At 37.4% G+C, this 57,448-nt stretch overlaps 1 protein-coding gene across 3 annotated transcripts; it reads left to right on the forward strand.

Moving 5' to 3' along the window:
• Positions 1-5,270: 5,270 nt before the first annotated feature.
• HNRNPR (heterogeneous nuclear ribonucleoprotein R) lies at positions 5,271-37,426 on the forward strand. 3 transcript variants are annotated; one of them, XM_060622107.3, is made up of 11 exons: positions 5,271-5,407; positions 8,658-8,826; positions 11,101-11,219; positions 11,830-11,937; positions 15,378-15,491; positions 24,864-25,040; positions 26,703-26,838; positions 29,251-29,456; positions 33,277-33,426; positions 35,880-36,001; positions 36,138-37,426. In XM_060622107.3, exons 2-11 carry the CDS (start codon positions 8,670-8,672, stop codon positions 36,748-36,750), a joined length of 1,902 nt encoding a protein of 633 aa, XP_060478090.1. In that variant the 5' UTR covers positions 5,271-5,407; positions 8,658-8,669; the 3' UTR covers positions 36,751-37,426. The 3 variants fall into 3 exon arrangements, with proteins under 3 accessions (XP_060478090.1, XP_060478091.1, XP_060478092.1); XM_060622108.3 differs by having other exon boundaries at positions 8,661-8,826; XM_060622109.3 differs by lacking the exon at positions 8,658-8,826 and having other exon boundaries at positions 5,273-5,407.
• The last annotated feature ends 20,022 nt before the right edge of the window (positions 37,427-57,448 follow it).

Genomic DNA, 57,448 nt, shown 5'->3' on the forward strand with positions numbered 1-57,448 from the left:
AGAGAAAGCGAGGGGCAGAGAGAGACGGAGAGAGAGAATCCCAATCAGGCTCCATACTGGCAGAGGGGAGTCTGACATGGAGCTTGAAACCACCACAACCTGAGCCAATATCAAGAGTCAGAGGCTTAACTGAGACATGCAGGCACCCTGTGGGCCTTAGTTTTTTCATCGGCAAAAGGGAGTTGATACATTTTTGTACTTGCCTCACATACTTCAAGCATTAAATGAGCATTAAATGAGACAACGTGGTTATGTGCTTAACACATGTTAATAAGTATTATGAAATCCATATAGGTTTAGTCTTCCTGAGTCATTTTCTTTTCTAACAAACCCACCCAGAGAACTGTTGCTTCCCAATGTTGAGACCTTTTGAGGACACACGTTTGTTCTTAGATGCCGTCATTTCTCAGAACAAGCTCCAATTGCTTTGGGAAGCCAATTTGCAAACCATGTAAGGAAAATGTTGCCATTGTCCCATATCACAGTTTGCTTCGGACTCTGAATAGTCTCCTCTAGCTTATCAGATTGACAGTGATGATGTTTTGGCTGGTAAAAATAGGTACCCTCTACAAGCGAAGACTGTCAGTGCTGAGACTTTAACTGAAAAGTAGCTTGGTGAAGTAGCTTTAGACTCACACAGAGCTGGGCCTCACTGAGTTTCGGTGGTGTGGCTTTGCGCAAATGTTTTAACCTTTCTGAGACTTGTTTTCTCCATAAAATAGGAAAATACTACTCTTAAAGCTTTCATATAAGGAACATCAGTAGCCTGTGTGAACACCCAATACATAGCAGAAGCTTAACTTACAGTAGGAGTGATTATTGTTTAAAATGTCTTGCAGCTAAGGTGGAGATACGCTTTCCATTTTAAAGTGGCTTTGGGGCGCCTGGGTGGCGCAGTCGGTTAAGCGTCCGACTTCGGCCAGGTCACGATCTCACGGTCCGTGAGTTCGAGCCCCGCGTCGGGCTCTGGGCTGATGGCTCAGAGCCTGGAGCCTGTTTCCGATTCTGTGTCTCCCTCTCTCTGTCCCTCCCCCGTTCATGCTCTGTCTCTCTCTGTCCCAAAAAGTAAATAAACGTTGAAAAAAAAAAATTTAAAGTGGCTTTGACGGGGGTGGCTCAGTTGGTTAAGCGTCTGACTTCAGCTCAGGTCATGATCTCACAGTTTGTGGGTTCGAGCCCCGCATCGGGCTCTGTGCTGACAGCTTAGAGCCTGAGCCTGCTTCGGATTCCGTGTCTCTCTCTCTCTCTGTTCCTCCCCCACTCATGCTCTCTCTCTCTCTCCTTCAAAAATAAATAAAAACATTAATAAAGTGGCTTTGACGAATTTGAGAATTAGGAGAGAATTCAACAGGCCAGGGCAAGGATAATCTTCAAAAGAAGAAATATGCGACAGAAATGATAAAGGAGGCATACAAGAAGGTCTTGGGGTGAATTGACTACAAGCTGTTTTCAAGTCAGCCGCACTGCATATTATTTCTTAAAAGAAGCACAATCCTAGGAAGTATAAATGAAGAACAGCCTTCAGTTCTGGTCATCTTGATTGTAACAGTTTTGGAAAGCTCCTTAAAATAATTTAAAAGAAAAAAGAGAGAGAAAGTTTGATGAAGAAAATGAAGTTTGAGGTTTTCAGGTAATGTTGTGTAGAGGATTCCTGGCACCTAATGTTAGCAGGGATTGTTTGCTGATATCCTTTCCACAACAGGCTACACGTGGTATTGGTTTCCTATTTTTCCTCTCCTCTTTCTTACTTTCTATATTGTTTCTCTTCCCTTTCCCCTGCCTGTGCCTTTGAACTATGCCTGGGATAGCTCGTCCTTGTTAGTGGCAAGTGAAGGCACTTCGAAGAAGCTAGATTGATGTAATTGTGTTTGGAGTCTGAAGGATAAAAGGGAGAAGCATGATGATTGATCTAAGGTTCCGGTAAGAAGGGTTGATACATTAAAAAAAACATTTTTTAATGTTTATTTATTTTTGAGAGAGAGAGAGAGAGAGCGCGAGCAGGGGAGGGGCAGAGAGAGAGGGAGACCCAGAATCCGAAGCAGGTTCCAGGCTCTGAGCTGTCACAACACAGCCCCACGCGGGGCTCAAACCCACAAACCACGAGGTCATGACCTGAGCCAAAGTCGGACACTTAACTGACTGAGGCACCCAGGCACCCCAAGGAGGGTTGTTCATTTTATTTTTTTTTCAGTTTTTTTTTTTAACGCTTATTTATTTTTGAGACAGAGAGAGACAGAGCATGAACAGGGGAGGAGCAGAGAGAGAGGGAGACACAGAATCTGAAACAGGCTCCAGGCTCTGAGCTGTCGGCACAGAGCCTGTCGCGGGGCTCGAACTCACGGACCATGAGATCATGACCTGAGCCGAAGTCGGACACTTAACCAACTGAGCCACCCAGGCGCCCCGAGGGTTGTTCATTTTAAACATTCTCTGTTAACTTTAGTTTGTAAGCAGTAAAAGTCAAAGCTTCAATTTGAATATTCTGGTGCCCTGTAATTGTTTTGAGAAGCAAAAGCACGTTCGTTAACATATCAGCTCAGACCACACATCTGGTCTGTGACAGGTAAGGGTTGTAAAACAGCGTGGCTGCGCTGTTACCTAATCTCAAAAGATTAGGGATATAGCTGGTGTGCTCCTTAACAGCTCACTTTTATTATCTTTATTTATATATCTGGCCTGCTTTGTCAGCTTTGCCTGCTTTGTAAGCTCTTAGGGGACAGAGATTGTGTTTCATTCATTTTATATTCCCTACTTTTTTTTTTAATGTTTATTTATTTCTGAGAGGGAGAGAGTGCAAGCAGGGGAGGGAGGGACAGAGAGAGGGAGACACAGAATCCGAAGCAGGCTCCAGGCTCTGAGATGTCAGCACACAGCCCAAGTCGGACACTTAACCGACTTAAGAGAAGGGAAAAAACTTAAAGAGAAGGGAAAAAGAGGGGTGCCTGGGTGGCTCAGTCGGTTAAGTGTCCGACTTCGGCTCAGGTCATGATCTCATGGTTTGTGAGTTCGAGTCCTGTGTCGGGCTCTGTACTGACAGCTCAGAGCCTGGAATGAGCTTCAGATTCTGTGTCTCCTACTCTCTCTGTCCTTCCCCCACTCACACTCTGTCTCTGTCTCAAAAATAAATAAACATTAAAAAAAGAAGAAAAAAAGAAATACTTTAAAAAAGTTAAAAAATAAGGGGTGTGTGGGTGGCTCAGTGGTTGGACATCCAACTTCGGCTCAGGTCACGATCTCACAGTTAGTGAGTTTGAGCCCTGCGTCGGGCTCTGTGCTGACAGTTCAGAGCCTGGAGCTCCCTCTCTCTCTCTGCCCCGCCCCCCCCCCCCGGCTCGTGCTCTCTCTCGCTTTCTCAAAAATAAACATTAAAAAATACATAAAAAGTTAAAAAATTTCAGTATTTGATCTACTGCAAGATCTTGATATTTCATGTTAGTAAAGACTACTGTATCACAAGTTTGTTCTTAAAATATATTAATGTAATTGTGTTTCAATATGAAGTTTCTTTTGTAATGCTATGTATTTTATTTTTAAATCTAGAAGAGATCCATAGTTCTTATTGGACTGTCAAAGGACACTAAAAAGGTTAAGAACCCTTGAGCTAGAAAGAGGTTAATAAAGTTTAAACTTTGAGGTCCCTCACTTTTACCATGCCCTTCCAAGATTGTGTTTTTCAATTTTTTTTTTTTATCATTTTATGTTACTTCTCACAAAGATCCCAGCATTTGTGTAAGTTTCACTAATCCAAAACTTGGATCCACTGAGACATTTAGCTTGGTACTGGGCATAGGTTTTTATTTTTCAATTTTAAAGTTTATTTATTTAGAGAGAAAGAGAGAGAGAGAGAAGGTGAGCACAGGAGGGGCAGAGAGAGAATCCCAAGCAGGCTCCAACTGTCTGCTCCAGAGATGGAGGCCTGACTGGAACTAACGAAGGGTGAGATCACGACCTGAGGCGCAATCAAGAGTCAGACACTTAGGGGCGCCTGGGTAGCTCAGTCCTTAAGGGTCTGACTTCCGCTCAGGTCATGATCTCACATTTGGTGAGTTGGAGCCCCACACGGGGCTCTTTGCTGACAGAACAGAGCCTGCAGCCTGCTTCTGATTCTGTTGTCTCCAGATCTCTCTCCCCCTCCCCGCTCCCCAGTAAATAAATAAATAAACCTTTAAAGAGACGCTTAGATCACCCAGGAGCCCCCACACAATAGGATTTTAATAATTAATTTGGGGCTGGTCGGTTCTGAGAAACTTAATTGATCCTCTAGTGTATCTGGAAATCCTGCAGACCACTGCTTGACCTTCTCCAGTCCCTAAGAGGAGTAGGGTATTGGATGTTGGGATAGGGAAGAGCTGGGAAGGTTGTGGGAGGAGACAGGCTTTGGGCTAAGGCGAGGATAGGGAACAAACCGGTAAGGGCGCAGGGTGAGAAATAGGCTTACGAATAACAGGAATTTGCTTCCTTTGGGACTTAGCTCTTCCCCCCGCCCCGCACAGCTCTTTTGGCTTCACGCATGCGTATGTCTGCCTTACTACTTCATAAAAAATGAGCTTCAAACCCTGTGGGAAAAAAGGTCCCCGTTCCAGCACGTGTGAGTTGACACTGCTCTTGGGTCATGCCAACTTTGGCGATTTCCCTCACATTCTGAGCTGACCCAATGACGTGTGGAAGGGAGCCGGGGGGCAGTTTTCCGATCCGAGGGGATGATTTTCTACGTGAAACCCTACAGCCAGACGGCCGGCCAAATCATTCTTAAACCGCGTTCCAACCAGCGCCCAAAAGATGACCCAGAGGGAGGCCCGACCGCGTGGCGGTGGGCGTGTCTGGGGCGAACGCCGGCGGCGCGAGAGGGATTAGGGACGCCTCGGCGCGGGCGAAGGGACGGGAGGGTCGCGGCGGAGCGAGGCCCGCGGGGACAGCAGGGGGCGGGGTTCCGGAGGCGGCCACGCGGCCTGAGGCCTAGCTTTTCGGTCTCGCCCCGGCGGCGGACGAGGAGGGAAGAACCCCGGCTTCTCAGGGCCTGGTGCCCCGCAGCCTCGCCTCTACCCGGGGCTTCACCACAGACCCCTTTGTGTTCCTGCCCCCGCCCCGGAGGCGCCCCAGCCGGCGGCGCTGACTTCGCTCATTGGCTCAGCCGATGGCTTCATCGATTGGCTCCCTTGTCCCCCTGCGTGAGCCGCTGCTTCTCGCTGCTATTGGGCGCCTGGGCTGCCTTTCAGGCCGCCGCGCGAAATGATTGCCCGGCCACTCGGAGTCCCTGGAAGCAGTTCCGGGAAACCCCGCGTGCTGCCGGGATCGCGTCTCTGTCCATGAGGGGGGGAGGGGGTGGCGCGCGCGCCATTTCTAGTCGTTTTCAAAGCGCCTCGCGCTGATTCTCACGGGCCCGGCCGGCGGCCCCAGCTCTGCCCTGGTGAGTCTCGCGCCGGCCCGTGGGGGGAGGGGCCGGGAGCCCCGATCCGACCCGACGGGGCCCATCCCGGGCTCGGCGCCTCGGCCCCAGTTTCGTTTTCGCACCGAGGCCCCGGGGTGGGGGTGGGGATGGGCTGGGGGCGGCTGCGGCTTCGGCCTCGTCCGGCCGCGCCGCGGAGGGCCTAGCCCCGCCGAGGCGCCTCCTCGCCCTTGCGCATCCTCCCCCCGCCCCTCCAACCCTCGGCCCGCGGTCCGCGCCGCCGGGTGCTCTCCGCGCGGCCTGCTGGGGACGGCCGTGTTTTTCCCGCCTCCGCCGGCCGCTCCACGCGGCCGGCCGGGCGGCCTAAGGGCGCCCGCGGCCCCTTCGTCTCCCCCCCCCCCCCCCCCAACTCCGGAGCCGCTTCGCTCTCGTCTCGGCCGGCCTAGCCGCGAGTGGGATGTTGGGATGTGTTACTGATCGGGACGGGCCTGAGGGGGTGGGGTGGGCAGGGGGCGGGATGCAAACCCGGGGTTACCTGAGCCGGGAGAAAACTTTTGTGCGAGCTGGAGCCCAGGGGCCGATCCGTGTAGGAAGCCTTCCTCCCCTCCCCCACGCTGCATGCTGCGAGCCGAGATTTGAAGGAAAAAATGACTACTAGAGGCCACGAAACTTAGGCTTCGAGCGGCGTCTGAGAGGCACGATTCTGAGACTGTCACAGGCGCACCAAATTGGAAGGGCGATTCTTTTTCTTAGGCGGCAGTAACCGTGTTGCCACAAGATGAAACTTAAAGCCAAGGGGTTCTTGAAAGGTTCGGTCCTTTCACACTGACCTCTTTGAGATTTTTGCTGTCCCTCAAGAGGCTGAATTTATGTCTCGTGAGTCAGTCGTAGGATAAGGGCTTGACACTCCTAGCCCGTGAGATAACCGTTAGTTTTCATTTCTTTGGTCCTTTTAAAGCCCGTCTCTTAATACGAAGAATTTGCGCAGAGATGTTCAGAAAAAGTCAGGGAGGGGCTAGTGCTGACTTCCCAAATCTCCCAGCAGCCCTTTAAAATCTTATTTAAATGTTTCCTTTTTGCAAAAATGCTTATCAAATGACTCTAGTCACAGTACATTTGCTGCATCCAGAAATATGGTTTGGCTGTGTGGCATTGTGTTGAATTGACACAAGAGTTTTAAACGATCTCCTATGACATAAAAGACTTTTTTTTTTTTTTTTAAATGAGCACATTGTATTTGGCTTGAGAGAGGTTTTTTTCCTTGGTCCGAAAGGTTTTATTTTCTGGAATCTAATTATTTTACTTTTTTTGTCGTTAAAGTTTACAAACTTTTTGAAAATTCCAACCAATTTCAGAATCAACTTGTAGGAGAGCCTTTGCAATGAAATGATGGTCATAAATGTTTCTATCTTGTGCTTAATGACACAACTTGTCTTTTTGCTTTACACATGCTTAAAAAAAATACCACCTCACCAGATGTTCGTTGAACTTTCCTGTTAAAAATTTGCTTCTTTTCTGTGGCTGATAGAATTCCCAGGTGCGATACTGTAAGGGTCTTGTGATACTGAGAACTTTTGAGTTCTGATGATCTTAATGGTTGTATTTGGGGGTGGGGGAACGTGGGCAAACAGAACTATATGTTCACAGATTTTGGACTTTAGAGTGCATCTTTATAGAAATAGGTTGTATTAATCAGTAAACGTATTCATCTTACACTGTAAGTAGTTTCTTGATCAAAAGCGTGCCAGTTTTGAATGTTTTCGTTTTTGCCAATTCATCAGAATTTGAGGCTTGCCTTGAGAAACATTTCTCCACCCAGAGTTTTAACCAGAGTCTGCGTCTGTATAGACATTAGTGGGCTATCAAGTCTTAACGTTTGTAATCACAAGGAGTCATATTTATCTTATTTTCCAAATAACCCTTTCTGCATTTTCCTCTCTTCCTGTTCTCTATTACCTCCTTCCCCTTGGTCTTCCTCCCTTTTTCATTAATGTCAACTAAATATCTGTGGACTTGGAGATGAAAAGAAGTTGTTGTAGGTCAGAAAACTGCACCTGCTGCATTTGCACAGTGGTTGATAAGCAATTTGGAAGTGTGGTTATCGCGGGTTTTAGTGCTTTTTAGGAAGCTTGTATTTTCTTTCTAGCTAACTAGGGTACCTTGAGGTTCATCAAGAAAAGTAGGCTTCTTCTTGAGATCCACCTTCATGTCCTTTATTTCAGTATTTGTTGCAATGTCTTTATTCTGCTGCTTATCATCTTCATCACATTCACTAGAGACCAGTGCACTTTAATTCCCTGTCTTTTAGAGGCAGTATAGAGACTGGCCTTATATGGTTTTATTATCTAATTTCTCTCTTCAGGGAGTTGGTCCATTTCAGCATTACATACAGGTTGAACATACAAAAAAATAATTTGGGTAGGTTAATCTGGGACATCTGACCTAAGTTTACCCTAATTTAGGTAATGTTTGTTGAAACTATTTGGAAGAAGTTAGCTGTCCATTCTTCAATATGTTTTTGGAGCTTTATTTTACTGATACGAAAAATTCGATACGTACTCATGATTTTTTTTTTTTTTTTTTTAAAGAAGCAACCTCAATTATAGCTCGTGTTTTATTTTATGTGGACTTAACACAATCGTTTAGCTTTTAAACTTGGTCATTTTTTCTTTTAAATCTGTGAATGGGAAAACAGCAAATTAATTTTAGAACAAAAATTAATGTCAAGTTGTGTTGTTTCTTTTTTAAGTGAGGCGGAGAAAACCCAAACCACCAGCATGTTGAACTAGAGACAGCAGAGCATTTATTTCACACCTATCCTAGATTTGAAGCAGAACTAGGATAATTTGAAAGTCCCTAAACTTTGATTAAGTGGTCTGTGGGTGTTCATTGTTTCTAAATCAAACTTTTAAAACTGTATAAGAATTGAGAGCTGATGGGCTTTTTAGGATTTTGTGATTTGTTGATATGCTTGTGAGGACACAACAGCTGCTTTTGTTAATCAGCAATTCTGCCTTTAGTAAATTCAAGCCTTTTTTTAACCTGGTGTACATGAAGTTCCTTAAACATCTGATGCTTCCATGTACATTTTTTATGGTTTTACAGGATTATTATTGCAAATTTAGGTCAGATACATCACAAAAGGCATATAATATTATTTTGATAGAGTTTATTAGCAGCATGTATACAAATTAGTTTAGATAAATCATGCATTGTCCTACAAACTAGTTATTTCTGGCTTAATGTAATATAGCTCCTGAATTTTTTCCAGCAGCATAATAAAATGGCTAATCAGGTGAATGGTAATGCGGTACAGTTAAAAGAAGAGGAAGAACCAATGGATACTTCCAGTGTAACTCACACAGAACACTACAAGACACTGATAGAGGCAGGCCTCCCACAGAAGGTGGCAGAAAGACTTGATGAAATATTTCAGACAGGTATAATATGCATTTCTTGTTTCTGACTGGTTATGAAAGTGAGGGCAAACCACTTTGAATTTTATAGATTTTTTTTTTAAGGTTAAATAATACTTATTGTTTCTGATCTATGTAGAGCTGAATGTTTGTTACTTTCCCTTCATTGAGGGCATATTGGGTTTGACTTTGATATTCTTATTTCATTATTTTGAAGCCTTCTTAGTGTTGAATATGCAGTCTTAGTTGTTTCAGAACGGTACATCAATTTGTCTTAGATTTACCACCAATTAAAATGTATGTTTCAGCATACCAAATTTTACATTTTCTTAATCTAAATCAGTCATCATTTTGCTTTTACTTTTCTACTTTTAGCTTCTTAAAGTGATTGTTAAATCAGCTTAGGTCTGATTAGGTGGCATAATAAGAGGACTGGTGAGACTGTATTGTCTGAAACGATAATAAATGTCAGACTTCTTGAGAGTTTGTGGCCTGTCTAAGTTTCTAATAGACAAAAATCCACATCTCTCAGTAATTTGGAAGTGTTTGGTTTGTAACAGCTGCTTTTAAAAAAAATCTAGAAGTCCCATGGATAAGTGCTTAAGCAAATATGAATATCTTAATATGGTTGGTTGTAAGTGGTTTGAAGTTTTAAAGAGGGAGAGAAATATTTACCCTTAGGGAGTGTTGTTCATAAATAAATGTGTCCTCCCCCTTTGGGGCCATAGATGGAAACTTTCTTCCTCTGTGTTTGTGTGCCTATTCCAGATTTGGGAGAGAGAATTGAATTGTCTGACAAATGTGTCTTAAGTACTCTAGTAACAAATATCTGTTTTTTTGTCCTTAAAAAAAATTTTTTTTTTTTTCAAATCTGAGAAGCTTAGGATAATTTTAGACGTTAAAATGACTTTCTAAAAATGACTCCTGGGTGATGGTTCCATTTGAAAATCAGTCCTCAGGAACTTGCTGTGACATTCTGCCATAGAGAATTGGCAGTGATTTGCTCAGAGATGCTCTCTTGTAGAGTGTTTGTTATTGATAAGAGGCTGATGGTTTGGGTGTAGGGTTGGATTGACAGAATGGATTGATGGGTGTCCTGAGTTGTGGCTTTGGGTGGTGGTATGGAATATGGAAGTAAGGAAACTCTCAATTATTTAGGCATGCTCATCTTGAGCTTTTAAAACAAATCTTGGCAACATTTTCTTAAAGTAACTTTACAAATGGCATTACATTTATTTAAAATATATTTATTGTATGGAATAACGTTCTTTTTGGCTTTATCAAAATGGAGTCACTTTTGATGTTAGTTCATATGGACTCGGGTTTTAATCTGCCAAATATTTCCATTTTACATTGGATCAATTCTGAAATATATTCTTACATAGAGAGAAACACAACACAAACTTAACAGACTCAAGAAACTATATTATAAATTGAGTAGTTGTTCTGTGTGCAGTTAATATATGTATACATTGCAGTGCCAATATATTTTCTGTATAGTTTACTTGTAAGTCCACAGTAAAGTCCTTAATGCCATTTGAAAAAAAATAGTCATTATTGACAGTGTTGTGAATGCCACAGCATCTTTTAAACCTCAGCTTGACACACATCAAAAGAACAAAAGATTGCCTTAAATGACTTTCAGAATTGATTAATCAAGCTGCACTTGCATTTGTAGAAGAGTTTAAAATTATGCCTTTCCACATTCTGATTGCAGCAAAGTGGATGCTCAGATAAACAAATCAATTTCATTTTCTCTTTGGTGCTAAGGAGGAAAAGCCTTTGATACCTTTTGGAGAGTGGAAAGAATTATTTAATAAAAATGGTTTCTTTTTTTTTTTTTCTCCCACCTCTTGTGTGGTTAGCAACGACTACAGCAGTCCATATAATTTGAAGGTTGATCCTTGGGGAATACAGTGTATGCTTACTACTCTAACATAAATCAGAGTTTGTTATATTAGTGCTTAATCTGTAGTACAGTGTGTGCATCAGATTTAACTTCCAAACCTTAAACTTTTTGGGGAGTGGGAAACGGGGTTAGGATTTTTGTGGGGTTTTTGTGGGATGTGGGGATTGAAATTTATAAGTTGTTGACATTTTATCTCTTATTTTCATATTTGTACTCTTGACCTTTCTGTGTATATAGTATTTGTATAGCTGCCTATTTGCATATTCAGTGAAAATGCAGTTGGTTAGTAATAGTGTCGAATATAACAATTCTTGATTAAACATTGATAGCACAGTTTAGATTATCCCTTTTGTTGCAGTAACATTACCCTTTTTCAATTTAATTTTTAGGATTGGTAGCTTATGTCGATCTTGATGAAAGAGCAATTGATGCTCTCAGGGAATTTAATGAAGAAGGAGCTTTGTCTGTACTACAACAGTTCAAGGAAAGTGACTTATCACATGTTCAGGTAAGGCCATTGCTAGACATGCCTTTGAACAACTCATGATCTGAAATTACTTTACCATTACTTTTTTTCCTGAGAGAGTTGGTATTTTTTTGTTTGTGACTACCTCCGCTTCTTTTTAAAAAATTAGTCCAAAGAAAAGAAAAACCTGCTTATGGCAAAGAGTTTTCAGAAACAAAAGTGTAAAGTAAAAGTCTCGCCCCGCTTTGCAGTAAGTTACTTTAAAAACAGGGTTTGCTCATTGTTATTAGTAGGTTTTTACATGTTTAGATTCCTGCAATCTTAAAACATTTTGGGGTTCTCTGATTCTGTTTTATTATCTTGGAGGGAAATAATGTAGATAAGAATAGTTTTGGAATGTCTGGCAAAGATAATCCAGACGCACTTGAATATGAACAAAATAGAAGACGGTTTTGCCAGTGTGGAAGGTAAGCTCTTACCCTCTGCTCCAGTCTCCAGTACCTAGTAGCCTCTCAGCAGATATTTGTTGGGTGAATTAATGAGTAAATATTTTGTTAAAATTCTTGTCTTTTGAAATTGTAATTTAATTATGTATTTGACCTTTCGACAATTCCTGGTGGTTCTTTTTCATTGAATTACTTGCCTGTTCTAGAACAAAAGTGCATTTTTATGTGGAGTTATGAAGACCTACAGGCAAAGGGAGAAGCAGGGGAGCAAGGTGCAAGAGTCCACAAAGGGACCTGATGAAGCAAAGATCAAGGTAAAACTTGACTTGGGTAGTCGTGGTGATACTAAGTTTAATGAGGAGATTGAATGTTTTTTTCATGTTTTCTAGGAAGTTTTTACAGTTCCACTTTGTTTGTTTGTTTGTTTGTTTTTAAACTAGTGTTTTAGAAATGAGATAATCTAAGGAAAATTAAGAAGCATTTCAGGGGCAAACATTCAATTGTATGTTTGGTGAAAAGCCCTAATTCAAACTCTTGCCTCATTACTTGTTCTTCTGGCTGTGCATGGTACATGTTTATTGATGCTTCTGATAATAGCTTTTTAGATTGATTCAGTCATGTCTCTTGGTTTGGTTTCTTTCTAAGCACTTTGTTTCTCTTTATCTACTTCAGTGTCCTTGTTTGTACACTGGGAAGAGTGATAATACCCATCTCATAGAGTTGTGAGGATTAAAGGAATTAAGATATGTCACGTGCTTGGAATAATGCCTGGAATGTAGCAAGAACTGTGTAACTAGCACCCATTACTGTTACTTTCCTTGAGATAAACTTCCCTGAAAGGTGAATATAGGGCTTTTGGTGAAAGACCAGTGAACCTAATTCCTTTGTTAAATGGATGTTGATGTTTTATTGCCACAGAGATAGACTTTTCAAGTTGAAATAGTTACTTTATTTAATGAAGCTGTTTGTGCAGTCTTATGTTTTAGACAGGAAATAGAACTTGTGGCTTCTATCATGGAACTGGTTTACATAAACCTCCTTTTGTACCTTTTACCCCCTCATCTATAAAATGGCATAACCCATTCTTATTTTTTTTTTTTTAAGTATGAGAGAGAGAGTGGGAGCAGGGGTGGGGCAGAGAGAGAGAGGGAGAGAGAGAATCCCAAACAGGTTCCATGCTCTTAGCGCAGAGCCCAGTGCAGGGCTCAGACTCTTGAACAGTGAGACCCTGACCTGAGCCAAAATCAAGAGTTGGATGTTCAACCCACTGAGCTACCCAAGCACCCCTGTATTTTTAAAATGAACATGTGAGGGGCATCTGGGTGGCTCCTGAGATCAAGCCCTGCATCGGGCTCTGTGCTGACAGCACGGAGCCTTCTTGGGATTCTCTGTCTCCCTCTCTCTCTGCCCCTCCCCTGCTCTCTCCCTCAAAATAAATAAGTACACTTAAAAAATAAATACATGAGGGGCGCCTGGGTGGCTCGGTCGGTTAAGCGTCCGACTTCGGCTCAGGTCATGATCTCACGGTCCGTGAGTTCGAGCCCCGCGTCTGGCTCTGTGCTGACAGCTCAGAGCCCGGAGCCTGTTTCAGATTCTGTGTCTCCCTCTCTCTCTGCCCCTCCCCTGTTCATGCTCTGTCTCTCGCTGTCTCAAAAATACATAAACGTTAAAAACATTTAAAAAATAAAAATAAAAAAAAAATAAATAAATACATAAAAAGCCCATCTGACATAATAGTTATTTTTAAGGAAAACTTACTAGCGTGTATTGAATAGGCCTATGTTATTTCCCTCAGGCTGGGTATTTGCTCTTGGTAAGGTATGTATTATACATGTGATATGTGCATATGACATATTAGACAAGTAATGTGTAAGTATGTAATATATGTAGTGTGTTTTTATTGTGTATCAACATTTATTTCTGTGCTTCAAGGTAGAGCAGCTCTTTTTGAGTCAAAGGTAGAAGAATAGAGAGCTTGAGAGCTTGAGATAACTCTGGAATCCCAGAGTTCCTCCAAAGATATTTTTGAAAACCACTAAACCTGATGATGTCTAAAATCTCTTGTTGCTTTGACATTGTGTATAGATCTTCCTCAACTTAGGATGGAGTTACACTTAGGTAAACCCATCTTAAGTTGATAAAAATATCCTAAGTTGAAAATTCACCTGATGACACTTAACCTGGCAAACATTGTAGCTTAGCCTGCCTTTTTTTTTTTTTTTTTTTTTTTTTGTAAGAGAGAGAGAGAGAGAGAGCGAGCAAGCACCTATGTATATGTGTGCAAGCTGGGGAGGGGCAGAGGGAGAGGAGAGAGAATCTCAAGCAGACTCTACACCCAGTGGGAGCCTGTTCTCAGGACCTCACAACTGATATTAGGACCTTACTACTGTGAGAGCATGACCTGAGCCAGAATCAAGAGTTGGACACTTAACTGATGAGCCACTGAGGCACCCCTAGCCTAGCCTACCTTAAATGTGTTTAGAACACTTAACATTAGCCTAGTTGGGTAAAAACATCTTATAATGAAATGTTAGATATCTCACGTAATTTATATAGAGTTCTGTACTGACAGTGAAAAACTGTGGTCGGTATGGGTACAGAATGGTTGTGAGTGTATTGGTTACTTACCCTTGTGATCGCATGGCTGACAGGGAGCTGAGCCTCCCTGCCACAGCCCAGCATCACGAGAATATCCTACTGGATATTGAAAAGATAAAAAATAAAATATGAAGTGTGGTTTCTACTGAATGCATATTACTTTCACACCATCCTGAAGCCAAAACTTGTAAGTCAGATCACCGCAAATCAGGGACCATCTCATTTTTAAGACATGAAGTGTAAAATTCTCCCCTTTTTAGGTACATTGCATTTCCTTTTTTTCCATTTTTTTCTGTTTTTTTAGGCCTCTCCTATAAATATAAACCCTTACTTTCTTTTCTGTATTCCTTCAATACCTAATATAATGTTGTGGAAAAAGTTGGTAATCAGGAAGCATAAAGTTGCTTGTTTTTTGTTTGTTTGCTTTTTGTTTCTGAACCTGAGTATACTCATTTGGTAATTGCCACATATTTTGAATCCGTGCTATATGAGAAATGGTCTGGTTTTTATAGAGCTTATGATATAGCAGAAGTAAAGACAAAAGGATTAAACAAAACAAAGGTTAACTTACCTGACTATAATAGAAAGTCAGAGTAGGAAGATGTGAGAAATAGCAAATGAAGAAAGCTGCATGAAGGAGGTAGGACTTCTGATTTATTTTTTATTTTTTTGTAATTCATTTGTTCTTGAAAGAGAGCGTGATTGGGGGAGGGACAGAGGGAGAGAGAGCGAGAATTCCAAGCAGGCTCCTAACTGTCAGCACAGAGTCTGAGGGGCTCAAACCCACGAACCATGAACCACGAGACCATGACCTGAACTGAAATCAAGAGTTGGATGCTTAACCGACTGAGCCACCCAGACACCCTGGGACTTCTGATTTTTTAAGAGTAGAGAACATTTTATTTGAATTGAATCACAGGTGGATATATGGTATATAAAGGGAACAAGTTAAGGAAAGCTTTCATTGGAGTAGAGGAGAATGCAAATGAGGAATGCTGCAGTAGGTGTATGTAGATAGCCGGGGGTTAGCTTCTGTCACATTTTTAATAATCCTTACCCCGTCTTTCTGTTCTCGTGCGTAACAAAAATGTGTTCTGTGCTTAGAGATTTCGTTTGCCTACAATTCAAGTATAAACAGATGTATAATTGTCTTTAGGCGTTGCTTGAGAGGACTGGCTATACTCTGGATGTAACCACAGGACAGAGGAAGTATGGTGGTCCTCCGCCAGACAGTGTGTACTCGGGTGTGCAACCGGGAATTGGAACAGAAGTGAGTATTCTTCAGCTGTTTGCCGAAATCTTTCCAGTTTGTAAATTATTCTGTTCTATAATGGGGAAGAATACTGGATTCTTTTCAAAGTGTAGTTATAATTATTCGTTTTGGATATCCATCTGTATTTTACTGTCCTCCTAAGCAAGGAGAATCACGTGACTAGTAGATGCCCAAACACTTCGTAAAGGAATGTAGAGTTCTTAGAACTAGTTTCTAAAACCGTGCAGCCAACAACACACTGTTTTAGTTGCTTGGGTTGAGGTTATTAAGGACAAAGAATTGCTTTGTTCTGTTTTTGTTTCATGTCAGTAATTTTGAACAGTGCTTGTCCTCCCTTCTTGACCCACCCTCCTCACATAAAGGGTACTCAATATTTCCTGAGAGATTTATTGATGGGAGTGGGTTACACAAGGGAAGGATGTAGAATCAGATAAAGGTAGAGCACATTGGTTTGTCCTTGAGCAAAGAAGCAATCCTTCCTCCCGTATGAGCCTTTGTAAAGGTTTCTTCATACACCTTTATGTTAGTTAGCCAGTTCTAATCCTTTAAATGGTAAAAACTGTATGCCAAAGTGTAAGTTTACAGCAGGGCCTTTTCTGATTTGGTGTCTTTCAGGTAACCACGAGCAAAGATAATTATTTCTAATTTGTGAATAAAGATATCGCCAATTAACATAACCTTTTAGATTTATATCAGAAGTAATTCCAGTATATTCTCTGTGTAGAGGATAGAGTTTACATTCATTGGTCTTCGTTCCCTGAACTTCTTTCAAACATAATTACAACTAGTATTCTATTTCTTACTATTTAGCAATATTAAAAGGGACTCCAAGCATTTAAACATTTTTTTTTAAGATTTTTTTTTTTATTTTTAAGCGATCTCCATACTAACGTGGAGCTCAAACTCACAACCCAAGATCAGTTGCACACCCAGGCAGTTGCCCCAACCCATTCTTCATTTTTAACGTCCTGCTTAGATTTTGAACCCTTTCAAATCTACGTTTATATTCTGTTTACTTTTAAACAGTAGGTAGTTTGGCCTTCTTACTTGAACGACTTCATAATGTACTTTTTTCTGATGGTTTTACCATTAAGTTTTGTTTTCTTACCTTAGACCGTCATAAAATAAATAAAAAATGGGGGGAAAAAAGTAAAAAATGGAATTGCTCATTTGCCTCTTCCTTATTTTGAGGCAGCCTAAAACACCTCCAAGAGGGGAATACAGTCTAAAAAAGTTATCTATAGTGTATCATCCAGCAAGTGATGTCCTTGTTGATATTTACCAGTTACTACATTTATTTTAGTCTTATTTCTTTAGTTATAAAATCCTTAGGAATAAAAATTAAGACTGTATAATATTGTTACTGTATATTACGTTGTTATTGTATATTATATATTATCATACGTTAGAAAATACAATTTTAAAACTATGTTTTTATAGTTGGTCTATTTTATAATTATAAAAATGAACTTTTTTAGCCCATTGGATTGGTTTTATTAACGAGCTCATTAATAGAGACTTGTTGTATCTTTGTTTTATATAGATAAGAAAGGAGTTTGTTAGTACTCTTAAGATTTCGCTGAAAGCATTTGAACCATTTAATAGGATAAGCTATTTTGAGTATCCAGTTAGAAACAAAGTTGGTATCTTAATTGTAAACTATGTATGTTCTCTTATATTGCATTGTCTCTGAAAAAGATGCATTTTCCTATATATTGGGTATCCTTGCATACAGCAAATACTGCTACAGTGAAATCCCTGAATGAGCGTAAGCCACTGCTGTCAAGCAGTTTGTTACCACAGAATCTTAGTGTAAAGGTTTGGATTCTTCCTATAAAGTTAAATGAGATTTGGTCTATACTTGTTGAAAATTAAAGTTTTTTAAAAATCAGAAAAATAAGAGGTTTTTTAATATATTGGGTTGCTAATTTAATAAATTGGTTTTAGTTGGTGTCATTTTGATGCTGTGAAGTTTAAGTTTTTGTTTCTTTTTATATTTCACTACAGTTATTAAGAATTTTTAGCTCTTGATTGAGAAAGTTGAAATTAGGGTCAGTGCCTGAGACTGACAGAAGTAAAATTTAGTTGTGAGAAGACGAAGGGTTCATCTTTGGGTAAAACATACTATAAATTAATCCTATAAGTGAGCACCCATTTGCAGACGTTGTTCTTAGACATTGCCCTGAGATGCGAAATGTACAAGAGAGATAGGTATTAATTTTGAAGAGTATTTTTTAGTGTGTCTTGGCCCTCAGATCAGGTCTGGTTCTAGTACCTGTGCCTCTTCAGCTGGCATTGTACAGCTATTTTGGGAAGGAACGTCTGTTTTTATTTGTTTACGTTATAATAAGCACTTACGTGTTTAAAGAGCAGAGCACTGATGTTTTGTAGAGGAATTTAAGGGAAATGGTAGATTGAGATTTAATTCTTTGGTTGATTAATGGAAGTGTGAGAAAACCAGTATATTTATTTAACAGAGATGTAAAAGTATATGATTTAGTGGTACCTAAATTGAATTGTGTATAAGGAAGAGCTGCTGTGTTTGCAAAATAGCAAATAAGAGCTGGATGATGGACGAACTCCGTAGACACTCAAAAGACGATGTTGTGCTGCCTGTTACCTCTATTGCTTCCAGAGCCTCAGAGGGCTTTCTCTGTTACTATTGAAATATTTGATGGATAGATAGTAGACAGCCAAAACTTTTTTCAAGCCTTGATGCTTAGTGAGTAAAGAAAGGACTGTTGTTACGGTGTTCATTAGATGCTGTTGGTTCTGATGGGGGTGGGGGGTGGGGAGGATTACCTGCACATGTCTGAGTGCTAACTCCAAACGGTTCATGTGGAGCCAGAGTGGCACAGGGACCAACAAGTTAATATAAGGAAAGCATTTCTATTTCATTTTAGTTAATTAAAAATTGAGCTTAGAAACTTTTAAAGGAATTATGCTTAATTAGTTCTTGAATACTATTTATTTTTTGCCTTTTTAAGTTAATGTCCTAAAGTTAAACTGATCTTGAAGTGAAGCCATCTCCTTTTTCTTAGTAAACCAGTATTGTTATTATTATTTTTTTTAACGTTTTATTTATTTTTGAGAGAGAGAGAGACAGCACAAGAGGGAGGGGCAGAGAGAGAGGGAGACACAGAATCCGAAGCAGGCTCCAGCGTCTGAGCTGTCAGCACAGAGTCCGACGCGGGGCTTGAACTCACAAGCAGTGAGATCATGACCTGAGCCTAAGTCGGACGCTCAACTGACTCTGAACCACCCAGGAGCCCCTGTTTTACTATTATTTTTTTAGTGTTTAATTTTGAGAGAGAGAGAGAGAGAGAGGCACAGAGTGTGAGCCAGGGAGGGGCAGAGAGAGAGCGAGACACAGAATCCAGAGCAGGCTCCAGGCTCTGAGCTGTCAGCACAGAGCTCAACACTGGGCTGGAACCCACGAACCGTGAGATTGTGACCTGAACCAAAGTCCAATGCTTAACCGACGGAGTCACCCAGGTCCCCCAGTAAACCAGTATTGTTAGCCTGTTTCTTCCACGGACCCCAGTGATTATAATACTGGGGACTTTGTTGACCATGGATTTGCTGATTTTTTTTTTTTTTTCCAGAATATTTTTTTTCTAATCTTATTTTTTTTATTTAGCTTTATTTTTTATTTTTAAAAATTTACATCCAAATTAGTATATAGTGAAGCAATGATTTCAGTAGATTCCTTAATACCCCGTACCCATTTAGCCCACCCCCCCCCCACAACCCCTCCAGCAACCCTCAGTTTGTCCTCCATATTTATGAGTCTCTCTTGTTTTGTTTTTATATTATTATGAAATAATATTATATTATTTATATATATTATAAATATATAATATTTATTTATTATATGTTTTTATATTATTTTTGTTTTTATATTATTTTTGTTTTTATATTATTTTTGTTTCCCTTCCCTTATGTTCATCTGTTTTGTCTCTTAAAGTCCTCATATGAGTGAAGTCATATGATTTTTGTCTTTCTCTGACTAATGCTGATGTTTCTTTTAAAGTAAAACAGTATTCTTAAAAAAATCTGTAAGTTAGACTTCTAACATTCAAATGATATTTTAAAGTACAAGGAACTTGTCTTGTGAATCCTTTCTGTAGAGTGATTAATCAATCATTAAGTTACTTTTTCTGAAAATACAGGTTTTTCACTTTAGGTTTGCTTGATAAGGTAAATTTTCTGGTTCTAAAAATATAAGCACAAATGTGATAGAAGTAGTATAATAATCTGACACCTAGCTTCCTCACTTAGCTGTGTGTCAAAGGTTTTTTCATATTGCCACTTCTCTGCTCTTTCTTTGCTTTATTATATATTTGTAATGGGTATGGAAGAAATAGGGGTGGTGAAAAATGCAATTATGAAGCACCACTGCATTATGTTAATAGAAGCAATATGAAACAGAATTTGCTTTCAAGAACAGTTTTTAAATATTCAAATACAAGTAACCTCAGATATAAAAACACTTTGTCCGGGTTGGGCCAGAGAGCTTAGCCACACCAAAAAATACACTTCAAAATGAATACCAGTTATCCTTGTTTATTTTTTGTCTTAATGAATGCTCGTTTATAGGATTGATAATATAGGGTGGTATAGCTGAGGCTAGTGAGAAGTGGTTAGATTCTATCAGGATTTATTGATGAGTTGGATATGGGGATATGGGAGAAGGGAGCCAAGGAAGACTTCAAAGCTTATGACCTGAGCAGCTAGAAGGATGGAGTTGCCATTTATTGAAGAATGCTGTACAGAAGGACATTTTGGCAAGATTGAAAGATTGCAGTTCAGTTCTGGACATGTTAAGAGTTAGATGTCTCTTAGACCTCCAAATGGAGCTGTTGAGTGAGCAGTTGCTTATATAATCCTGGAGTTGAGGGGAGAGTTTTGGCTGGAGATTATAAATGGTGGGAGGCATAGGCATCCAGATGGTATTTAAAAACCAGAGTTTGGATGTGGTCACCAAGGAAGTGTGTGCAGCTAAAATAAAGGTCTGAGATCTGATCCCCACAGCCCTCTACGTTTAGAGGTTCGGGAGATGAGAAGGAACTAACTAGCAAGGGAACTGAGCAGAAAGAGAAAAACCTGGGGTGTGGTATCCTAGAAGTCAAGTGAAGAGAGTTTTCACAAAAGGAAGCTTGGTCAATGATAACAAACTTTCCAAGTAAGACAAGGACTGTGAATTGCCATTTGATTGTGGCAACGTGGATGTCATTAGTGACTTTGGCAGTGGTGGTAAAAGCTGGGTTTGGAGAAGATTCAAGAGAGTGGGAGGTGAGGGATTTGAAAATAGCAAGATTGGTATAGCTCTTTTGAGCACTTCTGCTATAAAGGGTAGCAGAGGAATGGGGCAATAACTGGAAGGTGTGTCATAGTCAAGATATATTTTTGTTTTCATTTAAACTTTAAGTGAGAAATTATGATCACTTGTGTGCTGATGAGAATGGTCTATATATAAAGGAGAAAATTGATGATCAGATTGTTGCTGGACCAAGTGTCCTTGAGTAGAAGAGAAGGAATGGGAGCTAGTGCATAAGCTAACAGCATGAGGTAGATTTTCATTTGTACATTCGTCAAAGGTGAGCAGCTGTTAATGTTTCAGGCACTGTGATCCGTACTGGGAATAAAATGAGAACAAGATGTGGGCTCTCTGCTCACATGGAAATTGAACCCTCTTGATGGTGTTATTCCCAGATAGGGTATTGCAACTCACTGATTAAGAAACTTACTCAAAAGTAACTAAAATGTAGATTTGAATCCAACATAACTTAAAAGTCAGCTATTTCTCACATTCTCCCTGCCTTCACAGCTGTCAACGTATTAGTCCGTACCACCATCATCCCTTGTCTGGATTGTCTTGTGAACCTGACTGGTCAGCCTGTTTCTCCATACAGTCCATTTTCTACCTAGCTGACAGCCCTTTAGAACATGTGATACCTACTCACTGCCCAGAACCCCCTGATATCTTCCCAACCCATTTGGAATAAAATGCAAACTCCTAACATGGTTTAACTTAATCTGGCCCCTGTTCTGTCTTTCCCAACAGGTTTCTATTCCATCACTGTCCTGTATCTGTTTTTCAGATACGTCTAGTGTATTCCCATCTTTTTGCAGTTCCTTTACGTTGGAATGCTCTTTCCTCAGATTTTTCCTTAATTTTCTACCTTAAGTCTCAGTTCAAATTTACTTCTTCAAGGAAGCCTTCCTAATTAAAATATAGCCTCTTCCTCATCATTTATTCCCTTTCCTTGCTTTTTCTTAGCCTTTAACACCTCTTGAAATCATATTGTTTATTTAACTTTTTTCTCTATCAGTAGTATTTAAGTCTCATGTTTGTTTAGACCTTGTTTGTGGTATTCACTGTATCTGTAGAACTTAGAAAAACAAACATGGCACATGAATTGAAGGTATATACAATTCCATGTCTCATGAAAAGTTTGGACAAGTTCTATGAGTTGGGAGGAATCCAGTTATCTATATAGGCTAGGTATTATTTATTGGAACAACTTTAAGCTGATACTTAAAAGATTAATTGGATATGGATAGGGATGGGAGGGATTCAAAATATCTGAGATTTTTTTTTACATAGGTATTATTTCTTTAGTCATCTCATGGGTGGAGGGAGCAGCAGAACTTACGTTGTCCTAAGAGAAATGGGGAAAATTAAAGGAACTAGTTGGCAAGTGTGGGTTTTACTTATTTTGTTTTTTGGAAGGAAGAAACATTTGTTACAAATCTATTATATCTACCATATAATACTTAGGAAATACAATTAAAGAAAAAGAATAAAATTAGAACAGTTTTTTCATGCACTGATAAACCACTATTAGTACTATTCTGATACATAGTCATATTTATGTCTGCATCTGTATTCAGAAAACAAAAATTTGGGGCACGTGAGTGGCTCAGTCGGTTAAGCGTTTGACTTCGGCTCAGGTCATGATTTCGTGGTTCATGGGTTCGAGCTCCGCGTCGGGCTCTGTGCTGACAACTCAGAGCCTGAAGCCTGCTTCGGATTCTCTCCCCCACTCGTGCTTTGTCTGTCTGTCTCTCTCTCAAAAATAAATAAGCATTAAAAAAAACCTAAAAACACAAAATTGGCATTGCTAGACTTATTGGTGATTTGAGGTAAAATCAGGACAACCAAGAGGAAATGCTTCGTAGGCAGTTGGAAGTATAAAATTAGGTCTTGGGATGTAAATCTGGGAGATGATATAGTAGACCTGGGGAATGGATATGATCTTTAAAAGTGAAGAAAATACAGGGAAGATGAGATAGAGCCATAACTTTGGGAAACATGCAGATTACTACTAGGTGGCCAGAAGAATCACCATGGAAAGGATAGAGAAATAATTAAAGGTGAGAAGACCAGGCTAGTGGAGGATCCTGAAAATTTAAGGGAAGAGAATTTTTAGGAGGCAGCATCACTAATGTTAATGCTTATTGCGAAGGCAAGGAGGATGAGACTGCGGAAGCAAAGTATCCATTAGTGACATTTGGGCATACAGCTTAGCATTAGAGGAAGAAGCCAGTGCTAGTTAAAGAGAGAGCATAGATGGCAAGGGCTTTTCAGAGTGAGTTTTCGTTAGAAACATGGTTCTATAGGGATATCGCATAGATGATGCCTTAGGTGTCTAGTTATTCTCTGTAGCTGCACAGCATTAAGGATATAGTAGATGTGATGTGTTCAAAGCATTTGAAAGTGAAAGGTAAATGGGTAAAGCTTTCTTGTTTGTATATTGCTTTGTTATGGGAAATTTGGCACGTTTGAAGACAAGAACCAGTGGGTAGGAAAGGATGTACTGAGCAAAATAGGAGAGTCGAAGAAATAAAGTTTGCGGTTATTTCCAGAAGAAGGTGGGGAGAAGAAATGGGCTTAGTTATTAGGGGTAAGGAGTTAACCTTGGAAAGGAAGTAAATCTCTTTCTCTGAGGTATAAAGAAGTAAAAATAGTTACTGAGAAAGTTTTTAAGGCTGAGAGGAGAGAATATAAGGACACCGGTGACTTTCCCACACAATCTCCTTGGAATGACTTAGTGAACGAGGATTGGAGACTTCACTGAGACAGAAGGACTGAATAGCTGTTATGTGAGAATTATACTAGGAATTCAAAAGAAGACCTCAAGTTTTGCCAGACAGCAGTGAAGGTAAATTTGATTATTTTGAAAAGGGTTGTCTTAGAACAACTGTTACATTAACACCAGAAACTTAATATCTAGTAATAATTTGGCCATCTTTTGGATTGCTGTTTAACTAATCAGGTCATTTTTCATAGTATGAAAAGATGAAGATGTGTTTCACTAGAAAATTCATCTCTAACACAAACATTTACTCTTTAAGACTGTGTGTGGATTGCAAATGTTTTCATGTGAAAGATTGTCTTCGATGTTGCCGACATGGTGGAAACTTGAAAATTGTGATCTGATATTAAATACTGAGAAGGCTTTTGATTGTTTAATTCTAATTTATGTTATAATTTAATCCTTATTACATAATTTTAGTTAAGGTAGAGCACCAAATCCTCAAATGATGAATTTTTTTCACACCTTAAAATGAAATACTCTGACAGAGAAAGGGATACATTGAAGCTCTGGAGGGTTTTGTTTGTTTGTTTTAATTTAACATCCAAGTTAGTTAGCATATAGTTCAACAATGATTTCAGGAGTAGATTCCTTCAGCCCCTTACCCGTTTTGCCCCTCCCCCCTCCCACAACCCCTCCAGCAGCGCTCTGTTTGTTCTCTATATTTGAGAGTCTCTTATGTTTTGTCCCCCCTCCGTTTGGATATTATTTTTGCTTCCCTTCCCTTATGTTCATCTGTTTTGTGTCTTAAATTCCTCATACGAGTGAAGTCATATGATACTTGTCTTTCTCTGACTAATTTCGCTTAACATGATACCCTCTAGTTCCATCCAGAAGCTCTGGAGTTTTAAGTGGTAAAGATACTAGAGTTGAGAAAGCTTGAGGAAGAGCACTTCAGTCTTTATTCAATTCATGTTTTTATAAAAATGCAGAAATATTTCCCAAAGATACATACATGCCCTTTGTTACTTTTGTGAGAAAAGGAAAAACTATAAAAATTAAAAATTTAGAGTTGTTTGTACGAATTTTGCACACTCTTTATTAATTAGCTTCCGTTTTTCCCTATAGAATATTGTTCTCTGTTAATGACCCTAAGGTAATCATAATAAATAAACATTAAGGTTAACCCCCAAAGATTCAAATTGTACTTACTCCTCCTTAACCATCTTTGTGCCCCTAGCCCCTTAGAAAAAGGGCAGTTAGGCTTTATGGCTCTAAAATCAAATGTTTACATTGGGATTGTAATACAGAGATTTTTTTTTTTCAGGTCTTTGTAGGTAAAATACCAAGAGATTTATATGAGGATGAGTTGGTACCCCTTTTCGAAAAGGCTGGTCCCATTTGGGATCTACGTCTTATGATGGATCCACTGTCTGGTCAGAACAGAGGGTATGCATTTATCACCTTCTGTGGAAAGGAAGCTGCACAGGAAGCTGTTAAACTGGTATGTGATAAAGAAATACACACTGTGTAGCAAGTCATTATTTGAGAGAGTTACCTCAATTAAAAATGTTTGCAGTTAACATTATTTTCTTCAGCTTTTGCTTTGAGTGGTTATATATTGATTAAATTGGTACGTGATCTTGGCTCTGTATTTTCTGATTATAAAAGTAAAAAAGAATGAACATACCCAAGAAATAATGTGTTAGAGAAAGTCTCTCCTAATTCCTAGAAGTTATTTATTAGATTGGCTAGTAACTAAACTTTCATTTGAATATGCATTTGGCTTCTGCAGTTCCCTTTTGATTTTAGGCAGAAAGGATGTCAGTCATTACTATGAAACTTTAGGATAAGATTCTCAAAAGGGTAATGAAGGCCGGGATGGATTCTGCAGAGCGTAACTGAGTAACAGCGACTTTTAGGACATAATTCAGGAAATGATTGAGACTCTTTTATTTTTGTCACCACCTAATCATACAATTTATTTTCTAAGTATATGCCTATTCTTCTATATTTTGTTTTCAGGCCCTTCAGCCTTCTCTGTCTTTAATCTTTCTCTTTTTTTTTTTTTTTTTTTTTTTTTTACTATTTTATAGCTAATCTTCTATAATCTAGTAATTTCCTTTTTGCAGGGCCTTTAACCCTTTGTACTTAGTAGTACAATAGTATGACTACTACTAGGAGGAGTAGGAGTAACAGAGTTCTGCAAATGAGGTTTATCTTCACTCCTGTATTGGTACAACCATCTCAGTTACTTAAAATAACAGTGTCATTGTTTTTGCCTACTCTTTCCAGACATCTAAAAGCCTCACTTTGTCTAGTTCCAGTCCTTCTAGAATGGGTACCTCTTCCACCAGGGCTTTTGGTTTCATTAATCACTTCTAAATTACTTCCACTTCTAGCTTGACCCAGATTTTAGTTTTTATTAGGGACTTTTCCTTCTGACTTACTATTGAAAGTTTTCAAAGCTTTATTTCCACATTTTTGGTAATGTATGGATGATTTTATTTTTTAATCACGTATCTTTTAGTAAGGTAATGGGTAAGTAATGTTAAAACCTAAGAAGCTAAAGTTTACCAAGGAAACTATCACCATAGTGATTCAAATAAAACTGTTTTTATTTCCTATTATTTCATGTAATTTTGAAGGTATTTTGAAGGTGTTTGATATGCTGTTTAAAACTTTTCATGTATACATTTAGAATTCTGTGTTTTGTGTAGAATGTGAAATTCTTCTAAATTTCTTTTGTATTAATTATACATAGTTGTTACTCTTTTCGTATTGTTATTTTGCCTTTGGCTTATCTGTATCTAATTTTATCTCCAAGGACCCTGAATGATCAGTCTTGGGTATTTTTTCTGAAGTTCTCTGGACAATTTTTCAGATAGATCACATTGAAATATTAAATAAGATACTTTAAAAAATAAAGTGAAATAACTGAGTCATTTTTATCCAGAGGAGCAGTGAAAGTTAACAAAACCAAACTAAGATGAGAGACCATAACAAGTTCTAAAATACACATTTATATAATGGTAAGCATGAGGGAACTCGGTGAGTTCATGAAGCAGGAAGTGTTTGACCTTAAATTGTTGAATTTTTTAGATTGAGATCAGTCGTCCTGAGTTTGGGATGGTTGTGGGGTATCTGGTTCTCTTCTTCCTTGCAGTGTGACAGCTATGAAATTCGCCCTGGTAAACACCTTGGAGTGTGCATTTCTGTGGCAAACAACAGGCTTTTTGTTGGATCAATTCCGAAGAATAAGACTAAGGAAAACATTCTGGAAGAATTCAGTAAAGTCACAGGTAAAACAAAAATGTATTTAGTAGAAGTTAGTTTTGGGACGTCTGTGGTACTATTTATAAGTACAAAAAAAAAAAGGTGTATATTAATCTAAAAATTCAAACAAATCTTCAATGTTTAAGTTGCCTCCTTTCTACTTTGCAGTGGTTTGGACTAAGTGTGTTCCCTCTCATCCTTAATTTCTTGGAATGACCCCTTCACTTCTGTGCCTTAGCTTTTGCCATAGTCTTGCCCTGAAGGCTTCCCAACATTAAGTGTGCTTCAGGGCCAAGAGGGTGAGAGTTCTTATCCTTCCTGTTGCCTTGTCTAAATCAGATTTTGGAAAATTTCTGATTCTAAATCCATGGAATTGAGATGTTTGTTGAACATCACAGGTCTATATACATTTATAACTGAAACAAAATTTAACAAAACTGTTAATTTCACTTTTTATGCATGATTTAGCATGGTATTTCCTGTTCCTTTTTTTTTTTTTTAATGTGGGTAGGAATATACTGTTGCTGGCTATGGTTTAAAAAAACATTGATTTAGACCATTACTTCCCCTCATAAAAACCATGTTTTTGTCTTCCAGATATATTATCCTTTCTCCTTCCTTGATGCTGTCATCTGTTGCTCTTCTGGTTTCAGTCTTTCATTAATTGGAGATTGCTCTGGCTCGTAGTGTTTCTCTTCTGCCCTAAATTGACTTATTTGTAGTACCTTTAACATGTATATCGACGAACTGTCCAATCCTCTAGCCTCCTAGTTTAATGACCACCTCATCCCCAGTTCTTTACCTCAGCAACCCCACATCCAGATCACATTCTGGATCTTGCCACCAGAAATTCTCCCCACTCCAAAATCTTGATTCCTAGCATTCCGCTTTGTAACCACTGCCACCGCCTGTCACAGTTGTGTTGGTTACGTACCCCTTATGGTGCAGTTCTTTGACTTCATCACTTTGTTAGTTTTCTGGCTTCTTACCCATTTAGTCATTCCTTCAGCAAGTGTTGATATCTAGTGCCTGTTAAGTGGTGGCATTGTGCTATTTGCTGGGATACAGTGGTGAATAAGATGTATTATCTGCCCTTGTAGAGTTTATATTCTGGGAAAGGAGATAAGACAAAAAAATTAAAGAAATATTTATACATTGGGGTAAGCAGTAAGCACTGAGAAGAGGGAGATGATACTTAGCTAGAGAATAGCTACTATCCTTGCTTTGATGGTTATGGAAGGCTTTTCTGGTAAGATGACATTTCAACCAAGACCCAACAAATGAGGAGGATGTAGCATTCGAAGAGCAAAGGGATGTGCGTTCCAAGAGAGCAACACATACCACAGCTCCAAGGCAAGAGAGAAGTTGGTGTATTAAAGTAACTGAGAGAAGGCCAGTGTTCTTCAAATTACTGTAGAATTAAGGGTAGAATTATATGAGATGCCACAGGGGGCTTTTGTGGACCATGTAAGGAGTTTAGATTTTTTGTGTAATGAGAAGGTATTTGGAGGTCTCAAGCAGGGAGTAATGTCTGTTTCATGCTTATAGAATATTATCGCTGCTGCCATATGGATAATGGTTTAGAGGGGCTTAGGAGGAGAAGCTAATTAATTAGTTGAGGCTGTCATGGTAGTTAAGATAGAAGATTGGACTAGGATAATAGCCATGAAGGTGAAAAGAGGTAGATGGGCTCAGAATTGGGTAGGGGAGTACAGGAGGTAAAGGAAGAAATCAAGAATGAGTCCTCAATTTCCGTCTTGAGAACCAGGAGGTGGGACTGTTTGTTAGATAGAGAAGTAGAGAAGACAGATTTAGGGAGCGGTGACTGCGGTTTTGGACATGTTAAATTCGAAATGTCTTTAAGTCTGGGCTAGAACCAAAACCTAAGCATTCTTAAGGATGTAGATAGCTTTTAAAAGTACAAAGTAGCCGATACTACCTAGAAAGAACATATGTGGAAAGATGAGAACACAAGACAGTAATATTTAGCAGTCATTTTCATTCTTGGCAAAAACCTTAATTTTTAAGTTAGATCCAAGGATGATTTTTGGTAATGAGTATTTGTTGAATGTAAGTTCTCTTGGGTTAATGTTAATAATTTGGGTTTTAAGTTCCTTGGTAGTGTTTTCATAAATTACAAGGTCATGTTATATCAAACACTCTAAAACACTATAGAATGTTATACGTCAGCATATAGTGGTTGGACCTGTTGTTTATGGCTGTACCCTCAGGACCCTGAAAAATTAAAAGGGAACATAAAATACTGTGTCAAAACCCATATCTAACAATGCTGATTTAATTGTCTACTAGTTAATTAGGGAACCCTTTTGAGGCTTCTTCGATATTTTTTGCTCTTCGGCAAATGGATTTAGGTCTGCCTAATCGCTAGATGTGTGGTGGATGCTTTTGGCTTATATATCTGGCTGTTGGTTTAACAGAGGGTTTGGTGGACGTTATTCTCTATCATCAACCCGATGACAAAAAGAAGAATCGGGGGTTCTGCTTCCTTGAATATGAGGATCACAAGTCAGCAGCACAAGCCAGACGCCGGCTGATGAGTGGAAAAGTAAAAGTATGGGGAAATGTAGTTACAGTTGAATGGGCTGACCCTGTGGAAGAACCAGATCCAGAAGTCATGGCTAAGGTAAATGCAGTTGCTTGGGATGGGGGTGAGATTATCATTTAAATTTTGTACTTAGAATAAAGCTCAATTTTGAAACGTTTTATGATAAATACAGATTGTAGCTCTTGATCTTAATTATTTAGGCAAGGACCTGCTTTAATACCAAACTTAACATCCTGTCTTGGTATCCAGAAGTTTCTTTTAATCCTCCCTTTTCCCAGAGATTAAATGTGCAAAGGAACTGAAATGAAATCCCTTTAAGTATTTTCATACACGCTGAGAATTTGTTTAGTGCTAGGCGCCAGGAGGGATACAGAGGTTTATAAAAGACCAGGACTTGTTGAATAAAGTAATGTTTTGGAGATTATGAATTGTAATCTTCATTGACCATACTATGACTTTTTTCATCTAATGGTCAAGCTCCCTTAGAGTATTGTCTCCATGAAGAAAGACAAAGGGTTATCATGTTTGCTGTTACGTGATAGTGGCAAAATATGCACGGCAAGTCCTGTGGCAGGCCCTTGCTTTCCTCCTGAATCTTATACTTGCGTTGCTGCGATCTTTGCCTGGTAAATAATGGTGCCATGAGATCTGATGGTTAGGCTTTCATTTGGGTGACTCCAGGGATTGAAGGGACACATCAGAGTGGCATCTCTGCTGGTTCTAGTGAGTTTTTGTGTATTTTGGTGTGTCTCTTCCCTTCTTGGTAATAAGGCAGCAACTCTTTGATGGCCAGAAATTAGTGGTTGAATTCTTTTAGACTAAGAAGTCTTTCTTTAAAGGTTTTTTTTTTTTCCAGGTTCTGAGCAAGTAGTCTTCACTCTAACTAGTTTGAAGGAGAGCCAGCCCCAGTTTTTACTAGTATGATCAAGTTTTTGTAGGCACAGACCTCTTGGGATTAAGAGAAGATCCATTGAAAATGAATCAGAGGCTTTCAGATGTGCTGCTCAGTATCTTTTTCTCATTTCTTGAACAGATTTGTGTTAAGGAAGGGACTGGGAATTTAAATAGCTCTGATTTTTTATTTTTATTTTTTACTAACATTTTAATTCCGTTTGTTTATTCTAATGCAATTTGACTTTGGGCAAGCTACTGAACTTGGATGTTCTCTGTTTTATTGGAATTGGATAAGTCTCTTAAGAACCCTTACAACTTTGACTGCCTTGTAGAAACAGTACAGTTTGTATTACCTTTTCTATAAAAACGTGTTTAAAATAGCATGTGTCATGTGTAATATATCTACACATTATAAGAGGTAAATAAAATTCCCAGAGAATGTAAGTGTAGCTGGTAATTTGCTCATCAACGCTTTTCACATACCTCTTGTAACCTTTCAGATTGAAATTCATCCTAAACTTTTTTCTGTAGGGTTAGAAAACGTCAACATTTTATGCGAGGAACTATTCTTCCGAGGTCATAAACAAGTTTCAGAAAGAAAGGGAGGCCTCAATAAACTTGAATAATACTTATTGAATAAATTTGATCGGATAATATTGATTTCTTTATTGTTTTCTAAATTCCACCAGGGGGGTCCTACCCTAAAGAGTAAAAGCTTCTGGTATTACTTCACTCTATCAGTGTTGTAATTCATTGGAAGATATTTTGTCAACTTGGGTCAGTTTTATAATAAATCAAAACCTAAGTGCCTAAATGTATTTTTCTTAAAGGGACTTTGTTCCTTTGGAACGTTTTAAACAAAGTTTCAACAAATAATTTTTATATAGTCTGTTGTGGTTTCATCTCCAAAAAGAATAAAAGATCTGTGTTGAATTTTTTTTAGAAAAGTAAACCAACGGAGGCCTGCATAACATAGAGATTGACCTCTGTGACAACACTGCAAAAATAAAGGGGGGGTGGAGGTGAAAGTGGACGATGTTAGGTTTTTTCACCTTGAATTAATACCTTTCCTCAGATAATTTTTATTCATATAGCCCTTTATCTAAGGTAACAACTTATTCAGTGAGTGTGTTAATTTTTTTCTTTGAATAGGTAATACAGTTCCTTAGTTCAAAAATCAAAATTATGAAGAAAGGTATAGTCGAAGAAGTCCCACTTCTACTTAATCCCGTCTATCATATTCCCTGTCCCTGATACACACCCAGTTTTAGTAGTCTCTGGTTTATTTTTTTAGAGGTTCTTTCCTGACTTTACGTGATGGTTACAGGTAACCTACTATATTCACTGATCTATATTTGCTTTATTCACTATCCTATTAGCTCTAAGGAAGTGTACCATTATTATGCATACCACTAAAAAGTTATTAAATGTTACCAATTTATGACATAGTGCTTGCGTGTCACATCGACTATAAGTTGGATACCTATTTCGGAGCTGTAAAAAAGGGAAAAAATGTCTTGCCAAAAGTGTGTCCTGTTAGTCTCTTCATATCCACTCTTAGAACTCTTCCTCATTTTTTATGGCTACATAATAGTTCCATTCTGTGGATTATACTGTGCTGTGTTCAACTAACTAGACATTGGGTTGTTTCTAATGTTTTATTATTACAATGCTGTAATGAATGAGCTTGTATCTTGTTAGTTGATACAAGTTCAGATATGTCTGTAGAATAGATTCTCAGAGATAAAATTGTGGGCCAAAGAGTAAATGCATCTGTAATTATTAAGATACTGCTATATTCCCCTGGTACTGTTTTACTCACGCACCAGCAAAATACAAGAGGCCCATTTTCCTCATCGTTGTTAAAATAGCGTATGATCTTATTTTGGATTTTGCCAGTCTGGTAAATGATAGATCTCAAAACCATTGTGATTGCTTCTCTTCCTATGCATGGGTTTAAGTTTTTAATATGTTGAGGGCCATTTGTGTTTCTTTATATGAACCATGTATTTGTGAATTTTGCATATCTTTTTGTTTCCATTGAGCTTTTTTTTTTTCCTTTTCCTGGAGCTCTGATACTAAAAAAGAAAGATGAACTCTAATATAAGTCATTTGTCTTTTGGCTCCACTTCTGGTATTTTTGCCATATGAAAGTCACTTATTTCTAGTAGTTGAATTTTATCACTCCTTTATATAATAGATTTTCAATCACAGAGCCTTCCTTAGAGCAATGTTTACATAAAGGAATTACCCTTATTTTCTTCTAATATTTTTCAGTCTCTCCCCATCCCCATCCCTGTCCACCCCTTTGGAAGTTTTTGATCTATTTGGGGTTTATCCTGGTATATATAGTGTGAGGTATAAATCCAACTTTTTTTTGTTAAGTTTTTATTTTTAAGTAACTTTACACCCAGCATGTGGCGTGAACTTACAATCCTGAGATCAGCAGTTGCATGTTCCACTGAGCCAGTCAGGCGCCCCCCCCCCCCCCCGCCCCAATTTTTATTTTTACCCAGATGAACACTACACTGTTCCAGTGATTTAAGAGTTATAATTTGTTATATGTGGTAGGGCTAGTCTCTAAATTTTGTTCTTTTGTTCTTTTTTTTTTCCCCCTATTTCTTGTTTATTTTTTCATATGAACTTTGGAATCTGCTCACTCAGTTCTAGGGGGGAAAGCCCCAAAACATACTGTTTTAGAGGGTGTTGAGGGACGATGTTAAATTTTTGAATCAACCTAGTAATTATGTGTTGGTTCCTTGAGGGTTCTGTTCACAGTGTTAGGGATTTTAATGGCAGGGCAAGAGAAGGACCCAATAATCTATATAAATTGGTAACTGACAATAATTTTCTTGGTAGTTTTCATACTTTCTGTGATGTACTTTTAATATTTAATGTTTTTGAAAAGGCAAGGTTGCCATGAGGATAGGAAGAAATACTTTTAGTGTAAGACTTCAGCTAAAATTAAGTAGCCAGTGCCAATTTTGTGTATTTGTTGTATTAGGTGAAAGTTTTATTTGTGAGAAACTTGGCTACTACAGTGACAGAAGAAATATTGGAAAAGTCATTTTCTGAATTTGGAAAACTCGAAAGAGTGAAGAAGTTGAAAGATTATGCATTTGTTCATTTTGAAGACAGAGGAGCAGCTGTTAAGGTAGACATTTTGAAATTTTGCATCTTGATATTCGAATTTTGTTGTTGAAACTTGCTAAGCCCATAAAATGACTTTAAAAACTGAAATAAAATTGGTTTTCAGCTTTTGCCGAGCTCTGGAACTATCTTTTAATTATCTGAAGTGGTAATAGTTTAACAGGTAAGACTTCATATTTCAAAGCCTGATTATTACTAACTGGGCTTGTGATTTCAGGCAAGTAGTTTTAATCTCTGTATTGTTTTTGTAAACCTAGGGTTTGATAGCGTGATGCCTTGGAAATATTACAAGGTGTATTAATTAGCTGTTGTAAATGGTAAAACAGGTAATGAATGTACTATAACTACTCTGGATTTATGAAGGAACCTGAGCCTTGTACATGACTTCACACACAGTACAGCATATTTAATTCAGCAGATGTGTTCTGAGAGAATGGTTAGTTCCTTTTTTTTTTTTTCCTTAATGTTTGTTTATTTTGAGAGAAAGAGACAGATTATAAGTGGGGGAGGAACAGAGAGAGAGACCCAGAATCCAAAGCAGGCTCCAGGCTCTAAGCTGTCAGCACAGAGCCCAGCACAGGGCTGGAATTCACAAACTGTGAGATCATCACCTGAGCTGAAGTCAGACGCTTAACTGACTGAACCACCCAGGCACCCCTTTAGTCTTGCCTTTCTTCAGTCATTTTAGAGTTCTAATAGTATTAACTGCTTTTGCTGGTTTCAGTAGTTGTTAGAGATATTTCTTGCATGTAATAGTTGATTTGATGATAGTAATGAAAATGGTGAAAAAAGTAGTTTCGTGTGGTGGCTATGACATCAAAGCTGAATACCCTGCTGTTTTTCTCTCCTAATGGATCAGTATCATTTTTAATGTGTAAAATTTCTAGTTTCTTGTTCCTCTTGCCTTTCCTAGTGGGGGAAAGAAGACAAAACACTAAAAAAGCTTTTTATGTATTTGGGGAAATACGTTCAAAATCCTCAGTGACTCATTCAGGCTTAGTTCTTTTCCTACATGTTCTGTTGGTGGAGTGGTGCCACCTCTAATTTGAGCAGTTTTTGTTTCCTGCCTAGGGTGTACTGCTTTAAAGTGTGCCTTATAGAATCTTTGACTCGTTAGAATTTATTAGTTTGCTGCTTTTTTTTTTATGTTTGTTTATTTTTGAGAGAGATCACGTGAACAGAGGAGGGGCAGAGAGAGGAGGGACAGAGGATCTGAAGCTGGTTCTGTGCTGACAGCAGAGAGACCGGTGCAGGGCTTGAACTCACAAATCGTGAGGTTGTGACCTGACCCGAGGTTGGATGCTCAACCAACTGAGCCACCCAGGCGCCCCTGTTGGTTTGCTTTTTGATGGAAACTAATTAATGAGATAGCACTGCTTATCAAATTCACAGTTTAGTACAGAATCTAATGCTTGGTTTCTGAAATTGCCAAAGTTATGAAACACGGATAACTGATAAATTTATACCTTCTAAACACTCATTTTCATTCAGTCCTTATTAAATAAATAGTTGTCTCTAATTAAAAATAATCATAAAAATTGATTGGGTGGTTTGCCACATTACAAAATTTATCAGCATCTGGAAGGCTTTTGTAGACTTGACTTAGTTGCTTTAGGTGAAGGAGCCAAAAGCTAATGTAAAGGGGAGAATTAGCTTGTAGAGGAGGACTGATTTAGTCTTTGTTCAGATACTTTTTATCACTGAATGCTCCTTATAGATAGAGCATTTTATTCTGTTCATCCAGAGAAGAAAAGGTTGTGTAAGAAAACAGAAAAGCTGTGGTGAGGAGGTGATACCTCGTTACTGAGTTACTTGAACTTTGATGTATGGCAGAGGCTGTTAGGTGGAACAGCGTAGGTAAAGGACAGAGCATAGAATACTTATGGTTACTGCTTCCCAGGTGAGTACTTGAGTATTCATTAGTCCACGCCTGTTCTGGCCTCTGTGCTCTTAACTGTTCAGGGGAAGTATGTTTTAGGTGAAGTGTTGTGGGGGAAACCTAGGCAATTTTTGGTCAGTATCTTGTTCCGTTTAATTGACAACCGCATTCAGTAACGTCATTTGTCTTTAATATCTTTAAGATTTTTATGGAAGAGTAGTTTCAGATTTACATGTTGAATGCCATGTTTTTTATTTAAAAATTTGAATCCTGAAAAGTTTGTGTTAATACTGGTGCTTTTCCCAGATGTGGATTTGCTTCTTTGGTATGGCTCAACTTGGAGGGGTTAGTTATTTAGAATTAAGGAGCAGTGATAGGCAGCCCTCGAAGCCCCTTTACCTTTTTAAATATAATAGTAATAGTAACCGACTGAGCCACCCACATTCTTTTGCCAGTTAAGATAGTTGTGAAATAAATTGCTTATTAATTATATTAAGTGGCACAGACATGTTTTTGTAATTATGTTTTAAAGTACTAGTTTACTTGCAACATAAACTTATTTTTGTAATTTTGTATAGGCCATGGATGAAATGAATGGCAAAGAAATAGAAGGGGAAGAAATTGAAATAGTCTTAGCCAAGCCACCAGACAAGAAAAGGAAAGAGCGCCAAGCTGCTAGACAGGCTTCCAGAAGCACTGCGTGAGTCTACATTTTAATAAATACATCTCTGAACAAGGAATAACTTGGTAATAGAGATCAAGTTAGTAAAAAATTTAGGATTGGTCTTGATGTAAGCTGATTTGTTTTTTCTTTTCTCCCTTCCTTCCATTGCTAGGTATGAAGATTATTACTATCACCCTCCTCCTCGTATGCCACCTCCAATTAGAGGTCGGGGTCGTGGTGGGGGGAGAGGTGGATATGGCTACCCTCCAGATTACTATGGCTATGAAGATTACTATGATGATTACTATGGTTATGATTATCACGACTATCGTGGAGGCTATGAAGATCCCTACTACGGCTATGATGATGGCTATGCAGTAAGAGGAAGAGGAGGAGGAAGGGGAGGGCGAGGTGCTCCGCCACCACCAAGGGGGCGGGGAGCACCACCTCCAAGAGGTAGAGCTGGCTATTCACAGAGGGGGGCACCTTTGGGACCACCAAGAGGCTCTAGGGGTGGCAGAGGGGGTCCTGCACAACAGCAGAGAGGCCGTGGTTCCCGTGGATCTCGGGGCAATCGTGGGGGCAATGTAGGAGGCAAGAGAAAGGCAGACGGGTACAACCAACCTGATTCCAAGCGCCGTCAGACCAACAACCAACAGAACTGGGGTTCCCAACCCATCGCTCAGCAGCCGCTTCAACAAGGTGGTGACTATTCTGGTAACTATGGTTACAATAATGACAACCAGGAATTTTATCAGGATACTTATGGGCAACAGTGGAAATAGACAAGTGAGGGCTTGAAAATGATATTGGCAAGATCCGATTGGCTCTAGATCTACATTCTTCAAAAAAAAAAAATTGGCTTAACTGTTTCATCTTTAAGTAGCAGTTTGCTGCCATTTGTATTGGGCTGAAGAAATCACTATTGTATATATACTCAAGTCTTTTTATTTTTTTCCTCTTTTCATAAATGCTCTTGGACATTATTGGGCTTGCAGAGTTCCCTTATTCTGGGGGTTACAATGCTTTTATCGTTTCAGGCTTCATTTTAGTTTCAAAAACAAGCTGAGCACACTGTTAAATCATGATTTTGCAGAACCTTTGGTTTTGAACAGTTTCATTTTTTTTTGGATTTGGGATAGATTACATAGGAGTATGGAGTATGCTGTAAATAAAAATACAAGCTAGTGCTTTGTCTTAGTAGTTTTAAGAAATTAAAGCAAACAAATTTAAGTTTTCTTGTATTGAAAATAACCTATGATTGTATGTTTTGCATTCCTAGAAGTAGGTTAACTGTGTTTTTAAATTGTTATAACTTCACACCTTTTTGAAATCTGCCCTACAAAATTTGTTTGGCTTAAACGTCAAAGCCGTGACAATTTGTTCTTTGATGTGATTGTATTTCCAATTTCTTGTTCATGTAAGATTTCAATAAAACTAAAAAATCTATTCAAAACATTACCTATTTCAAATTCAATTGTGTCCTAAAACATTATTTTATTCGTAATCCTTGCGAGGAATATTGTTTTCAAATTATAACTGCCTATGTGAGTGATCAAATTCATGCAAAATTTCTTGTCTATTCCAATATGTACCGTGGCTATCAGACTGAGAATTAGTCTAAATTCTAGTATTTATTCCAAATAGCACTTTATTGGTTGGTGTTCTCTCATAGTCTCTTCTAATTTTGAAATTTTATCCTTTATTTTTATAAAAACAGGTTCAAAGGCTTTTGAACATTCTTGCAGGCATTGGATAATTTGCGTTAAATAAAAATGGGGCTGGGGAAGCAGACTGCAATTTATTTTGACCCACATTCTTTCTATAAAGGATAATTTGTTGCCTGAAGAACTTACTTGCTGGATAAGTGAATGTATAACAGGAAAAAATGTTAGTACTGTGGCGTCAATTGCACTGCGGACTAAACATCAATTTTAGCGTACGTGATTGTGACTATCACTTCAGTTACTGGTTTAGGAATATAATTTCCAATTGTAAATTTGCTTTGAGAAGCACTCATGCCTTTTAAGAGAGGCTTAAAAATACCCACTTCTGACTTTCTGTTAATACCTCTTACTTTTATTTTATTTTTTTTACTACCCTACTGGCTAAAGTTTTTATTGGCCGAGTTATAACACCTATTTCCCTGTTTCCTTTAGAAATTCTGAATTATTGCAATGGCAGTTTTACTTGAGAATAAGAGGAACAAAAGAATCCCACCTTGACAGTGCAGAAAAGTCTGGATCACTTTCAAATTACCATAAAATTTTCCCTTATGTTTTATTCTTAGGTGGGTCTAAAATGTCGTTAAATTATAAAAATAAGCCATTAGGGAATAATTAATTAAAATGGACACACCTTTATTATGTGTTTTGTTCCTGTTTGGTGTCTTTTATGACAGCAGTAGTAAATTTCAAAATCATAAGCCACTTAATATGAATGTGCTTAGATCATATTTTGGGTTTCATGGCTTCTCTTTTGACTTCAAATAAGAGAATACTTACTGATGAAAGTCTATGTCTCATTTCTCTTTAAAAGTACACATTATATAATTCAGTAAGTTAATAGGCCTTAATAATATTCCTTTTGTTTTCGGAAACTCATAAAGGAATTATATAGTCTGTTATATTTTCAAATTAACATGGGTATCTGTTTGGTAAAGCTTAGATCTAGGTGTTTTTCTTATGCCCATGTATGCAAGTAAAGACACCAAATATTCTTTAAATGCTGCTTTTAAACTTTGAAAATACAATGTGTAGTTGTAACAATAAGCCTAAATTAGACTTAAATATAATTCTGAATTTTCTTGGAAAGAAGAAAGCATTTACAAGTAAAACTTGAATTGTTTGTATTTTTTAAAAATTTGATGTTACCAGCTACAAAGTCACTATGAAGAAAATTAGGAATGGGAAAAACAGTGATTCTGAAACAGATTAATTTATTTTGCTTCCCCTACCCATCCTAAAATATAAACCCTAGCAAAAACATAAGACTAAATAAAATTTGGGTCCCATGTCAAAATCCTTTCCTTTAATTGCAAATAATATTTTACTCTCATCTATTAAAATATGCCTGAGTTGTCCCTCTAATATTGCTTTATAGGGTTTTTGTAGCTATTTTATTCAATAGAAAAACACAACTTTTTGAGCATTAAATCTCATTTTAGAGCTTTTTCCCTTGTTGATGTCTTGTAAACTATTGCTGTAGCAGCATTCAGAGAAAATAGATTAAGAGCTTAACTTTTCACAGAAATAAATCTAACCATCTAATCTATAAACCTCAAATACGTCCATTGAGGAGGTCTTTGTTTTAGATTTTCATTAGGTGTTTTATTTTAATGAATTTTTTTGATGAGTTCTGGGAAATTTCATTTCCTGCTCTTGTGCCATCTTTTTTGTTCCCCAACCTAATTCATTTGCTTTTACTTATGAGCCTGCTGCAGTAATGTGTGTTGGGAAATCTATTTATTTCATATTGAGGCCAACCTCTTCATAGGTACCCTCCTGAGACTGACATAAATATACCCCTTCCCCATAATGGAATGCTAATTTTTATTTGATCACTCATTTATAGCAGTTGCTTAAATGTATGTATTTATATGATGGTGTTTTAATTTTTTAAAAGCAAAAAAGTTCTAATAAGTTGCCAGATTTCTAATAAATCCAAGTTTATTTGATCAATTGATATGGAAATTGAGTTACTATGGTTCTGTAGTTTTTTAAGCGAAAGTTCAGCATAATTGTTTTTCAGTTTTCTTAGTTACTGGGGTTATTCTGCATAAGAAAGCCCAATGCTTTCTGCTAGTAGACAATTTTTCTCTCATTTGACTTTGAAATCTGACTTAGGAGGTGAACCCTCTTTTTAAAAAGAACAGCATGCATCAAAATAAATTCTGTTTTAAATTCCAAAAGAGAAGAGACCTAAAATTCCATTCCTAGCATAAAGCCACATAATATTCTTGAAACTCATTACATCATTTGCCTCCTGCCCATTTGGATAATCATACCTATGTTTTATTAATTGTGTATTATTTGTAAAAACCAAAACCCTTCCAGTAAATACTTGCTATAAGGCTATTATTTGTCAATTATAAAGACTTTTACATATGGTAAAATTTGCAGTTTTGATTTTCCAAAGAGGATTTTGTTACATTGAGCTATCCAGTATTCTTAAAGAAAACCAACTGAAGTATGTGGAAGAAATTTTAATGTTAGTTTTGTCCCTTACCGTGTGGCATTTCTTAAGTGAGCAGCTAAGAAAAAGCCTTATAGAAAGAGTGCACTGGATTTATAAGTGTGTTTATGTTTCTCTAAGAATGGGAGCTTCTGTTAACTTAGTTCTGAGTAAGCCTGGGGATTGGGTGACTGACTAGAGAATTCAGAATGACAAATCCACTAACCAAGCATGTTTACTTTTGCACTAGAAGTTTGTGATTAGTTTTGATTTTTGAAATGCAAACACCAAGCCTTAAAAGTACTGCATATTTAATGTATTAGTCAGTAATTAATATTTATATTTAATTTGAAGTGTAGTTACTGTTAATCTTTCTAGAATAGTTTTTTTTTCTTTTTAAATGTATATACATACGTATTTTTTATTTAGAGGTTACCAGAAGCTCTGGGTTTTTTGTTTTGTTTTTGTTTTTTAACCATTTTCAGATGTTATCCAGAAATCTGCAAGTGTACTTTTCCTGTTTTAACTCCTTCCTTTTATCACCTGACTATCAGGGAAGCGAGGTTGAGGCTGCCCTGACCTGACATGTCATGATGTCGACTTGCTAGGTGGGGTTCGCTGGGGACGATAACCAGTGGAATTGTTGGTAAGAAATTTTTTTTTCCTATTTTTTTTTTTATCAGTAGTGGGGCATTAAGTGTGGGAGGATGCCCATATTTTATAAGTGGGCATTTATGTTGGCCTTGTAGACAAATAAGACATAATATTAAATAATTTTGTTCTTAATAGGAACATATAATAAGTACTTCATACTTTGTATTGTCAAATTATAGTTTAGCAGGAAAGGCCTGCAAGTATGAAGTAATGAAATACTCAGGGTATATTTTAAGTGATCGAAATAGACACCTTACAAGATAGACTCTAAAGTCTCTTAGACAATAAATTTGCTTTTATTTTACTGTGATTTCAATCCCTCTAATATCTTTATTATGTTTGCATTCTTATTGGGTAACTTAACACATAGTTCATCTTAAGAGATGTTTATTGCACGCCAATTTTAGTAAAAGTAGGAAGGTGTTGATAGAATGGAGGGTTTAATAAGCATTAGGAGAAATTATTTTTAAATCTTCCAGAAAATTTTAACATTGTAAAATGAAACTTAAAAGTTCTAGCAGTTTCATAAACGGCAGAGGGCTTGTTTTAAAGATACATTTGATATAATGACTGTGGGTCAAGAGGAAATTACATAGCTAAAATACTAGGACCTTGAACAGAGTGAAACCACAGATCTGTCAACAACTGTGTTTTGTCTGAAACCCAGGACAGCTGCTGGGACTAGTAGACACTGGTAGAATTTAGGAGTCAGTTTTTAGATGATTACTTAAGATTAAAATCTCTCATAATGGAGGATTCCATGATAGTAAAGTATAAATTAAGGGAATTACCTTTAATAACTAAGCATTTCTGATCATAATCCATAAAAAATAATTGTAATATGTCTGATTAAAAGTAATTATTCATGCCTGAAGAACCTCCCTGATATTCTTATGCCTTCTTTCTCAGTTGAGTGTATCAGTCTAGGAGGAATCTCTTAGATGTATGTTAAACGTTCTAGTGTCCTGAAATCTTGTCTGTAAGCTTGCTGTAGATTACCTGTAAATCGCTACAATGAAATTGTACTTTAAAAATTGCAGTAATTGCATTATTTTGTTGAGGTACTTGTTTCTCTTTTGACATATTATATGTGTGTATCAGTGATAGAAAAGATAGAGATTGCACTAATAATGGTGCTCTTTGGAAAACTTGTTATAGTAAGTAGTAGGAACACTCAAGTAATTCTGAGGGGTTCATCTAAGTTAAGGAAAACGCAGTACAAACTCTAGTTAGCTTTTATATACTAACAATAAAACACATTTCGTGGGGTCAGAAAAGTAGGTATTACGGGGGAAGACTTAAATTCCTCAAATATAAACAAGGGCTTTCATTTTATGTAGTAACTTTGTTAGGATCCTGTGAACATTACTTTTCTTGATTTCTCATCTATGATGGTTGGACAAAAGGGACTTTTCTAGCTTGTTCAGTAACATAGGTAGAATTGTACTTTAATGAATCCAATTAAGATGTTTAGTACTCTGTTATAAGGCTATTTATATAATTGAGCTGAAAGCTCCTGCAGACGTTACATTGCTATATGCACACAGTAATATGAGAATATCAAAATAGGACCATTTGCAAGACCACTTAATCAGTTTAATAAAAATCGTGCTTTTGGTACAGTGTTCAGGTACCATAACTGTATTGGAATATTTGTACAATGTTAAATATTCTTAATAAAATCTAACATGTTCAAAATGTTGTGTTGGTGATTTTGGGTGGGGCGTGCTGATTTCAATTGTGGAAAACAGATTCAGTATTTCTATAATTGAGACTTTTGTGGTCAAATGGAGTTCCTGTCTTCAGATTCAGTGCTAGATATTGGGCACCTTTTGAAGGAAGGTAGTGAAGGAGTGGGAAGAAGTAAAAATAAAAGGGCCGAAATTGAGGGGGTTATTAAAGTGTCAGGAAGTAGCTTTACTGGGGGGGTTAGACCTGGGTCTACAGGTGTAAGATGGGAATGTTGGCTTTGGCATAACAGGCTGCCACTAACTTTTTCTGATACAATTATGGCATTTGGAAATGATACCAGAAAACATACAGAGGTGGACAAAAGTAAACACTTACGCAGTGTTTTCAGTAGGCATTTTATTCCCCTGGTGTTCTTGACCCCTTGACATAACATGTCAGCAGGTGAAGAAGTGGTGAGGGAATATTTCAGGAAGGCTGTGTTGGAGGGTTTAGATGCATCATTGGGAAATGTCTCCAATATACAAGAAGTACCATATCAAGAGCTAATTCTTAAACTTTACGAGGATTTCTGTTTTAATACTGATCCCATTCTGTTGAGGAGAGCCCTAATACAGTACTTATTCTCATGAGTTCTTTCTACCAAAAGAGGTAGAAATTTTGCAACTCAGATGGAAATTTACTTGAAATAATGTGCTCATTTTTCTGCAGATACGTACCAGTAACAGCAAAAAAAGATCTAGGAGGAAAGTGATAGAGACCTAATGATCTATAAACAAATTGAGTGAGAAACCCTTCACAGGGAGTATTCTGCCTTGTTTCTTTGAAATGAAGACTGTTAAATAAATGTGAGCTAATAGAGGGGGAAAAAAAGTGATTGCCCTCTTGTTTTAATATAAGAAGAGTAGACAAAATACTTCCTCTAGGTCAGTATTTTCCAGAAAGATTTTATTGTTTCATTGTTTTTGTTTTCCTTTTGTCCAAAATCAACAGATCATTCACTGAGACAGGAAAGAATGTTCTAACAGAAAAAAATATTTAAACTTGGGCCGCTTTGAATGTTGACAGAGTTGGGGTTAGGATCGGCAGCTTACTGATTTATGGTGTGTTTTTTTCCAAAAATAAGAGACCTTGCTTTTGACAATGGATTTAGGCTTAGGCTCTTGGTATCTTTTGGCTCTACCTAAAGCCCTGAATTTATTTAGTTTATGTTTTAGAAATAATTAGATTTTATTAGATATATTCAGTGGAGTGTATTATATTCACGTAGGGGACTATTTTCTGCCTATAGCTATGAAAAACACATTTCTATTGACTTACACTTGAAATTTGTGACTGAACTCACAATCATGTATAGGCATTTCCTCAAAAACTAAGAAGCAAAAGTAGTGTTTTATTCAACTATTTACCTAAAATTCCCAAAGGGTGATTTTTAGGTCCGCCTAGCCATTTATTAGGAGGGCAGGAGCTTAAAATTAGTTACAAAATCGTACAGCTCAAGTCATGCCTTTAAAATAACAGGTTTGATCACTTTAAAATTATTTTCTACAAGGATAAAGGTGAGGACCTGTATTGTCAAGGATAGTGACATTGGGGCGAGGGGGGGGCGGCGGGAAGGAGTTCAGCTTCAATTTTCAGTAAAAGGGAACATATTTCCTTAAATATGAAAATACTGCATTATCAAAGATTTCATATACTGTATCAAGCACTGTTGAATAGAATTTGGAGACAAAAACATGCCTATACTTTCAATACTTGAGTCAGGAATCCTTTAAATCTGCACGTATCAGTTGTCTGGGTTTGTATGTAAGTAGATCAAACAGCAGTGAATATTGTTTAAAAAGCCATTACTGTTTTTGTCAGCTAAATGGTTATTTTGAAATATTTGTGTTTTATATTGATCGAAATATTATCAAAAATTGTTTTTGTTAAGCCTATTGATTATAAAGGGCTTTATATATTTTGCTGAATTGGTGTGGTCAGAGCAACTTGGGTATATTTCTGGCAAGTTATGATATAACTAAATATTTTTGGTTAGATGTTTAACCAAACATGTTTAACATTGGCTGGTCATATTGAAACTTTCCATGCTTCCTGTTAAGCAGAACCTTACCAGGTTAATCATATTTAAGTATAACCTACATAGAGTTGGTGTGGAAAAATCTGATCTGTCTAAATACAACCAACAATTGATATTTTTATTAAAACTTCTTTTAAAGTAATGAGTATGTTAGTTGTAACATCGTTTCTATTTAACTTTTCAAAATATGAAAAAAGATAAATGAGATCATTTGTTGCATTTGTCAAAATAATATTGAAAAAGCTTGTGATTATTTTAATTTTCAAGTTAAAAACTGTTTAGGTCCCAATTCCTCATTCAACAGTATTTCTCAAACTTCAGTGTGAGTGGAAATCCCTGGGGATTTTTTTTTTTTTTTAAATACATATCATAATTCAATGGATTTGCAACGGGGTAGGAATTTGCATTTCTAACATGCTTCTAGGTGATGCCAGTGTCCCTGACTACACTTTGAGTAATAGATTATCTCACACCCCTCTGGGGATTCAGAGTAGACCTTAGTAGAAAAGATACCAGCAATAGATACTTGCAGTGGTTTGCAGGATCTGGTTGGTCTAGTTGGAAATTTAAAACTTTGGGAAAGGCCACCACATATATTAATAGTGTTCAAGATCCAGAGGAAAGTTTAGGAGCATAGTTTGCAAGAAAATGAAATGAGTTTAGAAAAACAGGCTTTAATAAAGTTTTAAACAATTAATGGAAAATTACAATAGGAAAGAGCAAAAAAGATCAGGTCGCTAAGGACATGTCATGGCCTGTTTGTTTAGGAATTAGATCAGGAAGTGTGTTACAAGAGTCATGGAAGATAAAATAACTTCTGAAAGCTCAGAAAGGGAAAGCTGATAGGTTACTAAAAAATACCTGTGTGTTTTTATTTTTCTTGAGATTTCAGAACGTTGAAAGAAAAAACATGGTTAATATTCACTAATTAGATCAAAGTAAATCTAGAGTGGGCAGTGAAAAGCTAAAGCAGATTAAGGAAAATCCTTAAAGGTGACTTTAAAATCAATTTATATGGATTAAGATCAACAGATGGGAAATGCTCGTGAAGAATAGAAATGGCAGGTATGTCTGTTTTTATATAAAAAAGAGAGGCTAGAAGGTAGGTAGTCCCTGATAAATTTGGCAGAATAATTGGCTTTTTGACTCTCAAACTTTATTTTATTTTATTTTGAAAAATAAAAATACAGATGAAGTACAGAAAATAAATACTCTGCTGTTTCTTTTCCTTAGCCAAGCTTTTTTCTTCTTATGGTGGGTTAGTCATACTATGGTGTGAGTACTGTATACCAGGCACTGTGCTAAGGAATTGCTTGACATTGTATATTACGTAACCAACAACCCTTTAAGGTAGGTGGTATTGTCCCCACTTTACATATGAGCAACTCAGCAATTGAGATTAAGGAATTTATTATATATAGCTAGTGGTTCACCTGTCTATGAAGTGGCAAAACCAGGATTAAAACCCTTTTCTGCCAGACTCCCAAGTGTACGTTCTTAACTACTAGGTTGGAAATAGGCCAAATAATGTGAGGTCAGAATTAAATGTTGAATTTTATGTTTACTTTAAAGTTTATATTTTTATGAACAATTTTACGTTTAGTTTAAGGCTCTTTTAAAAAGTTATGCCTCAAATAAAGCCAGCCTAATTTGAATTTAAAACCGTTTTGTCCTAGCTTAACGTGGATGCTTAAAATGTGTTTTTATGTCTGTGTTATGTTGATAGTTGTCATTTGTTTTGTTTTTCATCTGTCATTCATCTATAAAAATTTAGGCCAAAGTATCATTGCATTTTGTTCTCTGAGAAAGCCATTTTTTTCACCTAGTCAAAATTATACCTGATTTAGAAAGAGGTGCCACTTTCCAAATTATTTGAAAATTTTAAATTTCACTTCAACGTATTTTATTCACAGAATCCAAATTTATTTTCCTTTTTGAGTTCTGTCTATACCAGTATTTTGGCATTTTTAAAGTATTGGTATATTGGAATGGCTTATTCCCATCATCTAATATTTGTTTTCAGCCCTTTCTGCATTTTTCAAGGACTTGGTGGAAGAGTCTGTTAAACAGCTTCATTTATCTGACCTGAGTGTGTGCATGTGTGTGTGTGTGTACGTGTACATACGCAAGAACACAAAAAAAACCACACATAAATGTAGTCAGTATGCTCAGCCCTAAAATTGGTGGTGTGGAGAACCTACATAATGCACTCTTACAGTAAATATTCTGTCCCCTGATGCAGAAAGAAAGGTGGTCTTAGAACATTTTTCTAGATAAAATAATATGGCTTTAGATTATTCCAGGTATTTTCTGCTGTTCTATTTCATGAAAATCTGAGCCCTATAGAAATAAATAGGTCACTAGATACCAGTATTTTTGTTAAAAGCCTGTTAATTCTTGCTTGTAGAATTCTGTGTCATTTGATCCACGGCTTAAAGTAATGGGTATTTCAGAACAGAATCAGGGATTCTCTGTATTTATCAGTCCTGAATTTAAGGTCACCATGATAGTAATATGAATGTATATTTGGGAGGAGCCCAAGGCTTATTTATCATGTCTAAATTCACAAGTCACTTCTTTGAGTTTATAACTGACCAAGTTGGTCTGGCTCTAAGAACACTAGTTCTCAAAATGTTTGCAAGGTTTTGTTTGGGGTAGACTAAATGTCTGCCAGAGGGAGGTTATTAATAATGTGAAATACCACATTAATAATGATCTGGCCAATATTTTCTGAAAAGTCACTGGTTTTAAAAAATGATGTTTAGTATTTTAGTGTTGCTTTTGTTTTAATCTGGACAAGAGATCAAAGCAATGATAAGTGCTTCTTACAATTTACCCAAAGATTTTGTCTAGGGCAGAATATTTAAGTGTCTGTAGATGGCTATAGTAGCCTTGAAGAAAGAAGTTTGGTAACTACTCTAGCAGCTGAACACTGAGTGTAAATTCTCAGTATAGAAATTATGTGAGCTTGTTGAATCAGTAAACATTTGGGAAAAAAAAGGTTTAAATCTAATAAGATAACCAACCCAAAGTAAGCCTTCATCATGTCTTCTGGTGTTAAAAATTCTTTATCTTCTTTTTATTAATGTAACGTGATGTTTTCCACCTTAGAAGATTGCAAAAATGTGTACAACAGTTGTTTATTTCTCCGTAGTGTGAGCTCTCAATGATAGGAATTACCAAAAGTTCCAGTTCTGGATTTTGTCCTGGAAAGGTATTATGAAAGCTAGTAACTTGTTTTTCGTTTCAGAAAGTACGGTAATCTTAAGAAGGGATTTTAAATGGATTGGTGTTATACATCATCAATCAAATCTAGAGAATTGGCTAAAAGTTAGCTATTTTATTGAAAAGGTTTAGTTTTTGCCTAACATTGGTAGTTGATACGTCATCCATTTATTTCACAACTACTGAGTATTTAATGTGTTCGGAGTTAGAAATACAATATTAGTAAGTCGTGATCATTATCCTCAAAGAATTCAGATTAGATTCTGGGAGACAATAATAGAATTTTATAGGAGTGCTAATCATCAAATCTTCCAGAAATGCCACTGAAAATTTAAAAGGTGTTTTGTGCTCCTGTTGCAGTGCTTTATTGGAACACATGAATAATGTGTATGATTTAGATTACTCCTGGAGAGCAGAAAAGTTTGTAAATCGTGTCCATGATTTTTTTTGTTTAGTTAACTAAAAATAAGTTTACTTTCCACTGGATATGGTCAGAGTAACTTGATTTTAAGAATTTTAACCTATACATAGTTCCATTTTTAATTAAAGAAAATCTAAAAATACAAAGGTGAGGTGACTTGTGTCTGAATCGGAAAGAACAAATGTGAAGGTAGGTTTCCTTACATTTTTATTTTTCTGTTACTGAAAACTAAGCCTCTAAATGAGAAATCTGTGGTCATGGTTGAATTAAGCAGTTCTTTGAAACATTTCTTCCCTCCCTGAAGATAAACAGACATACAGATACTGCTTCGTGCAGATGGGGTAGATTTACTAAAAATAACTTTTTTCTCGATCCCCTGTAACTCTTGACGTTTGTTACGAGGTCAAGCTGTTTCATACTTCATTATGTCTTTTGAACCTGGTTAATCTAGTGTCTGATAACACGTTTTTTTGTCGCAGTATTACAGTGTATTCATATATTTGACAGGAGCGACTGCTGAGGTGGTTGAGAAAGAAAGGAAATAATGGCTCCTTTTCAAAAGACACTCAGGACTACGCGTCTCTTAAGACTATATGGTTTAACCCACTGGCTTACCGGTCTTTTTAGCTGCAGCCTCTTATTTTTCACTCATGAACATTTTCTTTTTTAAAAAGTTCTAAGGTGTATAACTGCCAGCTGGAACTTCAGTCAGGAAGAGAGAACTGAAGTTAACATGTTGAACTGGTGATAATTTCAGTCAAAAATAAATGACAGAAGAGCTAGTACTGAATATCTCCAATGGGCTGTCATTGTCTGAAGTTATTGAAACTTAACCCTGTAAAGTGTAAGTGTGGAAATGGAAGTGCAGAGATATTTTGGTCTAGCCTCCTAACTAGCAGTAGCCAATCTGGTTTTGAACCCAGGTGGGTCTGATACCAGCGCTTACATTTTAACTACCACTCTGTCCTACCTTGTGAATTTTACTCGCTCTGTACAGTTTTGCCGGGTAAATGTCATTCGGCTTCTTTGAAATATTGAATAAATGGGATACTACTATCTAGTTAAAGTTAGACTGGTGGTTCCCCCAGCTCAGGACTATAGATGGGGCCAAAAGCTAGTTTTAGGAATAAGAGCAAAAGAGCTGTTTTGTGTTGTGATAGTAAAACTACGGACAGCCACTGAATAACTGTACAACTTGCCCCTGGAAATAAAAGCTAACTGTGTAGCCTCCATTCATTGAATAATGCTTCTTAAACTTGTTTGTGGTTTTGCAGACTACTCTCTTTTTTTGTACTTTTGACAGAAGTCACAAACATCTTGTGTTTTGAGGTTTCCTTTTCTAGCTTTAAAACATCTCCTAGTTAGAGTTTCAGGATTCATTTTCAATTACTTTTAATAAAATGGAGCTAGGCCTGTTGGTATTTTATCTGCAATCATCATGATTTTACATGGAATTCAATTTGACTGTCTTAACTTTCTTTCCAGATTGGAGTTCTTACTCTTTGAAGGTAAAAGCCACTTTATTTTTGTAAATACTTCTTAGTTGCCCTGTTTTGTACCTTCCCTGGCTTCTATGTCTTTGAAGTGGCTACCTGAAGGTCATGAAGTATGCTGGGTGCATACATAACCATGGCTTTGTGTAGTGTTGATTATCCTTTTTTTTTTTTTTTTTTTTTTAAACACCTTTCTGATTACAGTTGTTCTTTCCATTTGTGTGCGTGCGTGCCTGTGTGTGTGTGTGTGTGTGTGTGTGTGTGTGTGTGTGTGTGTTTTAGAAGTGGGGCATTATTGTTTCCATTTCACTTCATAACTCACCTGGTTTGCCTAGGCTAGAGTTATACAATAAAGATAGAGCAGAACCAGAACTCCTTTCCTCTCACTTTGATTCCTGCAGAAGGAAGCCTGTGGATGTGCTTAAGCAAAGCTGGATGGCATCCTTTGGGAAAGTCCGTTCTCTAATAATAACAGCCTATATATGTATGTGTATATAATATATACAGACACTTGGCTGGTGATTAAACAACTTAGTAATATCAGAACTGGGGTTTACTTAATGACCTGGAAGGTATTAATCAAAGTCAGACTGGCTCTAGTTAAAGTTAGCACCAAGACCAGCTTCAGTTACAAATGAGATCTGATAAACTAAAGACCCCTCAGTTGCTTTGGGGTTCCATCTAGCTAGTTTCTGCCTAGAAGATTCATAATTATCAATCATTTTCGTTGCTTTTCAGTCAAAACCAGTGTGCTAATGGCAGCAATGACTTTCATGCCATTTCAGTTGCCTTTTTTCTCCCTATTACTATTCCTTGCTTGTTATTTTTGATGCAGACCTGAAACTTCTGTAGCCTTTTGCTGGCTTGGTTTGATACACACTTCTGTGAATTTCCTTGTCCCCTGTAATGTCCCCTTCCTGTCCTTTGTCCCTCTGTAGGAACTTCAACCACTGTTAGGACTATTGGATTTTATATCTCTTGACCTCAGTCTTTCACTCTCTCCTATGTACCTCCAGATCACATGAAACTTGATAATGTTGAAAATAGTTACCAGTATGTGTTCATTTAACAGACGCGTAGTGAGTACATATGTTCCTGGCCCTGTACTGGTATTGGGGAAACAAGGTGGAGCATCCGGCATAGTGAACAAAGGCTTATAGACACAACTGTAAAAGAATTATGTGTTTGGGAAGCACGTCTTAATCTGACAGGTTGCAATTTTGATGGTCCTTCTATTGAATTTTCTGTTAATTGAGTCATGTTTATTCTTCTACGTCTTTTACTTAATTTCGCTAGTAATTAATCTATCCTAGGGTGGCAGTTCTTAATCTTACAAGAGAATGACTTGGCACTAATGTAGGAAAAAATGCCAGACCAGTCATTAACAACTAACAGTTGTCCTGTAATACTTCAGTTAATTGGAAAACTTGTATTAAAAGATGCTAGGAATTCAGGAATATCTCATAAATGAATTGTGTTTTACTAATTACAACAGCATTTACATTCAGATCTAGATGGTAATTTTGGAGAACTACCTTTGTGTTAGATAATATAATAGGTACTGAAAAATACAGCAGTGGTTATAAGTCAGTCTTCCCTTTTGGAGCTGGTGTTCTGTTAAGGGAGAAAAAAATCATATTTAATCTGCTGGATGTACCCCCCAAGTCCAAGACTTGCTCTGTGATTTCCAAGTCAATTCCTAGATTGTTTCACCTCTTCCTAATTGTCCTGCTGAAACACTCTTGCTACTCTCTTTGTCCTATACGATTGCCATAATTGTCACACAAATGCCAACATTCCCATTACATCATGGTAACAAATCTAAATTCTTAACTTTGAGGCCTTTCATATATATACTACTTGTCTTTCCTTCCACACCTTTTATTCTTTTCCTAATCTGACTGTGATTCTGCTTAAACTTCTGTTAGCTTTAGGAAAGTTACACTGCTTTGTCTGTCTCACTACTTGCTAGCAACTACTTTGGAAAGTGTTCCATTTTCTTAAAAGACTTGGTTTGAAATGGGTTATTCATGAAATAACAGGAATAGATTGTTGAGCTATCAAAATTGCCACATACAAAATGATTTCTAGACTCCAACCAGTACCCCAAGGAACGTTTAGAAATTTAGAATTACTTAAATGGCATTTTGACAAGACGGTATCTTACCTTGTTATAAGATGCTGTGGGTAACAATCTGTAAGTAGAAAATGCAGCAGGGTCCGAATTAATCATTTAGAGATGAACGTTTACTGTCCGGTTTTGAGGCTGAACCTAGTGACTCAAAGAGATTCTCTGCTCTTAACTATTACAGAATAATCTCTTCACAGTTATCAAAATCTCACCTCTTGAAAGTACATAGACCAAACAGTAGAAAAACAGTCTAGTTGGCCAGTCCTGGCCTAAAAATTGCACAGGTGAGTACATAAATTTTCACATGCTTATGTGTTTTCTGAAAGTATAGGGACTGTAATGTTATTGCAGTAGTCATCCGTACTATAGGTGAAATTCAAGATTTTTTTACTTTAGTCACCGTGATAAGTTTCCTTAAAGTCCATTAGACTTGACTTATGACATCTGTGCTCCAGCTGTCTCTTCCTGGGGAAATTAAAGTGCAGAAAGAAAGGGTCCTTGATATTTTGACCTTTGATTGCTACCTAATCCAACACCCCTCATGTAGTCAAGGAAGAGCTCCCGTTCATTGAGTTCCTGTGTCTGGCAGTACGCGAACCTACATGCTTTATATTTCTTTAATACAGTAACTCCTGACTTAGGTAGTAGTACGTGGGGAAACTGGCCTCGCCAGGGTTGTGCAGCTAGTTTGTGTAAAGCAAGTATTATACTTTGATTTTTATCTTTCTCTACAAGTATATATTTAGGTTTTTAGATCAGGAGACAAAATCTTTTTCTTACGGTAGATTTATTGTAGGGGCATTTTCAATGACCAGCTTTTTTAAGAGCAAAAGTTTATTCTAGGATGTTAAGTTTAAGTTTGTAGAAATTAATTTGCTTTTGTGTACTTCTCTTGCCCTACTCTTAGCATGCTAAAATATTTTCTTTTTTGCTTCTTTATATGTACAAAAGCTTCAGAGGAAAAAAGTTGATTTTATACCTGGAAGTATGTAGCCGGTCACTTTGATGATCTCTAGAGCAATCTCGAACATTCAGTTCACCTGTCATTTAGCATGCAGACACTGTATGTGTAAGGGCGCACTGCCTACCATCTCCTTTTGATATCAGTAACAATAATTGATGCCAGGTAAGGAGTGGAGCGATACCTTATGCTGAGGTCCTCTACTTACATTGTAAAGACAGCATTTTAGAGAATTGACCTGAAGCTGTTGGGAAAGTCAGAGTATCATTAGATAACATTCTTAAAATCCGGACTCAAATGCTAGCCAGTCAGAGAGATCCCTGCTTTGCTCTTGCAAAATTAAAAATAATAGACAATAAAAAAATATTTGAGTGAATTTATGCTTGGTGCTAGTAGCATTTGTTAAGTGCTTCCTGCGTGCATGCCAAGTACTTATTCAAAGTGCTGTTTGGGCAGTCTCCTTTAATCTTCACAGATGGAGACACTGAGCTGCAGGAACGTTTTATAGTGTAGTAGAGCCATGATTCAGATACCAAATAACTGATTTGTTCAAAGCTAAAAGCGCCAGAGTATTGTAGAGAGTTCTTGTTTTGGTTTTCATTTTCGTGTTTCTCTCTTTGTTCCCTTCAACTTCCCTCTACCACATGTTCTGCGTTGGTTTTTTTCTCCCATATTTAAATGATTTTTTTTGGTTCGTTTTGTTTTTGCTTTGCTTTTTCAAAGGATTTTAGCATCCTTAGAAGTAGAAAACTCTAGAAATTCATTCATAATTGAGAAATCTAAACGACTTAAATAATTCTACTTCATTGGCTTGTATCTTGTTTGAAAATTTTTCATTTTAAATTCTGTTATTTAGGGGGAGGGCTATTAAAGTGTTCTCTCTACTCATGTGTGGTACATTTTAGATCTCCCACAATTTTTCCTGGATGTTTGTCAGGAGATGGTATAGAGGTTTGGTAAGTAATAGTTTGATTTCATGTTTCAAGGGTTTCTCATTTAGTCACACATTTGAGTTTTCTTTACTCTGGCCTTTTTTCTCCTGGTGATTCTGTTTGCAGTATTAACTGAAAATTCATGTGCTAATGCTAATTTTGATTTTTTTTTCCCACTAGCATGTATTGGAGCACTCAGACTTGAAGAAGGACATAGGTAAAAAATACAACATGGAACATTTTCTAAAAAACAGGCTTATGAAATCTCTTTCCTCTAGTTGCATACTTGCTGTAATCAATCTAAAAATTACAAAACAACTTAAGTGGTATAGATTTTGTCAAAATGATTATGGATATTTTGATTACTTTTTTTATTTTATAAACATAGCATCAGTTCTCTTAATCCTTAAGGTCAAAAAAGGTGTTCTTATATTACATCAGGAAATAGTTACGACTTTGAAGTGTTTTCCCTTTGTGTGAAGTTTTATGCAGGACTTAAATTATTTAGTTGTAAAGTGAAAAGCAAAGATTAATCTAAAACACACTTTAGATTCATCAGACAGAATCAGGTGTTACTGCTGCTTTGTCCCAAATGCTTTCTTATGTACCCAGAACGCTCATTGGGTTCTAAACCCCACATCGTGTCTCTCACGTTTCTGAGCCAGCTATATCTAGGTAATCCTTCCTGCATGGCCTTATAAATTCTCCTCTAGAACTAGAAGATGGAGAAGACCAAAAAATCTTGAAAGTGGCATATTCGTTTATCTGCTTCATAAAGTTGTTTTCAAACATCCTTTATTTTAAATTTGATATCTATGTCAATATTTAAAAACTTTTTAAGTTAATTTAGTAACACCAAAAATTTTAACATTTATTTTTCTGTCAAGCTTGTTCTTTGAAAACTACACATCTGTAGTGTTTTTTACTTGGTTACCTGAAGTTTGCTTAAACTCCATTTATTCACTGTAGAACTTTGTAGTGAATGGACCGACAAGGACTGGGGTCTTCGGCAAAGTCAGAACATGAGTGTCTGCACATGCATGATATATATTCTCCCGTTTCCTATTTTGTCTTGATAATCAAATCTTTTAGAAACAAGGCTGATGGCGATCTAGAAAAAATTTAGAATAGGACTGTGTACAAATACTCCACATTCTACGTCTCATGGCAACCTAATTTAACAAGATCAAATTGGGAAATTCACCTGAAGTATTTGATAGAACCATTTCAGTAGTCCACTGAAGAATTTACTTAAAAACAAAACAAAAACTAGTGGAGAACAATCAAATACTAAGGCATCTTTGAAATTAGTTGGTCATCAGTAAGAAATCCATCTGGTATATAAAAAGTTTATGTTTATTCAGTGGATTTTTAGGAATTTACCTATTTCATAAAGCAGGGAGAAACAGTGTTAATAATGCAAGTGTGGCTATTGACATTTGGAAATACTGTGTCCATTTATTTCTAAAAGTGACATTCCAGGTTACAGAACAGTTGATGCTAAAATACAATCAAATCCAGATACATATATATATATTTTTTGGAGTGTGAGTGGGGAGAGGGGCAGAGAGCAAGGGAGACAGAATCTGAAGCAGGCTCTGAGCTGTCAGTACAGAGCCTGATACGGGCCTTGAACTCCCCAACTGCGAGATCATGACCTGAGCTGAAGTTGGACGCTTAACTAACTGAGCCACCCAGGCACCCCACAAATTCATATATTCTAACTTCTTTGCTTTGGCACTGTTTTTTAAAGTTACCTGAAGATTTGATTTAGATTGGAAAATGAGGGCTTGAAAAATGGAGCTGTGTGTGAGTGTTTTCATGAAAAAGGGAGTGCAATAACGGACTTGCCAGTGATTAAAAGACATTTAGGATTTCTTTTTCTTTGAAGTTTAGGTCAGATGTTTGTAGCCTTTAGCTCATGAAACAGCACCAGCTTCTGTCCCTGCTTCCACATCTCTACCTAAAGGGGAGGGTCACCGTTCTTGAGAGTAGCCTCCATTCACCTTGTCCCTTTCCCTGGATTTAGCCAAAAAGACTGAGAAGCAGTTCACCTTGTCCCTTACAATCTGCCAGTGACCATGATTTCTAAGGTTTGCTCTTGGAACCAAAGGCAGGAAGAAAGGGGAAATTGCTAATTCCATAAATTCTTTGCAGCCTCTGATTTAACCCTTTGGGTGATGTACATGAAAAGTAATGTTTGCTTTTACTACAGATTTGCCTCTAGTTTCAACACTGAGTTTTTCCTAAAATTGCCAGGAGTTTAGTTGAATGTCTTTCAAGGAAAATGGCAAGGAAAAGCCCACAAATGTTAGAAGAAGAGAATTATGAAAGGAAAATAACTTTTCTCAAATGAACTAATAAAGAGGTTGCAGGGAATGGAGTGAGGTCAGCATTAGGGAGGTAAGAGACGATACAAATATTAATTTGTAGTCTCATTTTGCTTTCTCTGTAGTGTACTCGCAACCAACAAAATGAGTGTTTCACTCTGTAAGCATTCAGTTAGGGGAGAATAGAGAGCAGCCTGGAGACACACATTTGCCACAGATAATCTGTATCCAGGTAGCAGAGGTGCTTGTAATGGCACTCAGTCCAAGAAGCATCATCCTCTCCAAAGGAAAATCTCTTAGATAATCAGGAGACTGATCACCTTCACCACCTTCCCCTAACAGATAGGGTAACGCCTCATGAAGGGTATTCTGATGGTTTTTAGATGTTATGTCCAGAGCATTCCCCAAATTGGGAGAGGTTGAGTCTTGGTGGCTGTTTTCCTTCATTGTTAACAAAGCCTAGCCTACATGTTCGGTTTTTCTCTGTAGCCCTAAGCCTGATTGAGAACCGAGTCGAGAGAATTGGGTGGAAGTTTTAGGACAAAGCCAGCAGCTGTACTCAAAATCTGTGCAAGTTGTGATTTTTTGAAAGGTTATTGAGCCCACCTCAGGGATGCTGAATATTGAGTTTAAATAAGTAATGTTACTCATTTTTGCATGTTGAAATTAATTTCAAGGAACTATGCAAACCCTTAAAAATGTAGCTAGATTTGTTGTAGGCCAGAGAAATAAGGCCATTATCATCATTATTAATAATGATAATGAGAATTATTAATGAGATCATTAATAATCTCAATTATTTACACCATACAGGACAACACAAATATGAATAGCACAAGGTAATCTGACTTTGAAGTGAGAGATTATATGCACCTTTATGTGTGGGTTAGCTGATCGTGGAATTTACTTCAAATAAATGAGGAAAATACCTGTGAAAACTTGGCACGAGGACCTTGACTTTTTCTCCTGTCCAGTGGTCAACTTCCTGTAAACCAGGCACGAAGAGACACAAAAACTAAAATCTGCAGAGGTTTGGGAGGTTTAACAGAATAGGTATAGTAATTCTGTTTCTCAGAATCTTCTCTCCCCAGACTCCAACCACCTTTTGAGTCTATAGGGACAGTTGAGATGTCAGTCAGGCTGTGATTAAGTAGATTAGGTTAGAGGATTTCAAATATGGATGTGTTTTTTAGGATAGGGGTTATCACTGACCTTGAAGGTAAGATTTACCATAAAAATTAATAAAAGACTGAAGAGTGATCAGTTTCAAAATACAAACCTTGAAACTTAAGAATTGTTGGCTATTAATAACAAAATAGCACAAACCAGGATATCTAAGAGCAGAGGTCTGTTATTGCTAACTCCCACCTCTTCTTTTAGCAGATCTATTCTAG

Source organism: Panthera onca, chromosome C1 (genome assembly GCF_046562875.1).
Source record: "Panthera onca isolate mPanOnc1 chromosome C1, mPanOnc1 haplotype 2, whole genome shotgun sequence".
Classification (NCBI taxonomy): Eukaryota; Metazoa; Chordata; class Mammalia; order Carnivora; family Felidae; genus Panthera; species Panthera onca.

Coding starts and splice junctions, on each gene's coding strand:
- HNRNPR (XM_060622107.3), top strand. CDS start 8,670: ATGGCTAATCAGGTGAATGGTAATGCGGTACAGTTAAAAGAAGAGGAA. Junction 11,938..15,377: donor CTGATGAAGCAAAGATCAAG/GTAAAACTTGAC, acceptor AATTGTCTTTAG/GCGTTGCTTGAGAGGACTGG. Junction 26,839..29,250: donor AGAATTCAGTAAAGTCACAG/GTAAAACAAAAA, acceptor TTGGTTTAACAG/AGGGTTTGGTGGACGTTATT.